We start from the raw sequence: 72,089 nt of genomic DNA, 5'->3' as shown, positions 1-72,089 counted from the left end.
GTCTCGAGGTGACTAGAGTGTGATGCGATTGATGGCAAGTTCAGTGCCATACAGTCATGTGAGATGACTAGTCGATCACATAGGCAGACTATTAGGAACATTTTGTCGGGCAGTGACCGCTTATAGAGTTCTGGCAAATTTATATAGCCTGGTCGTGGCGAGAGCTACTATAGTATTCTAATGAGTCGATTCTTTTGACTAAAGACTGTTCGCCTAAGATGGCACAGTTTCAGATTAGTTTTGATTTATGTTACTACGACCTTCGTAAATGGGGTCAAATGGGCATATTTTGGGTTATGATGGCTGTGGCTAGTCGAAGGGAATGAGTGCGATAGAAATTGTCCACCCCCTTGTCAGGGTTAAAACAATATCTCAGGGCCACTCGAGGAGTAATGAACTGGAAATGCGTGGCCACGCTCGGATGGTATCTACGGTAGATAACTCCGGTCAATCAGTTATTCTCCAGATCGAGGAAACCACTCTCGATATGATCAATTGCAAGTACGACCCGAAAGACATCTTGCATTGAGTGGGAGATAGTAATAGGACAAGAGAATTTGTGACGCACTGTAATACTACGGATTTATGAGTCTCTGGGTACTCTGTCGAGTAAGGGTGAGTTGCAATCTAAAATAGTTTCTGACCTGTTGGGTACTCGATCGAGTAACGTGGGTACTCGATCGAGTAAGGGGGCACTCGATCGAGTACCTTAGCTACTCGATCGAGTAGCCGGTTTACGGGGAGTTATTTCTCGGGTTTTGTTAATTATGCGATTAAGGTATATAATCTTTTCCGTCATTGTTCTTAAACACTTTTCAAAACCTAAATTACTGTCAAGAGAGAAAGCAAAGTACGTTCATCACTTTAATCGCATTGTTAGCAAATCCCGGAGTTTGGAAGGTTGGATTTCACCTTTCGTTATACCATTGAGATCCTTGCGTCGAGGGTAAGATCTACGTACCGTTTTTATAGTTTTTCCTTAAAGTTGGTTAAACCCTAATAAGGGGATTTGAGGGTTTTGTTGTAGGTAATGATTGGTAGTAATTATGTGTATGTATGATAGGAGGAGGATTTGTAGAAGAGGCTTTTTGATACAGCTGTTGAGACCGTCTGATTGTTGTGCTTTTCAGGTAGGATTTCCTACTCAGTATTAGTCCCATAATGAGATGATTGTTGATGTGTTGAGATTTATTGTTTAATATCGTAATTGTATTGTGACGGCAGTGATTGTGATTGTTTGTCTCTGGTTCTCGAGATGCGTTATCGGCTGAGTGGAGTCACTTGCGGGAGTGGCTTCACGCCCTAGTTTCGCCCTTCGTGGAACCCGCCACGGAAGGGGATGTGCACATTAATGGACATGGTTATCGCTCGGTATGATGAGCGGGGCTTAGGTGGGAACGGCTGCGGTCCCCCACTGGCAGGGCTGGTCCAGTGGACAGTCGGTGATTGAGATTGATGGGACTGGTGTGATTGTGTGTGTGACGGTGTGAATATCTGTTTAACGTATTGTGGATATAAATATAAGTTGTGTGATTAGTACTGACCCCGTGTTATTGTTTTTAAAACCTGCGGTGATCCATTCGGGGATGGTGAGCAGTAATTGAGCAGGTTTGAGTTGAGTACTGGGATAGCTGGGATGTGCCACCGTCTGACGATAGAAGTCTTCCGCTGTAGCTTTACTAGTTTTATAACATTTCAGTTAATTCAGTAGACAGTCGGTTTTGAGAACATGTATCGTATTTTGGTATTTGGTTTCAGTTGTAACCTTTCACTAAACTTATATTATTTAAAGTTGTTTCGTTATTGTCTTATGAATATCATGTCTCGGGTAACCGAGATGGTGGCATCCTTATACCTGAGTGATCCTGGTAAGGCAGTTGGAGTATGGGGGTGTTACACGCACACTTGTCTAGGACAAGTGGGAGATTGTTGGAGTATGTGTCCTCCGACAATAATGCGATCACAATTGTCGATCATGATGATCACATGTTTAAATCTCATTTTAAGAATACGTAAGGGATGATTCATTTTATAGTCAACTGATCAACATTAATCGGTAACGATTGACTTGCTAGAGTTTGACGTTCTTCGTCGTGGGGACGGTGGTGGTCAGTTGATCCCTTAAGGTCACACCTAAAGGATGATGCCCTTATCTGTAAAGTTGATTAATTGTATGACGATACAAGTTGATCAATTCCTTAAAATTGAACAATTCATTTGTGAGAGAGAATATTAATTATCTTATTGTAATGAGATTAAATAAGATTTATTTTAGTAATAAAATGCTTTGTTACTAAAATTGTTTATTGTTTGTGAAACAATAGAGATGAGAATGAATGGTTGATTATAATTACAAGATGTTGTGAATTATAATTTAATGACCCATTTTATTTTTGTGATCAAGTATTACTAGTCAATTTGTTGTATGTAATTTAATTAATTCATAAAATGATATTTATGTGATAAATATGCATTAAATTAATTAATAACATGAATCATACTACATGTGACATATTGTGTGACAAGTGACAAATTGACAAAAATAAAATGGTAGTCCATTTTATATATGGACCGAAATATAGGTTGTGGTAGTGGATTGTGGTTGATTTATTTTATGAGATAAAATGCTTGTAATGATACCTAGTCTAACTAGCCATCATACCTACACATTTTGATAAGAACAAAAGTAAAAGGGAAGGACCATATATTGGTCCTCCTAACTCCCCATAACCGTGGCCCTCTAACCACACTAGGGGATTTTGTTTTTTTGTTCTCAAAAAATTCACTCTCTTTATGCATGTTAAAGATTCACATGCATTCTTCTCTCTATCTTCATCATCTTTCTCTAAAACTTGAGAAATTTTGATTCAAATTGTTCATAAAAGATTACTAAAATTATTAATGTAATATATGAGTGTTAGTAATCAATGTTAAGGTAAACTACTTGATGGGGCATATTCTGCACCGCTGACCAAGTCAACACACCGAGAAAGGTCAAGGATATCCACAGCAAGTCAACGACTTAGACTGCCTAGCCGATGCGGCCCATCGGCCTGATAGCCAGGGTCTCGGCATGGCAACCCACCAGCCGGGGCACATATCCGCGTACTCACATCCAAGACCCTCGGCCGGCCTGCCGTAGGTCTATCGGCCGAGGGTAGAACGGTCTTTCCACCTGATAAGCCACTTGGCCACTTGGCCACTACGTGACAAAAGGTGAAGGCCTATAAATACTCCTCAACCTTCATTGAGGAAAGGATCTCACAACTTAACCTAAATACACTATTCATCTGGTAATATCTCCCTTATCTCTCTACAATACACCTCTAGCCAAGTATCACAGCTTAATCCTTTAAGTTTACTGACTTGGGCGTCGGAGTGAGTACGCTTGGCACAAAGCCAAGCCCTCAGTTCGTTCATTGTTGCAGGAAAGGCCGCGAGGAACGATAAGGACGAGAAGAATCCAACCAAAGACATTATTCTACAAGCCACGGGTGGTAACGATACTTGCTCTGGAATTACACCCGGAACAATTGGCGCCGTCTGTGGGGAGAGACACTAGAAGCTAGTCACATTCATTCCCAAACAAAAAAAAAAACAAACAAAAACCCACCCAAAAAGCTAAGAAGATGTCAAAAGAACAAGAGGTGTTCGTAACCGAAGAGTCCACAAAAGGGACTTAAAAGTAGGAGATCTGGTCCTAAGGAAGTCAGCTGCCACCAACAAAGGAAACATCCATGGCAAGTTGACGGCCAACTGGGAGGGTCCCTACAAGGTAGTTGAAGAAATGAGGCCGGGTACATACCGGCTGACGGACATGGGAGACGTACCTTTGATGAGCCATTGGAACACCGACAATCTCAGAAAATACTTTGTATAACAGCGGAGTTGCCCAAAACAATTGTTGGCACCCCAATGCATATTCATATCTAATGAGGAGTCATCCAAGTTTTTCATCAAAGTGTTAATCCACCCCAATCAGAAGGCATACTAACATATGTACACAGCAGACAGAGCAAAACCTCGATCATCCCGGCCTTTAACGGGAGTGACGGGGGACGAGCCGATATGCTAACATATGTTCAACGGAGGCCAAAACGTAAACTCCGTTGCCCGTGAATGGCCGGGAAGAGACGAGTGAAACGCGATCGCCTCGGCAAATTAAGACCGAGCTTAAAGACGTTAAACACAGTTGAGATACGCATTCTAACCGCCTCGGCCAGGCCGAAGGTAAAAACGAAAAAGCGCTCAATTAGTTAACGAATCGCCCTCGGCAAATTAAGACCGAGCTTAAAGACGTTAAACACCGTTGAGATACGCATTCTAACCGCTCGCCAAGCCGAAGGTAAAAACGAAAAAGCGCTCAATTAGTTAACGAATCGCCTCGGCAAATTAAGACCGAGCTTAAAGACGTTAAACACCGTTGAGATACGCATTCTAACCGCTCGCCAAGCCGAAGGTAAAAACGAAAAAGCGCTCAATTAGTTAACGCAATCGCCTCGGCAAATTAAGACCGAGCTTAAAGACGTTAAACACAGTTGAGATACGCATTCTAACCGCCTCGGCCAGGCCGAAGGTAAAAACGAAAAAGCGCTCAATTAATTAACGCAATCGCCTCGGCAAATTAAGACCGAGCTTAAAGGCGTTAAACACGGTTGAGATACGCATTCTAACGCGCCTCGGCTGAAGCCAAAGGTAAAACGAAAAGCGCTCAATTAATTAACGCGGAAGGCAAGCAAATTCTCATTAAGAAAAAGATAACGAGTTACCAGAAGGAGAAACACAGACGACGGCCGTCCCCTTTGGGATAAGCCAAGACTCTACCTACCAAGGTCTTACAAAATACAAGGAAAAATAAAGCAAAAGGTTACGAATTTGGTTCTTTGAAGCGCCAAAAGGATGGCGGGGAGAAAAGGCTTAATAGTTGGCCCCGAATAGCTGAAGCTATCCGAGACGCCGGGTGAGCCTGGTGACGACCGCCCGTCTCCCTATGCCTGTTCTTTGCTTGCCCTTACCGCCATCGCAGCGTTACCCTCGGTGAGCGACTTAGATGCAATCGGGCGACCTTAGCATCCTCGGCTCTCTTGGCGGCCTTAGCATCCTCATTTGCCTTATCCGCCGCAGACTTTCTTAGCGACCTTAGCATCCTCAGTGCCTTGATCTAGCGGACTCCTCCTTGGCCGCCTTCGTCTTCTCTGCAAGGGCCGCCTTTGCAGCGGTCGCCTCCTCCTCCTTCTTGGCCCTCACATCCTCGGCAGCCTTATCCGCCGCAGCCTTCTCTTTAGCCTCGAGCCTATCGTCGAACAGCTCGTCAAATTTTGTCCACAGAAAGGAGCCATCCGGATAGACCTCATCTATCACCTCCCTGAAAGCTTCTTCGGTCAGGTCCCTATACTGAGCACACATGCGAGGGAGAATCGTGCTTTGAAGTGTCTCAATATCCTTCTCCCTCTGGGCAAGGATAGCACTAGTCTCCCTATGCGACTCCGCTTGGAGCCGATACGCCCTTTTCGACTCCTCCCTTTGGGCGACAACAACGTCGTAGCCGCCCTTGTACCTGTCCCGTTCCTCCTTCAACTTGGCGGCGGCAGAATCAGCAGCCTCTACCTTGGCCTTCTTCTCCGACGAGCGGCTTCTCAATTTCCTCGACCCGCGCTTGTGCGGCAAGGAGGTCATGCTTAGCCTTCCCGGCCACCCCCTTTGCGGCAACAACATCGAGCCTCAGCTGCTCGATCAACGGTCCCGTCTCGGCCAAGGCCTTTTCTTGCTCCTTAATACGAGAGCCGGCCAGATCGGACCAAATCCCAATCCTCTTGCTCAGCCTTGTACCCTCCGCTGTGAGCTGGTCGTTGGATATCGACGCGAGTACGGAGTCGGCATTTTTCCCCGCCGTCTGCATAGGCCTCTTCTCAACTCGCCGCTCGATGGTGGGGGGGCTCGCGCGGTTGATCTACAAAAAATTCAACCAAAGAGTCCACGTCAACGTTCATGGACATACCAGAGAGCCGGTCATCAGGTATATCTAATGAGCCGGCTAAATCTGAGCCGCAAGTTAGACCTGTACCGGAGGGCTTGCTCTTCTTGGCCGGTTGACCCGTTTCCTCGGCGCTGGCATTAACATGAGCGACGGAAGCAGAAGCATCGGTGGCATGGGTAGATCTTTTCCTCTTACGCCTAAGCGGAGATCCCTCAGCATCGGAATCCTCTCCATCGACAATGTCAACGACCTCCACCTCTGGTGGAGGCGGAACTGAGGTTGACACCGTCGCCGCCGTAGACTTGGCTTTTCGGACCCGGCGAGGCAAGGCAAAGCGACTACCTTGGCTGGGCCGCCGTCTCGTCCAAGCCCTTCAAGAGGTCAGTAGGCGACGGACGGCGGTCATGCACATCGACCTTCGGATTCTTCTCCTTAACGTTTCCGTCTTTGTCCAGCCCCATCTTCTCGAGGAGTTGCTCAGACAGAACGGGACCAAGGTGCTCTGTAAAAGAAACAAAGTAAAACTTAGACGAAGGGACATGTCAAGAAACAAACAACGAAAAACATTAAAGCAGAAATGGGCCTCACACCGACCCCACTCACCCTGTGCTAGGGCCGGTATGAGGCCGACATAGCAAAGCGGCTCGTCCATCAAGATGACTTGCGTCGGGGGCAACCAAACCTTCGGCGCCCCATCATCGTCGACCTCGAAAAGCTTCAGTGCCTGCTTCTCGTCCTCATTAAGATAGACATTCGCGGCGTCCATCTTATTCTTGCCCTTGGGGATCATCTTCTCACGCTCCCCTTTGCTCTCACACCGCAAGTTAACGTGGTGCTCAAAAGACCGAGGCAACGGATAATCATCTGGGACCTCGACGTACACCCACCGTTCCTTCCAGCCCTTGCAAGAGGTGAGCTTAGGCACGGTGAGATAGCCTGGCTCAGTCTGGACGCTATACCACCCCCGGCCACCTTGAACATTCATACGAAGAAAATGAATTCGGCGGAATAAGTTTCTTGTTGGGATCACCCCCCCTGACGACACACAACCACACGAAGCCGACTATAGTCCTAACGGCCAAAGGGTGAAGCTGCGCCGCTGCAACGTTCATCGCCTGAATTATGGTAGAAACGTACATATTGAGAGGAAACCGGAGACCATACTCCAAGTGCCTCATATATACGCCAATGTGACCCGGGGGAGGGCAACAGACGGCCCCGACCCTCTCCAGGGATGACAATGTTGTACCCCTTGCCAAAAAAGAAGTGCTCTTCGAAAAATTCAGAGCGAGAAGCGTGGCGAGCCCATCGGTCCAAGCACGATTGGGGCCGATGGTACAGACATCGTAATGATGCAAGACTGTCGCCCTCTCCGCACCGGAAGGATTCCTTTCCTCATCATCGACATCATCTTCCCACTGCTCCAGAACTCTGCGGTCAACTTCAGGGGAAGGAGACCTAGGGCCCCTCGACCTTAACGGAATTGCGGCTACCGCCTCCTCCTCATCAAGACGCGACGGGGAACCCCCCGGCGCAGAAGTACCAATCCCAGCATCGGAGGACATGATTCACAACAAAGATTATTAGCAAGGAAAATAAAAAGTTTGCTTGTTTACCTTAAAGAAAAACACTCGCCGGATCAAATACTCCGAAGATTAAGAAGAAGAAAACCCTTGAAAGTTTGGAGAGATGAAGATTTTAGAGAAAAATTTTCGAAAATAAAATGGAGGCCAAAAATCACGGAATAACTACCCTATTTATAGAGAAAAGCCCATGAAGAAGGACCAATCAGGGCACAGCCCACGAAGCGTCAACCAATCAGCGAACACACACGTGTCAAGCATGCAACCGCGGAATGTCAATCGTCGCAACAGTTGAATGTCAATCAATGCAACAGTGACCAAACGTCTTCAACACGCCTATTCACATCTCTTCGACTGTTCATCTCCCTCAAACAAATTCCTAGGTATCTAGTCTCCGCCGGCTACCGATCAACCAAGCCAGGAAGCACCGGCCGGGGGCAATCCAAATCAACCGGCACTCTCAGCCCTGGTCTCGGCCAGCGTCATGTTCTTTTCCACATCGGATACCCTTTACGCATCCATGTGGAGGGGGGATATGGTATATGGAGCGGCCTAGCAAGAGCCACGCTGGTACACAAGAAGACACCGATACAGAAAGATTTTCGAAATTTACTCTGCAGAATATACGCTCGGCATACATCGGAGCCCATACCACGGCATAGACTACGCTGGGGGCAAATTGATGGGGCATATTCTGCACCGCTGACCAAGTCAACACACCGAGCAAGGTCAAGGATATCCACAGCAAGTCAACGACTTAGACTGCCTAGCCGATGCGGCCCATCGGCCTGATAGCCAGGGTCTCGGCATGGCAACCCGCCAGCCGGGGCACATATCCGCGTACTCACATCCAAGACCCTCGGCCGGCCTGCCGTAGGTCTATCGGCCGAGGGTAGAACGGTCTTTCCACCTGATAAGCCACTTGGCCACTTGGCCACTACGTGACAAAAGGTGAAGGCCTATAAATACTCCTCAACCTTCATTGAGGAAAGGATCTCACAACTTAACCTAAATACACTATTCATCTGGTAATATCTCCCTTATCTCTCTACAATACACCTCTAGCCAAGTATCACAGCTTAATCCTTTAAGTTTACTGACTTGGGCGTCGGAGTGAGTACGCTTGGCACAAAGCCAAGCCCTCAGTTCGTTCATTGTTGCAGGAAAGGCCGCGAGGAACGATAAGGACGAGAAGAATCCAACCAAAGACATTATTCTACAAGCCACGGGTGGTAACGATACTTGCTCTGGAATTACACCCGGAACACTACTAAATTAATATCTAGCTAATATTATTTAGTGGGGATAAGGGATAATCTTGGGTGCAATCAAGAGGAGAATCTCTACTTTGGGATTTTTGGAGGATCATCCTTATATTCATTGTAGCTCAAAAATTAACAAGAAGGAGATCTTGTTGGTGCCCTTTTAATCCGAAAATCATATGGTGAAAAAACGATTTCTTCTCTATATTTACTATTGTTTGCATGCATAAGATTTGTATTTAATTTTATGACTAAATTAAATGTTACATATATGAATATGTTAAATAATGAGATATAAATTTCTAACAGTGTCTAGTCGTCAAGTAGAGATTTCTCGGATGAGTTGTAAGGGTGCTAAGAGTAAGGAGAGGGTTTCAGGTGAACCAAGTGCAAGTGATGATGGTGGTGGAACACTGAAACGGTGGTGGTTGTGATGGAGGGCAATAGGTAATGGTGATGGAGGTGAATGAAGTAGAGGGGTGGCAGTTGTTGTGGTGAATTTAGGCGAGTAGCAGTGATGGTGATGAAGGTGGTGGCTGAACGGCGGGTTGTGGTGGAGGTGGGCATGTGGCGGTGGTGGTTGTTGAGATTAGGTAAGAGATATGGTGGTGGATAAGTTGTAAGAGTGATGTCAGGGGTGGATGAGATTATAAACACAATATGACAATTAAGAAAGTAAAGGTAAAAAGATAGGGGCAAATTCGTCATAAAAAATATGTTTAAATGAACAAATTTTAAAATGGCGTCAATATTTCCCGGGAGTCTATTTTTTGGTAGTAAAATTCTGTCAGAAGTGATATATTGGATGTAATTTTCAAAAAAAAATTATATAAGGCTGTAATTTTCAAAAAGTGGTTTTTAAAAGGCTTTAAAATTTAAATCGTAAAATTTATCCATATAATTCCTCATTAGTAATAAAGATAGTAGCTAAAAGGTCTTATATGTGGTAAATGAAAAATTCAATATATCTTGGATTATAAAGCTTCACAATTTCTCATATTGTTACTTTTGATTTATTTCAAAACCATCTTAAATATTGTAATTAGCACGCTTACGAAAAAGAGAAAAATAAGGTGTATATGTGCATGTGATTCAAATGTTCATAGTCTTCTTAAAGTACTCCATATTTCTATCTTTTAAGATTTTAAAATTTTAAACGTTAAATAAGTTGTATAGTTAGTTTTGTAATTAAGATGATGCTTATTTAATTTTAATTTTAATTTTAACTATCTCAATTTGCAGATTATTGATTGTGAGGAAGCTATTAAAAAGTGGAGATTACATGTTTGGATCTAAATGTGAGAAACGAAAACAAATTTTTTACTCTTTTAGTTGGCTTACAAAATATCACCATTCATCATCGGCGAGATTCTCTATTTTTTTTTTTTGGTAACGAGGGAACCCGCAGCCGCTACCTTTGGTGCGCACTGGGTAAACCCGCGGGTGTACGTGATAGCCTGCAAACCACGTATACCAGGTAAACCACCCGAGGGTGACAGGCTCGAAGTCTATTAGGCATGGACTCAGGCCAAGAATGCTCCACAAGATTTTTGCTCTTGGGGAGGCTTGAACCTGGGTCTCCTGGGAATTTCACCCAAGTTTTAACCACTAGACTCCACCCTTGCGGGCGAGATTCTCTATTTTACATGTATATTTTTGATAAAAGAAGTATAGATTTTGAGGAAAAGTTAAATTAATAGTATCCATTTAACTTTCTTAAAAAAACCTATTAGATATGTAACCGCGATCTTGGAGTTCTTTGTTTATCGATCTAACGACGCAGCCGTTTTTAGCTTAATTATTTATGACGTACATCATAAATATATAAAAAAAAAAACAAATTTGTAAAAAAATTAAACAAACATTTATAGTTATAAAATTAGTTACATTAAATTGTTGACTACAAAATATTCATGAATAATATTAACATGTATTAAAATATATGGAAATAAAATTCAAATTAAAACATCTATCTATATTACTATGATCATGAAAAATAATGTAAAAGAAGTAAATATTTACAAATGTTTGGTTTATAGCTTATTCGCGATTAAAAAAATATTTTATATTTTAGTTAAAGATGGACGTCAACAAAAGCAAATAAATGGAACAAATAGAACAAGTCCGCGATTTTCGCGGGTACAAAACTAGTATAATATAAAAAGGCAAGCCTAAATATTAACTTTCAACATTCTCCTTTAAAACTATTAGAGCATGACACATCATCATTATTATTTAAAAAAATTGAAAAAATCATAACATTAAACACTAATTAAATCATAATAAATATTAGTATTTGTTTTTTATTTGTTAAGAAAAATTAAACTTAAAATTAAAGCCAATATATCTCATATTAAACCCAAATATAATTCTCACCATAATCTTTCAAAATAATGCTAACCATTCAATCTACCTTGAATTACTGTTCACAAATAAAAATATAAAAAAATCTATTTTGAATTTTTTTGGGTTGAATTAATTACATAGCTAAACAAAATTGAAGACAATAACAATAATCGTGAGAAAACACTAATAAACGTAACAATATTCGTGGCAAAATATTAATAATCCACGACAAACGTTTAGTAAATTGTAGAAAATATATATTGATAATATATTGACAATATATTATGGTAGTATAAGTATAGATTGATAAAAAAAATTATTAGGAGTCCTTTTTGTCAATAGGGCTCAGTGTTACCACAAATCCGGGATTGTATAACACCACCAATGTGACAATACAGCTAACCCCGTGAATTTCACGGGTAATAGAACTAGTTGATTATAAATTATGAAATTTTGATGTAAATTTGTAAGGGTTACATAAATTAAATTAATTTGTAGAAAAATGAATTAAATCTATAAAATAAGACAATTACGTGGCAATGAGTTTTGATGCTCGCATTTACGTGGCATTTACGTGGCATTTTTGGATTCTACGTGGCTTTGTCTACATGGCGTTTATTAGTCATTTTAGGGTAGCCTTTTAATTATATTTTATAGATAAGATGATCCCAATATATGGAATAACAGGCAAAGTATTGTCATTCGCGGTGTTGGGTTTGACAAGAGAGCGAAGAAAGAACATTCAAACACAAAATTAATCCATTACAAAAATAAAATAAAATACATTAAAAAATAAAAACAAAGAAAAACTCAGAATTTATAAGATAAATTCAAAAATAGAAATAAAACTCATCCATACAAAATAAAATAAAATTCAGAATTTAAGAGATAAATATACCTTCCCAAGATACATGCAGCGTTTGTTGTGGGTGACGTACATTGGTGAACCCGGACTTGCAGTCGGACTCGGCGTCTTGCTTCGACGGTTACTAGCCCTCTTCTTCTTGCTCGAACTTGGAGTAGTTGTTCGTTTCTTAACATGGCGAGATGGCGGTTTATAATCTTCGTCTCGGTTTCATTTGCCTTTACCCTTACCCGACATTGTAGTTGGAGGACAATGGAGCAAAGGTGAATGAAGCAGCTGACTAGAAAAGGGAGGAGTAGAAAGTGGGAAGGAAAAACTAGGGTTCAAAAAGCAATTGTTTTGTCAGCTTAAAAAGAAAATAACATATAATTTTAAATAAATGTAATAATCCCAGTCATTTCTTAACCTATTCCATTTTAGAATGAATCAGTCAATTGTTTAGCTTTCTATTTTAGGGACGCCTTTGATAAACAATTTGGTCCACTTGTTAACTAATACTTCCTCCATTCAACTCCACTCTACTTATTTCACTTTTGTACACTATTCACGATTGTGTATTCAATTTCGATTTTCTCTCAATACGTAAGTGAAAATATATTCATGTGGGATCTTGTTTGATTCCTCTTTACGAGTAAATTAAAAATATGTAACTTTTATAATTTTTGCAAATACGTAGCTAACGATATTTAGCGCATAAAACTCGCGTTGATAAACGTGAAAAAGGAAAGTGGTAGAGTGGAGTTGAATGGAGGAAGTACTAATTGTTTTGCTCCTCTTTCTTTGATCTTTGTATCAAAAGCAAAAGTAAACAAATGACCCGAGAGAAGAGGGTATTAAATATCTCAAGCGAGACAAATTCGATCTTATTTCAAATGGACATTTTTCGTCTAAAATAAGATGGACAAATTCTCGTTTTGTGTTGACAACGTCTCAAGGAAAACATCATCCCTTAATATTTTCTTTTTGGTGCGACCTCATCCCTTAATAATTAAGATCAACTCAAACGCACGGATTTTCAAAATAGTAATACTGAGATAAGGGAAATGTTAAGACACAAAATGAGACACATTCTAAGGCATTAGCAATAGACAAACCTTAAATAGGTTTGTTCTCATGCCACATAAGATAATATGCAAACTCATTTACTTACAAACCTCATATCTACAATAGATAAATCTCTTCAAGGTTTATAACATGGCCCACTATACTACTTCTTCTCTCACATTCTCTCTCCACAAACCTGCCCTCATCACCAACAATAGAAGGTTTGTAGACAAACCTCTAAAAAGATGGACTTGTCATTCTACAAACCTCTTGATGAACCTCTATTGCTAATGCCCTAACTACGAAGTATAACTTTGTAATAACAGATGAATATTCACTAAAACTTGGGAGAGACGGTCTCTCACTAAGTTATTGAGAGACCAATATTTCGTACCCTTTAATTTATATTTCGTACCCCTTTTGTTGTTGATCGTAACATAGTAACTTCGTACCTATTTACATAATAAATGTACCCATTTTATTATTAATCACGATTTGTACCTATTTTATTACCCTTAGTACCACTTTTTCTTAAAATTGTACAATGGTCTCTTAATAAAGCTTATTAAGAGACCGTCTCTCAGGAGACCTACTAAATCTAATTGAAGACGGCATGTATCCGTCACTTTGGAGTGACGTATATCATTTCCTCTCACAAATGACTCAAATAGAGGAGAAAGAGAAGTGACATTATCCCCCTATCCGTTTTGTGAGTGACCACGACTCGTCTTCAGCAAGACTGAATATTAATACTGTACTTTTTTCTCATCCTAATTAATTCATTAATTAATTGGTACTCCGTAACCTTAAATAAATGATTGGAAACTTTGTAATTGATCAGTAGTCCCTAGAAGGATCCGTTAAGATTATCTTATAAAGGTGATTGATCCAAACACCGAGGCCGTGTGATAGGTTGACTTATCAAGTCAAGTGTGAGTATGCAGTTAGCAGTTAGCAGTTAGCAGTTAGCAGTTAGCACTACCGTGGTAACTTTCATAGTAAAAATTCCTGCAACACAACTTTACATTTTCAGCTTCATTTGTACGTAGTACACCTTAGTTTAGGGGTGTAAACAAGCCACTGACATTGGGTGGGCTCGGCTCGGCACGAAATTTGTCGAGCCTAAAAAATTAAAGCTCGAGCTCGATTCGAAAAAAATTGAAGCTCGAGTTCAGTTTGAAAAAAGGTCGAGCTCGAATCGAGCTCGTTTTATGTTTACATTATTTTCACTTTTTTTTAATCTAACTAAATATAAATATTTTTAAATAATAAATAAGATTATAAAATTCTAAAAAATATTATACTATAATATACTTATAAATAGCTAAATAACATATAATTTATAACAAAATTAATATTAAAAATATAAAAATTAAAAAAAAAATACAAACGAGCTTTCGAGTCGAGCCTTGCTGAGCTCGAGCTCGGCTTGTATTTAGCCAAGCCCGGCTCGAGCTCGAGCCGTACTTTGACCGAGCCGATTTTGAGGGCTTGTGGAGCCGGCTCAGATCATTTACATACACCCCTACCTGCTTACTTTATTACTTGTATTTTAAAAGTCAATATCGGATATTTGGATATTATATTTTACTCTAATATTCCCTTGATATCGGGCCATTTGTTTATTATTGGTTTTGCTATAAGCATTAAGGAAAAAGGTGGTGATCAATTGTTCAATAACAAGTAGATTAAATTGAGTGTGTGAAATTAAATTCCTCACCAAAGGCATTCATAAATAGGGGGATAAACAATTAATTGATACGGAGTATATGACAACCAACCATTTTTGTTGATACATCTAACTAGTATAAAAGCCAAGTTCTTTAAAGAACTCTCATTGGCTCCTTATTTTTAGGAATTGAAAACTTTTTTTTTCTATTTGATCATGGTCTCCTAAATTTAAGAGGATTTAATTGTAGAGACTTGCAATTCATTTAGCAATAACTATCTACAATTTTAAACATTATACAATATACAATATACAATATACAACTATACTACAATATACACCTACCAACAAACAACTATGCAAAAAACATTACATGAAATTATTACAGATGTATTCTGTCTAAATACTTCCTTTAAATAGAAAAATGATTACATTATAACCTAAATATCACAAAATAAAAAAATAAAACCTAAAAAAACAGTAGCCAAGACATTAAAAAACCAAAAAATGTATTAAATTTCTAAAAAGGGTGTTAATAAACACATTTTAGTAACATAGAATACCACAAATCGATACGAATTAAAAGAATGTTTTGTGAAAATTAAATTTATAAAAATCATTTACTATATTGAATAAATCATAAACCTCACAAAAAAACAAATTATTTCAACATTTTTTTATTTAATTTAAAAAATTCAAAAGCTTTAAAAAATATATTTGGTGCAACACTAACATTGAAATGAAATAAAAGTTAGCTACATTGTTGAATAGAAAATTTAAAAGATTATTGAATTCGTAAAAATAGGATAGAGAACAACAAAATAACAATAATTCTTGACAATTACCTATCAAAAATATTAAAATTTGACTTCATTTTGTGATTACATGTGTATGAACACAAGCTCCACATATGAAAAATCAAAAATTAGAAACATGTATTTTCTTCAGAAATTAGAAACATGCAAGATGTTGAATTTTTTGAAATGGGTTTTTTATGTAGTAAGATGAATGAAAAGGGTAAGATGTTGCAAATGAGAGTTGAGAGGAAGTGGTTTTTTATTTAGGGTTTATTGTTAGACGATTAGGGTGAGAGAATGAGGGTTATTAGGATTTTGTAGATTAATGTTGGGATTGGGCTTCTAAACTACTCCATTTATTTTTAGTTTTTTTTAGATGTGTCAATTATTTAATAAAAATATAAAATAATACTTAAATATATAATAAGTATTATATAAAATTTTAAATTGAATAATTGTGAAATTTTTATATAAATAACCTATTTTATTAGTTAAATATATATTATAACGTTTTAAGTAGCAACCCTGTGCAATTTTGCACGGGTGTAAAGGTAAATAAACTAATGCGACGAAAATAGTACTAATTTGTTTAAAAAGGTGTGTGAGTTGGTCATTTTATTTTAAACCTAAACACTTTTATATATGATAGTCCATCCATATTATGCGATTATTTTACAACATAGTTATTCTACTTTTCTTATAGGCTTTTATTATTTGCATTTTTTTACCATTAATTATAATAAAAATTACATATAGCTCTTTTCCTCCGGCTTGATCATTTGTTTACCTTTACTTTAGGTACAAAACCTATTATCTTTATTACTACTCATTAAATGCTCCTGTATTTAATGAAAGCGCCTATTATTATGACCCGTACATTTTTTGCACGGGTTTAAAACTATAAGAGGAATAAAGCCGAATAAAAACTAACGATAACAACTCTAGCTAGCGCGACTCGAAGAGTGGTACGGAGATTGTAAAGCGGAATATCAAGATGAACTGTGCGAATATCTTTGGAAACGCCTTTGTTAGTCACGATAAATATGCTCTAGTTTGACATGCCATTCTTCACTATTGATTAATTGCTTGCATCGCGTAACAGTGAACCGACGATTTTAGGTCGAGTAGTGACCGAGTTAAGCACTACTCGTTTAAGATGCATTTACTTTGGTGTAGACGAGCCAACTAAGGAATATAGTATTGCTACGGTAACATAGATGACTGTCCTCGGTATTACATAACCTACCCACTTGTACCACGAAAAAAAAGGATTGCTTGTGGGTATCCAAAAAAAAAGTATTATGTAACCGCGAACAGTCGAACTCAAAGCATCACAGAGAGTCTACTTATTCTCGATTCTTTTAGCTGCCCCGCCCAGGAATATCATCTTCTCCTGAACATGTAACATACAAACTCAGCACAGAAGAAACAATTTCACGATTTCTCTAATGATTTAGCGTTGTTATTGAATTGTTGTAAAGTTTGTCATACAAGGAAACGAATATGACAATGTTAGCATTAAACCGCACATCAAAGGACTTGCATTAAACAAAGCAAATATTCTTCAAAATAAACAGAACTAGAAGTAGAATTATGGAAATTGCGTAGCTATGCAACCTAAATTAGTGTCTCTCTACGGTAGAGCTTTCTGACTAGCGTCTTACTGTGCTATACGTTAGGTGCACAGTTACAAACTTAAAACTAAGGATGCCAGAAACACAACCATGAGAAAAGCATTGCAACCAGCATATACATCTCGCAGGTGCTTACAAGAGCAGCTACAGTGTGCATTATCCAAATTCACGCCGCCTCAAGGAAGCCAAAAAATGGACAAATGATGCTCACCACACTTTCATTGTTATCAATTCCTTCAAACTTAGAAATTTTATGCTAATTCGTTTCATAATATATACGCGGACCAAATTATCCTTGGATATCTTTGTTTATGTTGATGACAATTGACAAATATAATGTTAGGGGCAAAGCAAACATCCCTTTTTTCTTTATGTTAGGGATGTCAGATATGGGGGTAAATTTTTCTTCATTTTTTCTTCATTCCTACAGCATCAAAAACTCCAAAATCATCCGACTCTCATTAGCACTTTAACAAGGTCAACTGTCACGACTACACATTGTAAACTTAGTCTTACATGCTAAGTCCACTTTCAACACAAGGACTACCATTCATGGAGCTGAAAAGTTCTAATGTACCGTGTCAAGCTTTGTTAGTAGCGGGATGAAAAAGCACGTGAAAGATCATGGGTTAAAATGTTAAACAAGCACGAATATACATAATAATAAGCTTCAAGACGGGATAGAATTTGTAAGGCTGTAAGAGCGTGAAGTGGAATAGATGATAATGAAACTCCAAAACAAGGGAAAAACAGTCACGAATAGAGATACAGGGGACTCCACATACTCGAACCAAATGCTTTACAGAAGTTCACATCGGACCTAGATGAAATGAGCATTGTATGCTAGCGAATAGAGTCTACACAAGCAGATTTAGCAATTATAGAACAAAAAACAGTCTCGATATTGAAGTTCATTCAAACTAGATTACCAGTATAGTCTAAGGTACCAAACCCTCAAAAGTCAAAGGTACTGCTCCACTTACCCGAAACACGCAGGCAGTCACTACTCAGCCATAATGGCTTGTTTAACGGTCCCCTCCCCCCGCTAACACAGGGCAGGCAGCCATATACTAGACACCACCAACCAGTCTCGTGTAAAGCTATGTTAATGAAGTAAACGTCATGAGGATGATAGGTCATAAGCAAGCTAAGCTACAAAGAGGGGAGAGAAAACACAAAGTAGACACGAGATTCAATCTGAAACAAAGATGAAAAACGACAGCTTAACAAAAGCTCAGACAAAATTTGTCCATAGAACACAAGTTTATTGAAAAAAGAAGTAGAAATAGTAGGCCAGACATCTTATCTACTCAAGAAAGTTTAAAGTGTGTCAGGATATATCAATGTTGTTAATGAGGGGGTATGAGAAACAGAGAATGTACTTACAGATTCCGGAAGCTTCTTCCATATGGTAGAAGCAGACTTCCTCACCTGATCAAAGGCGTACAAGATCAGGGGATACCAGGAATGAATAAGCAATATGACATTTGCTAAAGTTAAACATTACTTACCCTGGAATAACTCCAGCTTCTCTGGCTCCTAATTTGCTCCCTACAAGTTCAACATGAAAACTTAATAATCAAAGTTTACTCCAAGGAATAGTATAAATATAGCTTTACTTTAATTGCAGAAGAGCCGGAATAGCACGACATTTAAGTAAATCACATACAGCAAAACGTAAAAGGCATGGGTTCGAAGTTTGCCAGTATCATTTCTGTTGAAATAAACAGCATGGTGAGTGTACTCAATAAGAGGTAAGGCATTATTGATCTTTCTTGAAAAACAGAAAGACATGTAACTTACCGACAATCTAATTCAGACTTAGTCATCGCAACTGATGAGCTTAGCCCCTTGAAAAGATCAAGTCCCTTCATCCCCATTTTCTTGGTAGATACCTTCTTATCAGAATTGTTGCTGCCATTAATCTCCCAATCTTTCGGTTTCCTCTCTACAAACAACAAATATCTAATTATTAAAAACACAAATAAACGCAACTGTACTATTGTACTAATCCAGCAAATCGAGACCACTAAATTGCAACAAACCTGAGCCAGGAACTTTGTCAAAAGTGAAGACTTGAAAGGGCCTTTTACAGATATTACTCCACACTTGAGCAGTGTAGGCGACACTGACACCGTTTTCTCCTTTAACACGAAAAGTGATCTTGAACATTAATCCCTTAACACTCCAACAATAAGCTTTTAGGAGGCGAACGTAACGAGCAGGGCTATCCTGTGATAATAAAACAGTAGCATTGGTACAAGTAGACAACAAACGAAAAATATAAACAGACAGATGAGTGGAATTGAACAGACCATCAAGTGTTGATGCGAAACCGATGTCTCCTTAGCCATACGTTTGGCCATGTCCCAGTAAGTAGTATTGCGGCTTACACGGTAAGCTCTCCCATAAAGATGCACAGAACTCAGCCTTATCTTCTTCAACCCCATCGTATTCAATTGAAAATGTTATCTGAATTCAAATTACACAAAACCTAGATTATTACGGAGTATAAGCTAAATCAACTAATCCTAGCTGAATACTTAATAATTACAGAAAATCCTAGATTATTATGAGCTTAATCAACAAACCCTAACTGAATAATTAGAAATCGACAAACCCTAACTGAACGATTAAAAACCGAGAAATCGTAACTGAAACAACAATTAAATTAAATTAATTAATAATCAAGAAACTAAAGAGAAGATTGCGAGACATACCAATTTTTTTGATTGATTAAAATCCGCGAACAAGATAACAATTGATTTGGTTGAGGAGCTAGTGATTAGTGAGGGTTTCAGGATTGTGGCTTATGTATATATATATATATGGAGAATTAGTTTGAGCGATATTTCCGTACAGAAATTCCCGCGTCTAATTTAGTTTGGAACCCACGCTATTCCTTGTCCTTTGTTGTAAACGTGTGCTTAGAGACTTACCTTATTACTAAGTACTAACCCCCAAGATTAGACACCAAATTGCCAATTCGCCTCCACAAATTACTAAATATTGTCCATAGTACTGATTGAACTTCCTAATTTGCTTTCACTTTATTCTCCCCCAATATAAACCTCATTCAGCTTGTGACGGACTAATCTCGTCACAAGCTTGTGACCTCTCACTAAAAGAGAGAGGGGACAAGGTGGGACACCAGAATTGATGAACCTCATTATTTGAATATTTCAATTTTCTCTTTAAAAATGACTAAAAAAAAATAAAGCTCACAAAAATAACAAAAAAACCGATTTGCAAACTTTTGTATCTCCGTCCCACTGCTTCAATTCCGTCATTTACGCCACCAAAATCAACGACGAAGTAAGTAGTCTAAACAGGGTTTTTTTTTTTTTGAGATGGACATAGTAATTAGTAAGTAGGGTTTTTTTGATAGGTCGGATATGGGTCCTCAACAAATAAATTGTGTCCGAGTATAGGTCTGAGTTATGAGACCCGAACCCAACCCTTAAAAACAAAAAAAAAAAAATGAAAGTAGATCACTGAAAGTCCCAAACTCATACGCCATATCTCACAATCATGTAAAACCCAGAAGAGTGAAATGAATCCCCACCAAATTCCCTTTATTCTATTTTCCCCCCAAATAAACCCCATCAATCAAACGCATACACAAGAGGCTTTTATGAAGAATTGAAGATGATGAAAATGTCATATTCAAACAATCAAACGCAAATGAAAAAAGATGCAAGTAGAAGACAAGGGTGTCGAAGATATTCTTGTAAAAGAAGAGAGCTTGTTGCATCAAAACTGCTTGTTATTGCTAAATTATTTTGATTTTGCACTTTAATTAGCTGATTTGGGGAGACTCTTGTATGAATATGAATGAAATCGTTAGAATTAAGTAAGAAATTGGGGAGATTTGATGAATTATGGTTCATTAGTATTTGGAATTTAGGAGAGTCGAATTCATTTGGACTAATAAATAAAATTATGATAATATTATTAGTGAAAACAATATTTTAAGTTTGAACGTACAAATTACCTAAAATCTTTAACACTTGCAAATAGTTTACGTATATGATCAAGTTGTCAATCACGGAGCTTTAAAACTCGGATAATCAAACAAAGGAATAAATTGTAGATCAAATGGATTAGTTGGATGAGTAAATAAATGGTATTGTATTAATTAAGTTAACAATAAATTCACAAAATTAAACATAATACATGTAACAAAGGTGATATTATGCATACACAATAGAAAGTGTGTCGCACCCTTTTTGTAATACCCTCATATTCTTCTCGGCATGGCAACACCCCCTAATCAACCCATGTTCTACACAGCCACTAGGCACTAGCAATAACAATTTAATCATCAGTACATATGTAATTTTGACAATCAGCAATTTAATTCAATGCCGAATTGCATAGCTGACAATTTTGACCAAAATCGGGAAATAGAAGTAGCACTTATCTAAACTTCAGACAATTTCAAATATGAATATTTTAGGGCAATTAAGCATAAAGTACAAAGAAAGATTCATGCTTTTCACCAAATTACGTTTTTATATTATTGTATAGATAGATAGATGTTCATGCTTAAATTCGCTTCCTAAACTTTAATTTAGGACATTTAATAAATATTTGCTCTCTACATTTTTTAAATGCAGGTTGAACAGCAGACCGTAAATAAGTATCCTCTTGATCCTCTTGATAAGCTATCACCTTCCGATGACGAATGTTCTTCCTCGGATGACGAATGTTCTTCCTCAGATGGAGATGGAGAATGTTCTTCAGATGAAAAAAACCAATGGTCTTCAAAGGACTGGTCTTCAGATGAGAAAATGTTTGGGCTTTTACTTTTTGACGACTATATGCGAGTTATAGTTGCTCCTTTTATTCAAGTATTCTCGGTCTCACTACATACCGACGCTGATGATGATAGACCATGTGAAGTTTATGGTTCTATTTATGCTACTAACGCACGAGGTGTTGTTTCCAATCTCTATAGTAAATTTGTTACCAATCCCGAGACCGTTCCTAACAAGGGTATCTTATCCCTAAAAGGGGGATATGATATCGTTCTCTCATATGGCCCTTCCACGAACACCTCCATTGATTTCGATCTCAGTGATAAGTCTCGCAACACCTGGTCATTAAAGAGAAACATAATTTGCATTCCTTTAATGAAGATTGTGAGGAGACCTCTAACAAGCTCATAAAAGATATTGTTACCGGTGAGAAAAATATCCTGGTAAACGCATTTAAGTTCCTAATTTTCTGTTGACATATAATTTGCAATTGCACCATACTCCTGGGTGCATGGTATAATTTACCTATAACTTGTCATGTTTGTTTTGCAACTCCGATATTTGATGCTAAACTACCTTAGCACTCCTGCTATATTTCACAACAAGTTGAGCTTGATGAATATGCTGATTTATGACTTCAAATGTTAATATTCTAGTTCAATCTGTTAAAATGGTGTTGGGCAGCCGTCTAATGAATTTGAAAGGCCCTGTTCTGCACACCGAAATGGAGGCCCCAGATTAAAAAATAGCGATCCTTAAGAAATTTAAGAAATACTATATCAAATGTTAAATAAAGTCCCTAATATATTTATTGCACTAAAAAAAAATGTATGAGTACATTTTTGTAACATATGAGGATACTTATTTTGCTTTTAGCCAATGACATTTAACTTTAACTTGCCATTTAAGCAAGTGAAAGTGAAAAAAAAAACGGAAAACAAAAAAAAAGTTTCAAGTTACTAGGTATGTAAACATACATGGAAGTTCCAAGTAAAAAGTAAAAACTATGCATATGAAGAATTCACAATGCAATAAGTGTAAAAGGAAAGTTGAAAAATATGTAGCCAAGTGGAATCGAACCCGAGCAACATAGGGTATGGGTCCTAGGTGGGGATTGCGGGTCCGGACCTAGGGGGACCTGAGCCAAACCCGACCCGTTTCCATCCTTAGATTAATATGGGAACTTCACTTCAGAAGATAATTAAGATAGTTATTATTTGGGTTGACAAGCGAGTTCGTGGGGAGATGGCGTGACATCCGATCCCCCTTACCCCACCAATGTTGTTTTAGTGACTTAACTAATCTATAGTTCAATGGACTATGTATGTGTGCATGCTTTGCCTCAGCAATCACTCTGTAAACTTCATGGGAATCTAGAGTGATTAAACTTCGGTTATGTTAGTTGAAATTTAAAATTTTGTTGGATATTTACTGAATTGTTACTTTTTTTTGCCGAAGTGTTTTACTATAGCTGAACTTTGTTAAATTTCGTTGGTGAGTTAGCCAAAACAAGCATATGCTTAAGCAGTTAAGCCCAAGGCTATGCGAGCCATAAGCGAAAAGCCGGAGTGTGGTTTATATTATTTATAAACATGGCACCTCTAGTGTGCTTTAATAACATGGCACAATTGACGAGACACACAAATATGTAATTTTTTTTTTTTCGTTCTCTCCTTAGATTATCCTCTTTTCTTTATCCCTAACTTTGATTGATGTTACTAAAAGAAGGTATTGTTGGAGGAACTTTTATTTTGAAAATGTAAAAATTGTTCGAAAAGTTTACTTTCCGTATCTATGACTGAATGCCTTTTCCTTGACCCTCGGATCGTAGTCAGAGGCCCTTGTTGCCTTAGTACGCCTTTTTCCTTTTAAAAGTAAGCTCGGTGATACTATTGAACTAATGGACAATATGATCGGTTTTTTAAGTCCCGAAAAATACATTTCTAATGTTGTCAATTGTTTTATTGATGCTCTTAATTCTCTTTTGTCCTACCTTTAAGGGTCTCATAAGTGACATTGATGTCTCTCTTTTGATCAGGTTCGTTCTCATCAAGAACAGAATTTGTTAAGATTATAGAGGGGAGACGATAATAAGGGAGAATGTATTATTGATTGATGATTTACATGATTATGGTGAGGGTATTTATAATACCTCTCATCTTAATGAACCTTAACCCTAATTTGGCTAACCCTAATGGTAGCCGGGCCTAATATAGGCTCAATCTCCTAATACCCTCCCGCAATCGTAAAGGCAGTACGTAGTACGAACTTTACGATTGGAGAAATACAAGATAAAAAAAAAATGTCTATCTTCTCATCTCAATCTTCATTTTTCTACGTCTTCATCAATCCTGTCCATCTTCGCATCACAAGGTAGGTACGAGAAACAAGTACAAACTCGCTAGAAAATTTTCGAACAAGAACGTTAATCTTTTCAAAATTGTCGAATATCAAATAATTTGTTAGGAACACTAATCGGACCTAAACAAATCTCAAGTAAAACGGAAAATTATCCGTTAATTTAAAGTTAGGAGAACGCTAAGTTTTTCGAACTCCAAATAGATCGGAACCACCATCATGGTGATTAAAGTTGCGTAACTCGCCAGTCAATTTAAATACCACCTTAATCGAAGAAACGAATTTTAAATCAAAATAAAGAAAAATAGGGACGAAGTGGTGCCCCTGCCACATCGATAAGATGATGATGATTCTTGATTATTGTACCTAATGACAAATCCTACGTAGTGTGATTTTTTTTTTCTTTTTTTTTTTTGAATTCAGAAAAAAGGAAATTATTGTTTGTGTTGAAAATCCTACCGGTGGGTGTAAATTTCCGGCCACCCACCGGTAAGAAAGCGGAAGCGGTTTATAGAGACCAAAAGCTTAAGCCGATGGTTGAAGTTCCTTGATTCGTTTTATATTCTAACACTCCCCCTCACACGAAGGCCCTTTTTTTCTTTTTGGGCTTGAGGTGTGGGTGCAGGCGGGATTCCCTGGCCTGTTCTGATTATCCACTTTTTTAGAATGGAGGGGGGTGGGATTCGAACCCGTGACCTTTTGGTCACCTGGCTCTGATACCATGTCAAGATTATAGAGGGGAGACGATAATAAGGGAGAATGTATTATTGATTGATGATTTACATGATTATGGTGAGGGTATTTATAATACCTCTCATCTTAATGAACCTTAACCCTAATTTGGCTAACCCTAATGGTAGCCGGGCCTAATATAGGCTCAATCTCCTAATAGAATTTGACGTTGACTCCTTTTGGGTAAGTCTCTACAAATACAAATTCTCATATGAAGCGATCTCCGAAGGGGGTGTTTGGTTGAGAGTCGTGGAATGAATTGCAATGGATGTGATCTGTTCCAATATTACAGAAGTCGGCTTTCTTATAAGCCACGGGTTGATCGTGTACAATTAGTCGGTGATTTGAGAATTCCATTATCCAAGTCAGTGGTCGTGGTTCCTGAAGGTGTCGCTCTTGTTATCGAGCTTGACTTGGATACATTGTCCTGTAGCAACGTAAAAGATATTGTGTTTGGCAAGAAAGAGATGAAGATCAGTTTCTCGAGAACAATACGTGCTGAAATACTGGGAAAGTATTCCGGGGTTCAAATTTCGGCCAAGTTTAACTCCTGTAGGTAAAGGTTTATTATGTGGGATTATTATCTTTATCTTATTTCTAAGGCAAGTGATTTCGTCTTGGATTGACTGACCTTCACATAGGCACTAGGCCCTCGTTGATAGAATTCACACCCTAATAATTTAGGGTGTATCAAGCCGATTTCATATTTTAGCTCAGGGCCTGAGCTCGAAATCGGCTTCCTTAATAAAACTAGAACTCTAGTATTGTTCTGTAACTCCTTAACTAACTTATTTTTTTGGGTAGTTTTGGTAGGTTATTCTTAATCTTTATAATTTTTCTAATTATATTTTGAATTAATCTTTATTAGTGGTTCCAAATATGAAACTGTAATGTTAATCCGTCTTAACTACTCCCACTAACACCTATTTGTTGATTCCTGGATTCGTCCATTAAACTTAAAAACTAATGACCGTTGTCTCAGTAGATTCCTTCCGTTTAGGAGAGTCGAATTCATAAGGACGTTTAAGGCCTTGTTCTTTTCGGCTTAATTTAAGCATATTTCAGTTCAAGCTCTATTCAGTTTAGCTCATTCAGTTCTCTTCAACCCTATTCAAATCTACTCGACATCGGCTTCATTCAATTTACTTTTAACTCCATAAAGTCTCGAGTTTATTGTTAATAATTAAAGTTTTTAAAATGCACAAAGCTTCTTATACTTTTTCTAAGTATCATTGTGCCTTTTATTTTCTTTATATTGACATAGTAAAATAAACTTCAATACTTATCTTATAATGTGCTAAAAAAAAGGTTCTTTAAAGTCAAAACAGTACCTGCATTTAAATGGGAGTCATTCACCAGTAAAAAGAAACATCCCATTGAACTCAAAGGAAAACGGGGTCCTGTGCAACCGCACGGGTTGCACATGCCTAGGGCCGGTCTTGTACGTGTGTAATATTTGTTTGATTAGCTGTAGAACAATCTTCATGCTTGAATGCGCTCTCTAAAGTCTAAACTTTATATTTTCATTTACAACATATGTTGTTTATGCAGGTTGAACAACCAAGCATAGTAAAATATCCTCTTGATAAACTAGATGATGAGCAACCATCTTTAGATGGTCATTGTTCTGCTTCTTCAGACGGAGAATGCTCGTCATCAGACGGAGAATGCACTTCTTTAGACGGAGAATGGGATTCCGAAGAAGAACAGTTCGTTGGTTATGAACAATGGACTTTAGATGAAAAAAGTCATCGGCCAGGGAGGTTTAAAAACCCTTCTAGAGGTTTAGTTGTTCCCTTAGTTCAAGTATACTCGGTCTCACTCCATACAGACTTTGATGATGGTAATGGACCATGTGACATTTATGGTTCTATTCGCGCAACCAATTCTCAAGGTGTTATTACAAATCTCTATATGCGAGACATTGCCAATTACGAGACTGTCCCAAACGGGGGTAGCTTATCCCTAGTAGAGAGATTGTATAAGTTCATGTCATATGGTCCTACCACTAACACCACCATTGATTTGGATCTCAGCGACAAGTCTCGTAACACCGTGTTCATTAATGAGAAACATAATTTGCACTCTTTTACTGAAGAATTTGAAGATTCTTCTTATAAGCTCATAAAAAAGATAATTCCTGGTGCGCATTGCTTCGCAGTCGTTTACTATGCAAAATTCTTGTATGCAGTTTGTGCGGTTATAAAAGTTGCAATATTTAGTAAGCGTGACACAACTAGCCCTTCTGTTGATGTCTAATGGAGACATATCCCAATGCTAGGCAATATTGCAACAACGATGACGAAGTGAGGCATATGAAGTGTACTCTTTTTAGCAAGCCATTTGACGACCCTGAACGGGTTATGGTTGGGACGACTATGAGGCTATCTATATATTCCTCTCTCATCATTGATGCAGACATCTCAGATTCCCATGGCCGTTTAGCCTCTGGCTCTTTAGAGTTCCAGACCGGTGGCCAATGCAAAAAGTTAATTGATGATGAATTTGGTACTATCATAGTGATTGTGAGGTTGGAAACCCCTTACAGAGAATTTATACCGGAAGTTGATATTAGAGAATAATATGTTGGAGAAAATTACTCGGATGCACTTACAGAAGATTCACAGGTTGGAGTGAGCAACAAGAACCGGGTAACTTCAATGAGTTTCATTTTGTTTATACATAATCTATCATGTTAACTTCAATATTTGATGCAAAACTACCTTAGCACTTAATATCTCATAGCAACTTGAGCTAGATGAATATTCTGATTTATGAGCTGAAATGTTAATACTTACTCAATCTGTCAAACGGGCAAATTGGGGTTGGGTTTCCAAGAATTCGACTAAGTGGGTTCATTTGGAGTTCGAGTAATTTTCGTGTCTATTATTATTGGATAAGGGTCGGTTAACATTTAGGGGTTATAATGATTCGGGTTACATGTCATGCTCGTGTCCTCACTTTGAGTTTGAGTCCAGACCCTGACCCGGAGCCCGACTCCGACTCCAACTCCAACTCGAGAGTATGAGTATGTTAAGAGTATGAGTAGGGTCATTTTGATCTGGACTATTTTTCAAGGTGTAATTAAGGGTTTGGGGGAATAATTGGTTCGGCTGAAAAAGGTGGCCATTAGAGAAAAATTGAGAGACGAGCCGGGCTCGGAGCTTGAGCTTGAGAATAATTGGTCATCTAGGGCGTTAACGAAACGAGACGAGCATAGCCTTGCTTAGCTTGTGCTCAAGAACCGAAACTCTAGCTCGAGCCGATTAAAATGTGCTCGTTATAAAACTTGCGAGCTTTAACGCGAGCTCGAGCCAAACTCGGCCTCTAATCGAGCCTATATATAATTATGATTTTTTTTTCTCCTTTTGATATTTTCAATAATAAGGCTCGAAGATTATATGTAAAAATATTTGGCAAATTAGTGAGAAGATTTGATATGTGTGATACAAAGGTACAATCATGATAAAATATTTTTATAAAATATGAGTAATATCTTATCTAATCACAGAAGTTTGAACTCCTCGCAAGCTCTTCGAGTCGAGTAGCATTTGCTCAATTCTCAGCTTAACTTGTTAAGCTCTCAGACCGAGCCGATCTCGAGCTCCTCGTGAGTTGTGTCATAATAATTTGATGGATTAGGTTTGTATGCCGTTTTGAACGATTGTTTTTGTCTAGAAAAGTTTATTTTAGATTTAAGAAATAATATTTACATGTTCGGGTAAGGGTGAAAATACTATAGATTAGCACCTTTCTATAAGTTTTTTTTTTTTTTTTTTTTTTTGCAATATTTAGCCCTAATGGACGTCCCTTGAATCATATTACTTGGTACTTATTATATATATAATTTAGTATTAAATCATAATTTCAATCTACCTATTATCGTTATTGTGGTTTTTCTACGTGGTACCTTATACTTTTTTCGAATTTTACGTGGTTTCCATCACTTTTCAAAAATATCAGTGGTACCCCCAAACTTAATGAAAACATCTTAAAATGCTCTAATTTGCCTCTTTTAATAAATGTTTAGTTTATACATTTTGGATTGATTTTTTGGCAATAATTTGTCATGCCATTAACATAAACATCGTTTAATCAATTATAAATATATTTTCTTTACAAAATTTAACTGTTTAAAAATGTGATTTTTAGGAGTTTGGGTATTTTCAGAATATTTTACAAAGTTTAGGGTACCACTGATGTTTTCATAAACGCAAGGATACCACGTGGAATTCAAAAAAACACAGAGGTACCACATAGAATAACCCTTAATATTTTGAACAACATACACTCTTCATAACGATAATTTCATCCACCTTATTTTTCAATTGTTTTGCAAGTAGCTTATTTAACCAAATAAGTTGCGTGAAATGAACCGCTACTTAGGTAACATTTGAGAAATAAGGTGTCTAATTTTATTTATCTTCCTTTTTACGCCTTCAACCTATTATCTGTTACCTTATCAGCTCCCAATTTTTAACTCCCTTTTTAAGTTTCAGTTTTAAGCTAGTTTTTTTTTTACCAAACAGAGCCTTGATCGCTCCCTTTAAAAAGTAGGTTTACTGATACTGTTAAAGTAAACTAATTTATACATGGATATAGACACATAGTTGTGCAAGGCATGAACATCACATCTCTAGTTGTAGTTTTCCTAATGGTCTTTCCGATCTCTAGATCCACCACATTCTCTAATGTATACATAGATATTAGTTGTGAGGCATGAACAACACATCACTAATTAGTTTTCCTACCCCTCTTGATCCACCACAATCTCTGATGTCTCCTTATATGTCTGTAGATGCCGTTATTTGTCTTTTCCTTTTTTGTAGGGTGTCATAATTGACTTGATATCTTTATTTTGATCAGGTTGTTACTCGTCAACAAAATTTGCCGTCATTACCATTGGGGTAGAACTCAATAAATTTAAATTCTTATATGAGACAATCACTTAAAAGACTGTCTTTTTAATTGACATTAACATATCAATGTAGTTTTTACCCTCCAAAATGTGGCTCTAACTTCTCTATTCAATAGGACATGTCATTTTTCAAGCATGCATTCCACCAACACCGTCCAGGATAGAGTGAAGTTTGGCGGAGTTATTTTCTGTATATGTTTGACATCAACTTATTTTTAGGGCTCTATTCAGTCCGTGGTTTACATCCAATCTGTTGCTTCTAGGCTCTTTCACATTTATATCGTCACTCCGACAAATTTGGTACTATCCCAGTGATTGAAGACTATAAATTGTGTCAAATACATTCCAGAAGTTTTTTTTTTGGTGACGAGGAAATCTTATTAAGATGCCTAGGACAGTGACTTAAGGAAAAACAATGGCACGAGGATATAAGATCAGAGATGTTATTGACGATGTTTTCTTCTTTGTGTTTTTCTGAGCCCCTTCAACACTATCGCTGCTGTTTTCTTCGCTGATAACCAAAGTTCCACATGTGAGGGTTGTCGTATATTAATAAAAGAGTGGAAACTTGTTGGGCCTGTGTTGTGGACTCTTTCTTCTCCGTTCGAGTGCGACCAGAAAGAGTAATTATGATATCCATTAACACAAATAAAAGAAATTAATTAGTTCGAAAAAAAAATTTAAACTCAGGTTATGAATACCATCGATCATGACTTTAACCACTAAGATAATCAACATCTACAATAAAATGAAGATTTTGGCTTTACTGAAAGCATCAATTCATTGTAGTAGTAAATGAACACCACAGAACTTAAGTTCTAATCTACTCTATATAGCTCTAAAACAAGGTAGGCCGTGTATGTATTGCTCGGAATCTAGACTACTTTAGATAAAAAGGATAAATTTCAGTTTCTTATGTGCTCCCTGCTATTTTATATGATCTTCCACATTACTTTTGGACCGATATTTAGATAAAAAGGATAAATTTGTCGTGTATGTATTGCTCGGAATCTAGACTAAATGTGGAAGATGTTAATAAATAGGAGGGAGTAGGTTGTTTACTTTTTGCTCTTGTCAATCTAAATGAGTACTATTTGAGGGCATGTTATAACTATAATTATAAAATGAATAACTCCGTCATAAACAATAGCTTGTGTTTATTTTATAGGGATTCTCACCGAGTTTCTTTGTGGTATGCGTGAAACGGATTCAAAAGAGTCGAGAGTAACAAAAAAGTGATTATCTGAAATTATTATTGTAATTTTAAATTCAGTAATTAAAAAATGACGAGCGTTTATTGAGGGGGATATGAATCAATTGAAATTTAAATTCACAAACAAACTATAATCTATTTATTGTTTATGAAAGTACGTAATCCCTTGATTAGGGTTGATGTTATTATTCCAATATATAGGCATTACAATAGATATTGTTTCCATACAGTTAGCTATATGCAAGGCTAAGAATCCTAACAAATCAACTAAATAAGATAACTAAATAATATACATGCTTATAATACATATCAACAGGATATCGTCTAATACACCCCCGCAGTCGGAGCGGGAGCGGAGCAAACGCTAAGACTGGAGCGAAAACGAGTGAACAAGGGCTTGGGAAGACCTTTAGTAAAGATATCCGCATATTGGTATTCAGCTGGAACATGGAGGACCTTGACTAAGCCAAGCCGGACTTTCTCCCGTACAAAGTGAATGTCAATTTCGATATGCTTAGTTCTTTGATGTTGTACGGGGTTGCCTGAGAGATAAACCGCGGAAACATTATCACAATAAATGAGACTGGCACGGGATATGGGAACATGAAGCTCGAATAGTAAGTTCCGTAGCCAGCTTGTTTCAGCAACGGCATTTGCAACGCCACGATACTCAGCTTCCGCGCTAGATTTGGACAGTGTAGGTTGGCGTTTTGACGACCAAGATACCAAATTGTTACCAAGAAAAACACAGTAGCCGGAAGTGGAGCGTCGTGAGTCGGGACACCCGGCCCAGTCTGCATCAGAATAGGCAGTGAGATCATGCGAGGGCGATTTCGAGAGGGTGAGACCGAGGTCAAGAGTACCTTTAAGGTACCTTAAAATTCGTTTGAGGAACTGGAGATGCGGCTCACGAGGGGCGTGCATAAACAAACATACCTGTTGAACGGCATAGGTAATATCGGGCCTAGTGATTGTCAAGTATTGGAGGGCACCAGCTAGGCTTCGATACATGGTTGAGTCCGCAAGTAAGGGACCTGCTGTAGAGGACAATTTCGCGCCGGGTTCAACAGGAGTGGTGACGGGATTGCAAGAGTCCATGTTGGCACGTTTGAGGATGTCACGGGCATACTGGGCTTGTGAAAGAAATAAACCGTGAGTGTTGCGGAGCACGTGAATCCCAAGAAAATGATTAAGTTTACCAAGGTCCGTCATGGCGAATTCGGATGATAGTGCTCGAATAACTTGTCGAAGAAAGGAGTCACTGGAAGCGGTCAACACAATATCGTCGACATATAGCAAAAGATAAGCCGTGTGATTACCATGTTTATAAATGAAGAGAGATTGATCACATATGCTGCTTCGAAAACCCCGTGACTGAATAAATGTCGCAAACCGATGATACCAAGCTCGCGGAGCTTGTTTTAAACCATATAAGGACTTACGGAGCCGACAGACATGGTGCGGAGCAGAGGGGTTGACAAATCCGGGTGGTTGATGCATAAAAACAGTCTCAAGAAGGTCACCATGCAGAAATGCATTCTTGACATCTAGTTGATGTATTGGCCAAGAACGGGAAGTAGCTAAACTGAGCACGGTCCGAATGGTCGTAGGCTTAACCACCGGGCTGAAAGTTTCATCGCAATCGACTCCAACTTGTTGGCATTTTCCATTAACCACGAGACGAGCCTTATACCGTTGTAGGGAGCCATCCGACTTAAATTTATGGCGAAACAGCCAGTGACACCGAATAACAGGGGCATCCTTAGGACGCGGAACCAATTCCCATGTACCATTATCAATTAAAGCACGGTATTCAGTGGTCATGGCAGCATTCCAATTATGGTCCTGGAGGGCGAGTTTCGGGGACTTGGGAAGGGGTGAGATGGTGGGTGAAGAGGTGGTGGCGACCATGTTGGGTTTGGTGTTGGGTTTGAAGATGCCGTGCATAGCACGAGTACTCATGGTGTGTTGTCGGGGTGGTGGAGGTGGGGAAGGGGGTGGGGGAGGAGTGGGTATGTGGGGAGACGGCGTAGGGGAGGGCGTGGTTGTGGCAGGGGAGATGGGTGTTGGGAAAACAGGGGTGTGTGGAGTGGGGGGAGAAACAGGGGATCGTGGGGAGTGTGGGGTAGGCGGGTTGGTGTCGGAAGTGGAGGTGGGGCGGGTTAAGGCGTCAATTAGGGTGGGTGGCAGGGAGTTGATAGACGGGTCAGAGGGGGAAGACAACGGTGTAGGGGAAGCGAAAGGGAAGACGGTCTCATCAAAAGTGACATGGCGCGAGATGATGAGTTTACCACTAGATAGATCATAGCATTTGTAACCACGGAACTCTTGCGGGTATCCGAGGAAGACACATTTGGTTGATCGGGGGGCAAGTTTGTGGGGTCGTTTGGATGAGATATTGGGGTAGCACACACAACCAAAGACACGGAGGTGAGAATAGGAGGGATTTTTGTGAAATAAGGCGGAAGTGGGTGAGCGGAAGTGAAGGATTTTTGTGGGCAGGATATTGTGAAGGTGTACGGCCGTGTGTAAGGCGTCGACCCAAAATTCAGAGGGTGTAGAGGAATGGTGAAGTAGAGCTAAAAGAATTTCATTGATTCGTCGTATCATACGCTCGGCTTTCCCGTTTTGAGAGGAGGTTTGGGGACACGAGAACCGAAAAGTGAGGCCATGTTTGTTTGCAAAATTGCGAAATTCGTGATTGTCAAATTCGCGGCCTAAATCACATTGAAAAGCCTTAATGGATCGTTGGAATTGTGTGGCAACATATTTTTGAAAATTAAGAATTTTAGTGAAGGTTTCGGATTTAAATTTCAACGGGTATACCCACACAAATTGAGTGAAATTATCGATGAGTATTAAGTAGTATTTGTAACCGGCTTTGCTAGTGATAGGTGAAGTCCACAAGTCGCTATGAACAATATCAAATGGGGCAAGAGTAGTAGAATTAGAATCAAAAAAAGGTAATCGTCGATGTTTGCTAATTTGACAAGAATGACATAAAGACGAATTTATTTTGCTACTACAATCAATGCTAGACTTGGACTTAAGATAACTTAAAATGTTGGCACCCGGATGACCAAGACGGGAGTGCCAGACGTCGGAGGAGAAGGCAAGAAGCTGCGGGCTAGGCTTGGTGGACGGCTGGGAGGGCTCGGATGAGAAGGGATATAGGTCGCCGTCACTATTACTCCTCAGTATCAGATTCCCATTCGCTAAATCCTTCACAGAAAAACCACACGGGTCAAATTCGACGGATACATTATTATCTTTGGTAAATTGTCGAACGGATATGAGGTTTTTAATTATTTTTGGAGTGTACAGAACATTGTGAAGATATAGGGTCCTATTTGGGTTAGCTAGGGAGGTTGTTCCGGAACCGAGAACTGGAATGCTAGCACCATTACCGACGTAAATAGAATTAATTGTGCTTGAATTGAGTGGGGAGTGAAACGTACCTGGGTCCGCGCTCAAATGAGACGAAGCACCGGTGTCCATATAGAAAGGACTGGGAGGATACGGTTGTGGCTGCATTTGAAGAGCTGCAAAGACTTGTGCCAAATCAGTATGCTGCTGTTGTGGTTGGCCCTCATCAGAAACTACATTAGCCTGTCCAAAAGGAGTACCAGACTGACGAGGAGTGCCACGACTTGAACCAGGCCGAGGAGTATAGGATTGGGCAGGAGCTTGCCAAGGCTGCCACGGGTTACTCCAACCCGGAAAAGTGGGATACGGGCACGGTGGTGGGGTCCAGGTTGCGGGCCAGCCAGGCATGGGTCCCCACGAAAAGCTTGGAGCAGAAACCGTGGAGGACGAGGACTTGGATTGAGTCTTGCTGCTGCCATTATTACCACCCTTGTGATGGCCACGCTTGCCATGGTTGCCGCGTTTATTATTGCGCGGAGGGGCAGGTGGGTCATCCCAATTCCGTGATTCGGCAGCCGGAGCAGAGGAAGCAACCAAAGCTGTGGCGTCGTCGCGGCTGGACTGTCGATGGTTCTCAAGTTCAATCATACTACGAGCGGTCTCGAAGTTTGGCAAGGTCTGATTGATGTACGCGGCCACCGTGTCGTATGCTTTAGGGAGACCACGAACCATTTGAAGAACCAATCGTTGGTCAGTGATTGCAGCACCAACATCCTTTAATTGGCCAGAAAGTTCACGCAATCTTTGACAATAGGCATCGAACGAAGGGAATTTCGCGAGCTTGAGAGTGTGAAATTCGCTCTCGAGACTAGCAGCACGAGCGCCTTTATTGTTAAGAAAGATGTTCTTAACGCGATCCCAGGCTTCTTGAGCAGTGGACTCGGCTTCAAGGATTCGTGGCAGCAAGTCATCCGACATCGTGCCGTAGATCCACTGTAATACGTGGGCATCGATCTCATGCCACGCCTCATACAGCGGGTCAGTCGTTGCAGGAGCTTTCGTGCCATCAATGTGATGCAACACTTTGTATCCGCGGGCATGGAGCGTAAAGAGGTTGACCCATGACGCGTACGATACTTTGGCACCATCTAGGACACGAACTTTGTTTTGTATGTTCGTGACGGTATAGACAGGGTGAAGAGAGGACTTTGAGGAATTCGAGGTGGCGCCGTCGCCCATGGTAGCGTGAGGCTAGGGAACGGCGGAGGAACGAATAGGGTTTTACCGTGAGCAAAACCGAAGGAGGCAGGAGGATCGAAACGAACCTGATACCATGAAAGTACGTAATCCCTTGATTAGGGTTGATGTTATTATTCCAATATATAGGCATTACAGGAGATATTGTTTCCATACAGTTAGCTATATGCAAGGCTAAGAATCCTAACAAATCAACTAAATAAGATAACTAAATAATATACATGCTTATAATACATATCAACAGGATATCGTCTAATAGTTTATTATTTTACTTATCATTTTGAAAGCGAAATGAGCTTGCTTCTTCTCATTCGATTTAAGTTTGTTAGAACTACATTAGTCAAAGGTAAAGAAGTTGTTGAATATGATGATCCCAATATATGGAATAGCAGGCAAAGTATTGTCATTCGCGGTGTTGGGTTTGACAAGAGAGCGAAGAAAGGTAAACTAGTGAAGTTAACATTTAACCTTCTTCGTTCTTCCAACCAAGCCCACCCAAATGACTCGATTGACGGGTCCAACTCTTGGATAAAGAGAATTTCATGTCTTATAAACAAACTTGGTGGTTAGCGGATCTCGGTAAGGAAACTTCTATAAATATTATTAAAAGGGTAAACCTTAAAAGCCACGTAGAGAATGCCACATCGCATTACTAAATGCCACCTTGCATAACCAAAATTCCACGTCACCAATTATAGAAAGCCACATCATGATTTCTTATTTAAAAAGAAAAAAAATGAACCATTAAATGCAAATGAGTCAATTTTTGAAATAATGGTCAAAAATAAAATATTTGTCGTTTTGGGTCGGTTTTGAAAATATTTGTCAAAATGGTGTCCACGTAGGCTCGGGATTTCTAGACCTGAAACACGCCACTACTAATGGCGTGTTTTGTGAAGGAAACACGCCATTAGTAGTGGCGTGTCTTTACAACAATTTTTTCCTCAATCGATCGAACTTTAAAAAAAAAAAAAAAAAATACATAAGACACGCCATTATGGGTGGCGTGTTTCCCCTCCGAAACCCGCCATTCCCAATGGCGTGTTTGTTTTAGTCCATTTTTTAATGAAGTTTCTTTCCGTACTCATTATAAACACGCCATTGGTTGTGGCGTGTTTTAGGTCCAGAAATCCCGAGCCTACGTGGACACCATTTTGACAAATATTTTCAAAACCGACCCAAAACGACAAATATTTTATTTTTGACCATTATTTCAAAAATGGATTCAATGCAAATAGCATAACAAGCATTAACTTTAGCTTTTTTAATTTTTAGATAAATTAAACAACCATTAAAAATAAATTCATACTAAATTTAAAATTTTAACGTTTATTGTTAGAATATTTTAAACAACAAATAAATATCACATAATTATAATTTTACACCATTTATAAAATAATAAATAATTTGTAAATATTAAGAGCAAATAATAACATACTTAACATTAAACATTAATATTTTAACTTTTAAAACTAGAATAGGTTAAACGAAAAATTAAAAATTTACATAACTCTAATTTTAAACTTTTTATATGTGCAACTCCATCTTAAATCTTATTGAAATAAACTTGCTCAATTTTGTTAAATTTGATAAATAAATATCCATATAATGTGAATTTTGTAAAAAAAAAAAAAAGAAAAAAAAAACTTTTACATTTCTTTCTATTTACTCTATATTTATGTCTATAATAAATATGTTAATAATGAAAGCGAATACTCAAAAGTCATGAAACCTTTCTACATATTTATGTATATATTAACTTTGATAATAATAATAAAAAAAAGTCTAAAAGTCATAAAATGCATCTTCATTTGGCTATATAAATGTTTTATGGAAAGCACATTTGTGAGCCAAAATTCAAGACAAATTTTTTTTATCCCTATTGCCAAAAGAATTGTATGTATGTGTCAATAATCTTTCTTATCATTGTATCAACATCAAGATAAGTGTATTAAGGTTTTTAAATTAATGATTTATTTATTTATTTATTTTTAAGTTCAATTGCTTTGAAGTAATCTTCACATTTTTAACCTTAATATATATGTAATTTTGTTTTCATTTAGAGACTATCAAGATTTGTGGAGTTGAACTATTCAAAGTTAAATATACTTATACCTTTATAATTTAATGCCTATTTCTTACCTTTCTAAGAGAAAAAACTTAAATTAATAACGATAAGGTTAATATTACATAAATCAAATTCCACCATTTTATCTATAAATATTATTAAAAGGGTAAACCTTAAAAGCCACGTAGACAATGCCACCTCGCATTACTAAATGTCACCTTGCATAACCAAAATTCCACGTCACCAATTATAGAAAGCCACGACATTATTTCTTATTTAAAAAAAAAATTGAACCATTAAATGCAAATAGCATAACAAACATTAACTTTAGTTTTTTTAAATTTTAGATAAATTAAACAACCATTAAAAATAAATTCATACTAAATTTATAATTTTTACGTTTATTGTTAGAATATTTTAAGCAACAAATAAATATCACATAATTATAATTTTACACCGTTTATAAAATAATAAATAATTTGTAAATATTAAGAGCAAATAATAACATACTTAACATTAAACATTAATATTTTAATTTTTAAAACTAGAATAGGTTAGACGAAAAAATAAAAATTTACATCACTCTAATTTTAAACTGTTTATTTGTGCAACTCCATATTAAATCTTATTGAAATAAACTTGCACAATTTTGTTAAATTTGATAAATAAATATCCATGTAATATGAATTTTGTAAAAAAAAAAAAATAGAAAAAAAAACCTTTTACATTTCTTTCTATTTACTCTATATTTATGTCTATAATAAATATGTTAATAATGAAAATGAATACTCAAAAGTCATGAAACCTTTCTACATATTTATGTATATATTAACTTTGATAATAATAATAAAAAAAAGTCTAAAAGTCATAAAATGCATCTTCATTTGGCTATATAAATGTTTTATGGAAGGCACATTTGTGATCCAAAATTCAAACCAAATTTTTTTTACTCCTATTGCCAAACGAATTTTATGTATGTGTTAATAATCTTTCTTATCATTGTATCAATATCAAGTTAAGTGTATTAAGGTTTTTAAATTAATAATTTGTTTATTTATTTTTAAGTTTGATTGCTTTGAAGTAATCTTCACATTTTTAACCTTAATATATATGTAATTTTGTTTTCATTTAGAGACTATCAAGATTTGTGGAGTTGAATTATTCAAAGGTAAATATACTTATATCTTTATAATTTAATGCCTATTTCTTACCTTATTTAAGAGAAAAGTTAAATTAATGACGATAAGATTAATATTACATAAATCAAATTCCACAATTTTATTTGTTATTAATCACTCAATTGGAGAAAGAAGACTATATGAAGAAGAGTGGTAAGAGAAAACTTAAATTAATAAAGATAAGGTTAATATTATATAAATCAAATTCCACCATTTTATTTGTTATTAATCACTCAATGGATTATTTTTATGGATAGTTAATTGAAAAAAGAAGACTATATGACGAAGAGAAGTACTATAATTGCTTAAACAAATATTCCCCCAATTACACTCAATACTATGGTATAAACTACCTACAAGATTGACAACATGAATGTGAATGAGTAATTGTTTTTAGGTTCATAATTTTTTTTGTATTATTTCAGACACTTTCAACTATATGTTTTATTTGGGTATGTGTTATTTTTTTATTCATCATTTTTTCTTTGAAAAATAGCTCTCATAGAATGAAATTGGAGTTGCGAGGATCTCAATCTTATTAACAAGTTGGACAAAAAAATCTCTTTCGGTATTGATAATAGCTAAATGTAAATTATTGTCTAATACTTATGCGTACATGTCATATTATCTTGTGTGTATGTCTTATAACACAAATGAGATTGTAACAAAAAAAAATAATACAAATGAGATTTGTAGTAGGCTACCATTTAACTCATTTTATCTTTTATGCTAAATTTTAAAATTTAGGATTTTTGATAAATTGATATAAACAATATATTAAGATTATCATTTATTAAACTTCATAATATGCTACTATTAGAAAATATGATTTATGAGAATTAAAAGATTGAGAAGATAAAAAGTCCTATAATTCTATATCTTCTTAACTTCTTACATTTCGAGATTTATTATTCTCAAAAAAAAAAAAAAAAAAAGGATCAATAATTTAATATTATGGATTAATTTACTCTTTCGTCTTCACGTACTAACTTTATTGGCCTAAATGACAAAGGAACATTTAAGCTTTCACATAGAGAATTTAGTACATAATCTATACAATCTAATTAAAAGGTAATCTTAAGCATTTATCATGATTTACTGGACTTATTAAAGATAATTATTTTTTTTAAAACCACATGTTATTAGTATATTAATGAAAATAAACAACTAAAGTACAATATATAGTTTTGAAAATAAACCAAATTTGTCAAAGAAATAACACTCAAACCGACTGACTTTTATGTATTCCAAGACTATATTTTTTAAATGGATCAACTAATTGCTCAGACAAGTATAAATAAAAAAATAAAACTAACAAAATTAAAACAGATAAACCCGTGAATTTCACGGGTCACAAACCTAGCTAATTGTAAAATACTAACAAACGTAGCAATATTCGTGACAAAATACTAATAAACCGTGGCAAAAGTTTAGTAAATTGTGACCATATATATAACAATAAATCTATATACTTTGACGATATATTTTGACAATAAACATATTTATTAATAAATTGTTTTTTTTCTTGCGAGCCATTTTTTCTTTAGGGCCTAGTGCTATCGCAAATCTGGATTTGCATAACACCAAAAACATGACAATATAGCAACCCGTGAATTTCACGGGTAACAAAACTAGTTGATGTTTAAAACATGTCCAGAACAAAAATTAGTACAGGTGCATAAAACTCCTTAGAAAAAGACGCAATATCAATAATAAATTTATTATTATTTCTTAAATCTAAAATAAACAAACACAATAAAAGACTTATGCTTATTTTTCCACAACATTATGACTTAGCGCAAAATATTATATTTACCTTTTGGGTCATTGTCGTCTGGATGGACCTTCATTTTTCTCCTCCTCTTCCTTTTTCCTTTGACGTTTTTCCTTTTTACTTAGTTTATATGAACCAAATCTATGGTGATCTAGCTGGAAAGGGAATGTGGTTGGTAATGATGGTGAGGGGAGAGGAAATTTGAAAAGGGGTAGGAGAAGTAAGTGAAGGAAAAGTGAAACAAAGGTAAGTTGAAGAACTGGGTAGCACTACTGAGTAGTAGGTATGCAACAAGGTACGAGAAAAAAAGGGAGACGGCAACTGAGGCTGAGAGGGAAGAGGAGAAGGAGTAGAAAGAGAGAAACGGGGAGGGGGAAGAGGAGGGGAGGGAGGAGGGGAGGGAGGAGTAAAATCTGGCTCGGTTAAGGTGGATACTTTGGTGGAAAGAATCCACCAATAAAACCAAGCAACTGTCTGGGTGATTTCATTGTACCCACCTGTGTTAATTAAATAACATGAAAAACTTTAATATAATAACAAACAATGGTAATTAACAAACAAATGAACCAATAAAATTACGTATCAACACAATAAATAAAATAAGACAAATTGTTTAAAAAGACGGTCTTTTAGCATAAGACCAGTCCGTTAACTAAAAGCCCAATATACTCTTATAAAAAAAATCATGGAAACCAATTCCATAACCAAGCCCTTTGCATTTTCACACCTCTCTCTTTGAACTTCTTCTGTTTTTATCCTCCTACTAGATTACAGCCAATGATAACACTTAGAAGACCTCAAAATCCAGCCTCGCCGATAAATCCCTCTGCACAATTAATCACCACATGACCATTAATTTCTTAATTAAAACATTCGGTGTTCAAACTAAAATCGGGAGTCATATTTTTGAAGCTAAAATGACAAGAGAGGCTGAGTTTTCTCATAATTATAAGAAGTTTTGAAGCTAAAATAGTGAGGTCTGAAATATAAAAAAATTAGAGTTTAATTAATAACTAGTATAGATCCCGCGTAAATGCGCGGTAAATACAGGGCTTTTAATTTTTAGTATATTAGTTATAGATTTTAGATTTATATCTCGCAATTTTTTTATAAAAAACAACTAATATTAAAATTAATCAAAAGAATTAAATAATTCCATGAATTGTGTTTTTTATGAAAATATTTTAACTACATCAAATTTATTAAAAAAATATTTTTTCGTCAGGAAGTTAATAATAGAAGATACAGTTTTTATGTGTAAATTATTTTAAATGAAAAATTAGTTTAATAAATAAAAATCTAATTTGTTTCCATATATAAGTTTGAGCTTGTATTCTCTAGTATATAGAAGGATTTATACTTTTAAAATTTACACCTCATTAATATTTATCAGTTCACTCCATTGTATTTTGATATGAAACAAAAAATTGAAATGGAAAACTAATAAAAAAATTTATTTAAGTTGTGAATTTTTTTAGTGAATGTTTTTTTGTCACGAAACTAATAGTAAGCATGTGTCAAGTTATTCTCTACAGTAATAATTATTGCATTACTGAAAAATTTAGCAACCTATACTTTATAATTTAATATCAATTTTATATTATTTAAATGACAAAATCATAATTATGAATTTATTTAAAAAATTAGAGTTTATTTATAAGAATATATTCATTGAAAAGATAATAATGTAATGAAAGAAAATTTTATTTATTACTTTATTTAGCTATATGCTTTTTGGAGGGAAAACTAAGAGAATTTTTATTCTCTTAGTAGTAGGGGATTGTGTACCCATATTTTTCAAGTTAAAATTCAAAGTTTTCAATATAAAAACCTGGGTATTCAAGTTAAAACATTTTGTTAACTTAGATGTACTGAAGATTAATTTTAAGATCTGAAAACTTCAATATCAAATTCAAATCTAGGTATTTGGCGTTGCCATTGACGGTAACTATCAACATTCTTCATCTTTAGTTTAAATTGTTTGGAGAAAGTAGATAGAATCGAACAATGATGATTAGAACGACAATCACGAAAGCGGTGAGGAGGTGGTTTAATTTGCAGCAGTGATAGAGTAGGTTGCGCGGGTGAAGATGCGGCTTGCAGAGGCGGTGGAAGAGTTGCAGTGTGGTGGAGGGCGTGGATCGGAAAGACAATGGCGTGCTCAAGTTTCAATTTCTCTAATTTCAATTTTACAGTATATAATATCCTTTTGTTGGACTAGTCTTTCCTATTGGGCCTGTCTTATGCTATAGGACAGTCCTATAGGAGAGTAGCTGATAAAATAAACACAGCTAAACACAAATATGACTACAATAGTAGGGTAAGCCCCTACTTTTCTCCAGGAAAAAGGATAAGAACATTCACAATAGAGAGGATAAGAGATCCTCTTAACACTCTCTTTCATTTAAGAAGACATCCTTTCTATTGTGAGACACATTTTACATGTACTCTTAGCAAGAGGAAGTTGCTTAATTCCTCTAATTTTAGAGGAAACTAGAGGAAAACTTACCTCGCCCCTAGTGCCCACCCACCAATCACTATTTGTCTTTTATATAACAATACTTTTGTTTTTCTCTTTTTTAAAATTTTAGAAATTTAAAGTATGAGAGGTAATATAAAAGGATACTCTCTATTGTGGGGAAAACTAATGGAAGAGGATGGTAATGGTGATAAATGAGATGAATGAAATAGAAAATGAGGTGTTAAAAAAATAGAAGGAAAGAGAAAAATTAAGAGAAAGATAACATACCATCTATTATAGATGCTCTACTGGTTAGAGAGAGGAGAGAGATGTAAAACTCTTGTGAAAAATTGAAAATGATTAGGTCGGTCTTTCCATTTTAGAGTAAGATTATTGGTGGGTCTTGAGACAAGAATTACATGAGTCTTAAGACAAGACTCACTCAAAAGTCAAAACTCCCAATAATCTATCCAAGTCTTGACAAAGTCTTAAGTTGAGTCTTGGAAATCCAAGACTCAACTTAAGACTTTATAAGAGTCTTGACCCACCTTTTTATAACACAAATTCTTGTTTGTGACGGACGCTATCCGTCACAAACAAGAGACGGGGCAAATCGATACCAGATTGGTCTATATGGGGCGGGTAGTGCATATGGGTGGGGCAAACAAATAATATATAAAATTAGTGATGGGGTTTGAGTGGGGAACAAGAGGTACAAGGGTATTAAATGCCATCTTGCATGAAATCTTCCTCCAAATCACACTTTACGTCCCAAATTCTGCTGATGATGGATGACCTATCTCCTCCTCCCATGCTTTCACTTTCCTCAACCCTAACCCCCTAAACATTCATTCAAATTTCCATTGTTTAATCATGGTTTTCTAAAGAAGAATTCATAATTATCATCAAATATTCATGCAAATTATCACAATCATAATCATCGCTTAAATATTTTCTCACAACACCATGGGTATGGATGAGAACTCGGCAATGGAGGATGCTAATAATCAACAAATTGTTGATTTTGAGACCGTTCAGCCTGCAGCGGATTCTGGTAATGTTGAGACTGCTGAGTTTGAATTATTTGATGGTAAAGACGATGATGATAATAATCAACAAATTGTTGATCTTGAGACCGCACAGCCTGCAGCGGATTCTGGTAATGTTGGGACTGCTGAGTTCGAATTATTTGATGGTAAAGACGATTATTTCGCGACGATGTTGATGAGCAAAGGTTTGTTTTTTATTTTGTTTTGATTATGGTGATGTTTTGATTGGACGATTTGCAATAATCATAAAATTGTTTGTTTTTTTTTTTTTTTAATTTCCTCGCTTAAATTTGCAATCTTTGTGTTCTTCATGATTTTGATGGACGATTTTAGGTTAATTTTTCATATTTACTTGCACAAAGGATTGTATTCATGAAGTTTTTTGTTCATCTTCACGATTTCAGGTTAACTTTTTAGCATGGGTTTTTTTTAATGACATGTTTAACGATTTAGATCTGTGTGTTTATGAGTGTTTAGGTAAATTTTTTAGATGAATATTGGTAGGTGCATAAGAAAACACCGTGGGACAGAATATAATCGAATTTTTCGCTGACTTGATCGTTCAATTTATGAAGTTTTTGTTCATTAGATACAGAATGAGCTTTTTTTTATGTGAATGACAAGCTTCTGATGTTGTTGGAGTTGAAGATGAAGATTAACCGTGCATAAGCTTACAGCTGCTAACCTGACAGACGCACAAATGTCGTTTTCAACAGATTATCATTTTACGATATAGTGTCACCATTTTAGGGTTCAGTGTTGCCCTCTTAAGCAAAACGAATTATTTTGTCAAAACCCATTTTTTTTGTTTTAGCTATTACCCTTTAAATTAAACTAGTCACATTATGACTAACGTTGGGTACATTTCGATGTATTGTCAAAATGTGACCCTGATAGTGATGAAATGTAGATGTTTTAGTAAGAAACCTGACAGCAAGTAGTGTGTGTTTATAACTAATAATGGTGACATTCTGACTGAATATGGTTCCCTTCTGATTTACTATTAAAATGTGACCATTGTAGTTCTGATTTGTAGTTGCATTAGTATGAAATATTAGAACATATTTAAACTTAAAATGGTGACACTATAACTAAATTTGGTTACATTCTGATATTATGTGATAATGTGACCATGATAGTTATGATATGTACGCGTTTTAGCTAAAAATATTTAAACTTGAAATGTTGACAGTATGACTAAAGTTGTTTACATTTTATGTACTGTTATAATGTGAACATGATACTCATGATATGTAGATGTTTTAGTAAGAAACCTGACAGCAAGTAGTGTGTGTTTATAACTAATAATGGTGACATTCTGACTGAATATGGTTCCCTTCTGATTTACTATTAAAATGTGACCATTGTAGTTCTAATTTGTAGTTGCATTAGTATGAAATGTTAGAACATATTTAAACTTAAAATGGTGACACTATTACTAAATTTGGTTACATTCTGATGTTCTGTTATAATGTGACCATGATGGTCTGATATGTAGATGTTTTAGCTAAAAATAATTAAACTTGAAATGGTGATAGTATGACTAAAGTTGTTTACATTTTATATACTGTTATAATGTAACCACGATTCTCATTATATGTAGACGTTTTAGCTATAAATATTTAAACTTGAAATGGTGACAGTATGACTAAAGTTGTTTACATTCTGATATTCTGTTATAATGTGACCATGATAGTCATGATATGTAGACGTTTTAGTAAGAAACGTGTCAGCAAGTTGTATGTGTTAACAACTTATAATGGTTACATTCTGACTGAATATTGTTTCCTTCTGATGTATTATTAAATGTGACCATTATACTTGTGATTTGTAGTTGTTTTAGTATGAAATTTGAGAGAATTTTGTAACTTAAAATGGTGACCTTTGACTAAAGTTGCATACATTCTGATTTACTTGTAAAATGTGACCATGATAGTTATAATATGTAGACATTTTAGTAAGAACCGGACAACATGAGGCGTGTATTTACAATTTAGAATGGTGACATTCTCACTGAAAATGGTTACCTACTGATGTTTGTATTAAAAAGGATATAATGGTGACATTATGACTAAAGTTGGTTACATTTTCATTAAATGTGACAATGTGACCAGGATAGCTATGATATGTAGAAGTTTTAGTAAGAAAGGTGACAGCATGTTTTGTTTGTTTACAACTTAAAATAGTTACATTCTGACTTAATATGATAACCTTATTATGTACGACGAAAATGTGACCATTATATGTGTGATATGTTGTTGTTTTTGTCTGAAATGTGACTTCATGTTGTGTGTTAATAATGTTTAAATGGTGACATTCTTAGTAAAGTTGTTTATCATTCAGTGTTCCCCTGTTAACCAATGCTTAATATATGTTGTCATAGGCACGGACTTATCAGGTTGTTTACTTGGAATAAAAGCTAGGAAATGGGAGCACATTTTCAGCTTGTATAAGAAACATTCGCAACTCAAGGGCTTTAGTATCAAGAAATCAACATCTCGTAGGGCTGACGTGAAAGACAGACCGCTGATTGAGAGATACTTTAGATGCTCTTGTGAAGGTGTACATGGGAACGGGAATGAAGTCAGTAGTAGGACCGCAGCAATTACTCGCTGTAAATGTGTAGCCTGTGTTAGGACAAAAGTAAATGCTGATGGATTATGGGAGGTAGTGCAGCACGTGCTTGAGCATAATCATCCTTTCACACCCGTCCAGTGGCAGCATCATCATAGGTCGGAGCGCAAAATTTCAGAAGCGGAGGGTGAGTTAATAAAGGCAATGAATGAAGCGCATGTTCCTCCTTCAGTCCAATTTAGGGTTGCTGCGGCCGGGGCTGGTGGTGATGCGTTTGTCGGTCACACAAAGCGAGACCATATTAATTACGTTAACAGATTGAAGATGAAATCAATTGAAGGTGGCGATGCAGCCACTTTGATCAACCTCATGACTAAAAGGCAAGCGGAGGAGCCGGGGTTCTTTTTCGCGTTGATTTGTGAAAAAAGCGATTAAGTAACCTGTTTTGGCGGGATGCGATGATGAGAGATGACTATCTGTTGTACGGCGATGTTAAAATCTTTGATACAACTTATCGCACCAATAGGTACAATCTCATTTGTGGAGCCTTTGTTGGTATTAACAACCATTGGTCCAATGTCATGTTTGGTTGTGCTTTTGTGTCGAACGAAAAGGAAGAATCATTCGAGTGGTTGTTCAATGTTTTCAACGAATCCATGGGTGAGGATGTTCGTCCTGTTTCTATCTTCACTGACCAAGACCAAGCAATAGCAAATGCAATTGAAACGGTATGACGTTTATTTTTTACTAATATGGGTACAATGGGTCATATTGTCTTGTGTCGCCATATTTCGCCACAAATGTTACCATCTTTCTTAACACTAACATTACTTAAGATAGTAACATTATGTCCTATTTTCTCATGTCAACAGAATATGCCATATATGTGACCATCTTTGTTTGTAAAAACATATGCTAATATGGTTACCTTTTTTCATATTGTCTATAGACCACAAATGTTACCATCTTTCTTAACACTAACATTACTTAAGATAGTAACATTATGTCCTATTTTCTCATGTCAGCAGAATATGCCATATATGTGGCCATCTTTGTTTGTAGAAACATATGCTAATATGGTTACATTTTCTCATATTGTCTATAGACCACTTCAGTATTGATAACGTTAAAATGGTGACATGTTTATCCACAAACCAGACATCGTCTATGTCAGTGGCACATTCAACAAAACGCCATATCTCACTTCGGGAAACTAAAGGGTGATCGTCCGTTCCAGAATCTATTCAACAAATGCCTTCATGGTTGCTACAATGAGGCTGAATTTGAGCATACTTGGCATAAAATGTTGTCAGATTATGGGTTAGTCAACCATCCATGGTTTAAGAGATTGTACAAACATAGAGCCAAATGGAGCACTGCTTTCAACAATCAATTCTTTTCAGCCGGGATTTTATCGTCCCAAAGGAGTGAGAGCACAAACCATGCGATGGGCTTTCAAGCTTCTAAGACTACATCCGTTACCGAATTCTTTGGGATATTTGAAAACACGGTGAAAATATGGCGGGGTGAGGAAGAGCGTAAAGAATTCAACGGCATAAGATCCACACCATCTTCTGTGTACCCTCTAGTTGATTTGTTACTACATGCATCTCAGGTTTACACATTGGAGCTGTTTCGAGTGTTTGAGAAAGAATTCGCGCTTGCCATGGGTACTCGTGCTATCATCCTTCCGATTGATGACCCTCAGGTGTTGTTGTATCGTGTTTACCCTGCTGCCCACGAGGAGGACAACCATCATGTGACGTACGATTGTAAGAACCAGCTAACAGAATGCACGTGCCGAAACTTCCAGGTTAAGGGTATGTTTTGCAGTCACATCATCCGTATCCTCCACATGCATTCTGTTGTCGAGATACCGGAAAGGTACATACTCCGTAGATGGACCAAATTTTCAAAGACTATAGTGTGGGAGAGGTTCCTGTCAAGCGACATACGCAGAAATGCCGCTCATGACGCCATCAATTGGCGTCGATCAATGTTGACGGCTATGAACTATCTCATCAGCAAATGTCAGAGTGTCTCTGATGCAAGAGCTGTCGTGGATAAGCTCTTTATTAAAGCGAATGAGGAGGTCGAATTGTTACTTTCTAAGCTTAATATGGAGGAAGATGAACCAACTGTTGATGGATCTGTGCCTCCTATTCTTGACCCCGTACGTTGTACTACTAAGGGTCGTAGTCAACGAAAAAAAAGGAATATGGGCACGAGGAAAAAGGCTAAGAAAGGGTCTGAAGTTGGGACAGGGGAGAGTACTATGTACGTCGCTGTGCCGCGTCTAATATGACATACCATGTACATTGCAATCCTTAGGTGTTTTGTACTAATGTGGACCAAATATCACTAATGTCCCTAAACAAGTGGACTTATGTGCCCATGTTTGGTTGTATGGGTTTTGCTATCTAAATGCCTTTATTTTGGGTCATCTTGGAAACTTATCTTGACACGGATTTTGTGCAAACATTCTGATATATACCAACGTTTGCTTATTTTGCCCCATATATCATCATTGTTGCTCACAAATGTATCATTGTTTGATCCATATGTTACCCTTTTAACTAAATATATTTGAAATAACTCATCCTATGACTAGTCATTAATTTCTGCTCATAAAGGTAACAATTAACTTTAATATGGTCACCTTATAGCCTACACATTGACAATATATATGAAAGGCAATGATTATCTATTGTATTTGTTTACACTACAGAAACTCTATAAAATGGTGACATTATAGACAATGTCAACAATCACAATGCCATGTGTTACCATTTTTTAACACTATAAATTTACCAAATTGTAAATTGTAACCATTTTAAGGTTCGGTGTTGCCCTTTTAAGCAAAACGCATATTGCTGTTTAATTGCTTAATAAAATTTGCATAATTTTAATTGTAATATGGTCACCTTATACACGACACATTGACAATATATATGAAAGACAATGATTATCTATGGTATTTGTTTACACTACATAAACTCTATAAAATGGTGACATTATACACAACCGCAACAATCACAATGCCATGTGTTAACATTTTTAAACACAATATGAATTTACCAAATTGTCACCATTTTAAGGTTCAGTGTTGCCCTTTTAAGCAAAACGCATGTTGTTGTTTAATTGCTTAATAAAATTTGCACAATTTAAAGACATGCTCAAAATGTAACTACATTACTGCTAATAATGTCACCACATTAGTGCACCCATGTCATAGCATGGGTAGTTAAAATGTTTACAAAACAAGGGCTATTTGTCAGTCCGTTCACAGCCCGAAGGACACAATGTTTTGTCCCAAAATACTACATTACCAAAACGACCAACAACTACGAAGTCTTCATTATAAAAACCAACAATTAAACTAACGAGATACGGCAGGAACTACTTTCTTCTTTCCGGCAGGCTTTGGTACTGGACGGTTCGGTGTGCGGCTTACTTCCGGAGCAGCATTGTTAACGGGTCCTCCTGGTGCGCGGTCTCGAGCACGAGTGTACCTTAGCTCGTACGACCTGGCGGGTGTTTTTTTTCCAATGTCATCTAACCCCAGATCAAAGGATGGCAGGAGGACCACGTTCTCCATAGCTGCGTCCACCTGATCAAGCATTGCTATGAACTCAGCATAGAATGCAGGGTCGCTATCCAATCTCTGCGAGAAGGTCTGCTCCGCTTCACCCGCCGCTTCACCAATTCCTTCCTGCTGTTGCTGCACCTGCTGAGATAAGGGAGGATCCGACATCATTTCTGCTGCCATGTCACGATGTAAGCGTGAAATCAACTTCTGGTTCCTCTTTGTCTGGTACCATTTAAGTACACGCGGCTGCACAGCAAAAAATCACACTTAGATGACTCACATTTTAACAATGAATCATAATGTAACCACCTGTAGTCAGAATGTCAGCATTTACAATTTGCAACAAACACCAACATATAACAGTTATGATGGTCACATGTCAATACTCCATATGAATGTAAGAAATGCTTGAAAAAATGTAACCATTTTCAGATACAGTGGCACCATTTTAAATATTACACACAGACAACATTTTGTCCTATTTCATAATACAACCCCCTACATATCTAAGATATAGTGGTCACAAGTTCACAGTCCATATGAATGTAATCATTCTTTATCCAAATGTCACCCTTTACTTTATTAATAAAAAAGAAGATATCAGAACTACCATGGTCATATTTTTAGTTTATTAATCGAAATGTAACTATCTTAAGCAAGAATGTCACCATTTTTAGATTTAAAAATGTACAACTACCATGGTAACATTTGGCCATAGAACACCAACATTTCACACTAAAGGATAATGTTACCATATATAATCAGAATGTCACCATTTTATCTCTACTACAAACCAGCATATTTCGACTATAACGGTCACATTTCAGGACTGAATCAGAATGTAGCCACCTTAGTCCTAAAATGTGACCATTTTAAAGATTTCAACACATAAGATTCTGTCACAATTCAGACTGCAGCAGTGTAAGTTTTGTTTGTATATATCATTCAGTATAAATTGATTTTGAATTTATTAAAGTGCTAGTACTTACGTCGTTGTACAGAAAGCGGAGATCCTCATCAGAAGGGAGGTCATCTGGAAGTGTGAAAGTCACAGTCCTACTTCCAGTATCCTGTGCAATTGTATCCTTCTCGGCTGCACGACCCGCCTCCTTCCTAATAACCTCCACTCCAGCGTCGTCCATCTCGGCCTGTCGAGCTGCCTCCTGCCGGATAGCGGCCACTTCAGCTTCAACCCTGTCAACCGCAACTTTGTATAATGTCTTTTCCAGAAAAAGTGATATCGGATACGTGGTCAGATCCCACACCCCTATACCAAAGCCCCTATGCACGGTGTAAGCTTTGCACTCCTCCTTAACTCGCTTCTTCATTGCGTCATAGGTCCAATGACGTATCAGGGGTAGTGTCCTCTTCTCAGGCAAACCCCTCCAAATCAGGCGGTGAAAGTACACTATCTGGAAGAACATTAGGCACCCCCCATGCTTTTGCCCTCGTTTTCTTTCCATGAGTCAACGGAATTGTCAAAACGATCCATAATGTATGAACACCAATCCATCTTAGGTATGGCATCCACATCCTCCACTGCCCCAATCAACCTAGTGTCGACTCGATTGTGCACGGTCGGGGCCAAAAACGATCCCATTGCAAATAACACAAACAGCCTCTTAAAATCTGGTCCACCGTCCACCAATTTCAGCATCTCAACTCTAACAACTTTGTCCAGCTGTATATCCTTATTTGGTAAAGCACCAAATCTCTTTCTCCAACTCTGTACTAGCTCTTTATCGTCTGTAACAGTTGGCACATCCTCCCCTTCACACGGTAACATGAAGACATTGTAAACATCATGCTTACTGATTGAGAAATGAACAAATCTATTAAACAAAAGCAGCCTAGTGTGCGTATCATATCGTTCCAACAGCCAATCAACCATGGTATGAATAAACTTAGACGCCTTCAGCTCGAGAAGACCTCCAAACCCTATATCCTCAACATCCTTCCTCTGAGCTGACGATAAATGCTCTATGACGTAGTGTAGTGAAGCTGGTGATCCATGTCCCTCGACCTCCTTCATATTCCTATATTCGGAGACAATGTATTAATATTTAAAAAAAAAAAGCTTAACATGATAACATGATGTCGAACAATTCATCAGATACAATTAAATGGTAAACATACGTTCCTTCCTTTCTCATTCGTTTCTTTTTTGGGACCACTGCCCCTTCAGGTAACTTTCTCTTCGACCCTTGCCCAACCTCAAGCTCCTTCGACCTTTCCACAACATTCGCAGCTTTCACAGAGTGCTCTGCTTGCACAGCTTTCACAGATGGCTCTACATGTAACCATAAAATGGTCACATTACATAATATTGTCATTATTGTTACCATTTTAAAATATTGTCATACATGTCAACATAATTAATGTGTGACCATCTTTGGTTAACAATGTAACCATTTTAGATTAGCTAAATTACTGAAATATGGTCACATTTGAACACTATGGTACATGTCACCATTTTTAGATTTATTAGATGCCCTCACATATGAATCAAACCTATGTACATTTCTAAACTATTGTGGTCACTACTAAGACAACCACACATTGGTCACTATTTAATCATATATATGTCACTATGTTAACATATATGGAACTATATGTCGAAAGTTCATTTTTTAACAAAAGTGGTCATATACTACAAATATCAAAATATGTCACCATGTTAATTCATGTGTCTCCATCTTTTGTCTTTTATGTTACCATTTTAAAATACTGTCATACATGTCAACATAATTACTATGTGACCATCATTGGAAAACAATGTAACCATTTTAGATTAGCTAAATTACTGAAATATGGTGACATTTGAACACTAAAGTACATGTCACCATTTTTAGATTTATTAGATGCCCTCACATATGAATCAAACATATGTACATTTCTAAACTATTGTGGTCACTACTAAGACAACCACACATTGGTAACTGTTTAATCATATATGGAACTATATGTCGAAAGTTCATTTTTTAACAAAAGTGGTCACATACTACAAATATCAAAATATGTCACCATGTTAATTCATGTTTCTCCATCTTTTGTCTTTTATGTTACCATTTTAAGTTTTTAGGTCTCCAGTAAGGTGGTTACATTTCACCACATATGGTCACATTTTGATCATCGAAAATATGTGACCATGTGATTAGTAAATCTGATACCATATTAAGTTTGGTGGTCTCCGGTAAGGTGGTCCTATTTCAGCACATATGGTCACACTTTAAAGAATAGATATATGTCACCATGTCATTGTATATCTGTTACCATATTTTGATAATTGCTCTCCAGTAAGGTGGTTACATTTCACCACATACGGTCACATTTTAATGATCAAAAATATGTGACCATGTGATTAGTAAATCTGATACCACATTAAGTATTTTGGTATTTGTAAAGTGGTCATATTTCACCACATATGGTCACATTTTAATGATCAGAATTATGTGACCATGTGTTTAACATATCTGTTACCCTGTCATATGGTGCTCAAACCTATAAACAACAGAGAAAAGTTGATTTTATTGATCTATAGTGGTCACATAAGCAAGATTTCAAATATGTATCTATGTTTTATGTATAAATGTTATGATTTTAATCCATGTTAATAATTTTTAGTCTACACTAATGTGGTGACATATCAGCACAAATTCATGCCACAAACATACTTCACAATCACAGATGTGGTTACATTTCTCAGTTTCTTTGCTAACATTTCTAAAATAAAATGGTAAGATGTACCGTCTTCTGGCGTCTTATCTTCCTTCCTCTTCTTCTTTTCCCCGAGAGCAGCTGCCATTTTGACCACTTTATTAAGCACCAAGCACCTCTGCCAAACGACCATCGTCTGATTCCGACCCCTGCTTCTCGTCCTCACCACTGCCACCCTCCTCAACACTGCCTTCCTCATCACCACTGCCTTCCCCGTCCCCCTCACTACTTGCTTCTGTCTCCTCAGAAATCTCTTCTGACGCATCATTGTCTTCCCTTTTATCCGTCTCCACCGGTTCTCTGAAGGAAACCCCAGATCTGACCTTCTCTTTACCCTTCTGCATGTCAACCTTTCCTTTTCCTTTCTTATCACCTGGTGACATTTTGAATACCAAAACAGTATCAGAAATTACCCTAAACCCTAAAAACCTTAAAACCTAAACTGATCAACATTCCAAGCCATTTTAGTCAACATGCAAAACATTTTTTCTGTAAAAAACCCGACAAATAAGCATTTTTTTCTGGAAAAAACCCTCAAAACGTAATCTGACTTCACATAAAAAGCATATTTCTCTTGTAAAAAACCTAAAACCTAATCTGATTATTGTCTCATATTTACGCCCTCATTGAAGATTTTTATGACGATGTCATCATTAGTTTGTTACCAAAATGTTACCAAAAAAACCCTAAAACCTAATCTGATTACTAAACAAAAATGTTACCATAAAATGACGATTAAAGATGAAGAAATACCTTCCATTTGTTTCTTCGGTGTTGTCCTCCTCGCCATCTGCTTCTTCCCCATTCTCCTTCTCAAATGTTACCACTGTAATAGTCGATCAAGATTATGAAAAAAAAGTTGTTGTGGCTTTTTATTGCTTAAAGAGAGAATTAAAGGGAGAAAAGTTGTGGAAATGAAGATGAACGGAGATGAAGATGAAGATGAGGAGTTTCTGATGAGAGAGGAAAGGGATTTGAAAATTTTGGATGAGAGAAGAAAGTGGTTGTGTCTAATTGTGGTTACCCGTGTGCATGGGGAAGGCAAAGAAGAAATAATTGTTATTTTAATCCAAAATGTCAAATCCATGTCCCACTCAAATTTCTTTCTTTTTTTATGTTTCACGGGTCCATCTGCTCCGTTAACAACAATATGGTATCAATTATACCCGTCTCTCCCTTGTGACGGATACTTAATGTCACAAGGGAGACTTATTGATTGCAGAATATGGAGATCACACATTTCACATTTGTGTTTCATTTTGGGTTGGGTGTGATGTGGACCCGGAAGTTTATTTACGTGCAATTTGACTAAAAAAACAACAGTACCAAATTCCCTTCTCTACTCTTCGAAGTCTCCACTTTTCTCACTATCCTCACCACAACACACGTTAATACCTCTATTTTAATAAGAAAACGGGTTAAATATTATCACACCCATATAAGAATTTGTAATTTCCAAATGTATTTTGCTTTTTGTACTATTAAAGTGTGTTTGGATAGTAAAAGTGGGGAAAAAGGAGGAAGGAAAAGGAAGAGAAGGGAAGGTGAGTGGAGATGGAGTGTGCTTATTTGGACACAATTTTCTTCTAAATCTTATCTACTAAGGAGAGATTTTAATTAAACTTGAAGAGGTAAATTGAATCACTCCATTTCCCTCGACTCTCATTTTCTATCCAAACAAATGAAATTAGATCCCCTATTTTTTCTATATCTCTTTTCCCTCTAAATCTCTCAATCTAAACACACCCTTAGTGTCACATGAATATATATTTAATACGCTTAAGTTTAAGAAATATATAGCCTTCTTAAATGAGAAATTTACGATGAGTAAATATTACGGGGTGAGTAAATATTACGGGGTATGAGAAATTTCCGATGAGTAAATATTACGGGGTATGAGCTCAGTTTCAATTTAACAATTAGTCTCCCTTGTGACGGATGCTATCCGTCACAAGGTGAAGACGGAGCGAATATCAACCAGATTAGATAATATGGATAGTAGTGGTCCCTTTTTTGGTATTAATATAATAAAAAGATGATTTGACAATGGAGATTAAAAAAAGGGAAAATGGGGAACTCCCCATGTTGAGTCAGGCGGCTAATAAGTGTATCACATCCTTGCTTTTGCTTTTTTTATTGGAATTTCGAAAACTCCACCTCTCTCTAGCTTTTTTCATTATCTCTCCAGAAAACCCAAAATAATTAAAATCTCTACCATCTTCATCCTCACATCCTCACCATTTTCATTCATCTTTTTCATCTTCATCTTTACCATCCGCATCAAAATAATTAAAACCAAGACGGTATCATTTTCATATTTTTGGAGCTTCATCAAGCTAATGGGAAAAATAACAGTGGCTAGAAAGAAAACTCCGCAAAAAAATGTGGAAGGTATTGTGTTTAACATGTTGATTTTATGGTGGTATTTTGAGTTTCGTAATTTCTTGTAAAATATTGCTCAAATTTGTAATCAATGGTCACATTTGGTTAATTAATTGTTGTTGTATCCAATCTCTCCAAAGATATTGTGTTTCATTTATTTAACTTTTTTTTTACACCAAAACAATTGATTTAATGTAAAAATTAGGTTTTACGAATCTTGAATTTTTTTTTTGTGATCCGATTTGTTTTCGTATTGATCTTGTTGTTTGTATTAATTAATGTCAAAATTAAGTTTTTGTATTAATTGTTGTTGTGCTCTGATTTTACGAATTTTTTGATCTTACGAATCTTGATCTGATTTGATTTGTTTTTGTATTAGTTAATGTCAAAATTAGGTTTTGTCGAAGGCTTGTGATGACGAAAATAGAGAAAAATGTGATTTTGTGTTTATCTCGCAATGTTTGCGTTAAAAATGTTACCACCTTTGTATCCAGATGTAACCCTGTTTGAAATGTTGTCTATTAGATACAATCTTTGAATTAATGTTATGATGATAACGTCTATGAATAAACATGGTGACATATGAAAATGTTACCGCCTTAGGGTGAAATGTAACTGTTAAATTAGTTATTTGGTTTACCTCAAAGCCTCTTAAAATGAAAACATATGAATAAAAATGGTGAAATGAAAACGTTAATATAAATGACTAAACATGATGACATATGCGTGTGTTGAAAATGTGATCAACTTAGTTAATAAACGTACATATGTTTAAGTATGTTGCTCATCATATATATAAATGTTTATTAGGGTTTAAAACGAATCTTAACAAGATAACATAAATGAGTAAACATGGTGACATATGTGTTAGTGTTGAATATGTGATAATCTTAGTTGAAAAATGTACTTATGTTTGAGTATGTTGTAATTTATATTTATGTTTATTTGAGTTTAAAATGAATCTTAACATGTTAACATAAATGACTAAATATGGTGACATATGTGTTTGTGTTAAATATGTGACTATCTTAGCAAAAAAATGTACCCTTGTTTGAGTATGTTGCTCATTATAGAAATGTTTATTAGGGTTTAAAACGAATATTAACAAGATAATATAAATGAGTAAACATGGTGACATATGTGTTACTATTGAATATGTGACCACTTTAGTGAAAAATGTTTTTATGTTTGAGTGTGTTGTTATTTATGTGTACGTTTATTTGGGTTTAAAATGAATCTTAACATATTAACATAAATGACTCAACATAGTGACATATGTGGTAGTGTTGAAAATGTGACCGCCTTAATTGATAAATGTATCTATGTTTCAGTGTCTTACTCATTATAAAAATGTTTGTTTCAGTTTAAAATGAATCTTAACATGACAAAATAAATGAGTAAACATAGTGACATGTGTGTTAGTGTTGAACATGTGACCACCTTAGTCAAAAAATATACCTTGTGACAACACATGTAACCATTACACTAAATATTTGTTTAGATTTGAATGAATGTTATAGTGATAACATCTAAGAATCAACATGGTAACATATGGTTTGTGTTAAAAATGTGACCATCTTAGTCTCGATATGTAACCCTGTTTTAAATATTGTCGTATTAGTTAGAATGTGTGAATGAATATAATAACGATAACATTTATGAATAAACATAGTGATATATGACTTGTGTTAAAAATGTTAGTAGCCGAGTCTCGAAATGTAGCCATGTTTTTAATTGTTGTCACATTAGTCTGAATGTGAATGTTATAACGACAACATCTATGAATAAACATGGTGACATATGATTTGTGTTAAAAATGTTACCACCTTAATATCGAAATGTAATTCTGTTTGGAATGTTGTCATGTTAGTTAGAATGTGTTAATGAATATTATAATGACAACATCTATGAATAAACATGGTGGCATATGAAAATGTTACCATATTTGTCTCGAAATGTAACCCTGTTTGGAATGTTGTCATGTTAGTTATAATGTGTGAGTGAATATTATAATGACACTATCTATGAATAAACATGGTGGCATATGAAATGTTACCATCTTTGTCTCGAAATGTAACCCTGTATGGAATGTTATTGTATTAGTTAGAATGTGTGAATGGATGTTATGATGGTAACATCTATGATAAACATGGCGACAAATGAAAATGGTACCAGCTAAGTTTCAAAATGTTCCATATTTTAAATGTTACAATATATTAGCCAGAATGTGTTGTCATATATTTTGTTTGAAGTACACTTCTAATGTAAAGTAATGGTAAGGTTTTATACTCATTTCGCAGAAATTTGTATGCAACCTTAGCACCTAAAAATGAACAAAACAAAGTCCGACGTTGGACAAACCTCGAAGCAGTTGGAGGTGCAAACAACAAAGAAATTGGAGATCCTCCAAAGGGTGTTGCCAAGAAAAAAAATGAAGGGGACAAAGGCCATTCATGGACTATTATCTGTTTAACTGTCAGTTTGTAATAAAACTTATATTTAGTACTTGGTGGTTTGTTTGGGGATATGTTATTTTGGAATAGAATTTTAGTCCCTCTTGATATAAGACATCCAAGATAATGTTTGTTTTGTGACTACCTTAATAATTATAAAATGTCATCATTATCTATCTAAATGTGCGCATTTTTTCTTAACAATTTTAACTATGTCATCGTAAACGTCTAAACTATCTTAATTTTTGTCGAATATATGACCATTGAAATTATAAAATACTTCAAAGAGTGTTATGTGACTATAAGACAGTACAATGTTACCATCTAAGAGATTATAGTAGTATATTACCTTCAGTTATAAATACTAAAAAAATTTGTTCGTTTAATTTCTAATGTTATCATAAGAGAGTACATTGTTACCATTTGAAAATGTATATAAAATTGTAATTAATTGGTAACTGATTTATTTTAAATGGTAACATAACATAATGTTAATATTAAGAGACTGATATGTGACTACATCACTAGTAAAATACTATATATACTTCGTTCTTTTAATTTCTAATGTTACATGGAGAGTATAATGTTACCATTTAAATTCTCTTTTTGGTAGTCGAAATTGGTTCGAAATGATAGCATACTTAGCTAAACTAGTGACATAATGGAGTGAAATTGTAATATATTTAGTTAAACTTAGTGATATACTAGAGTGAAATGGTAACAATTTGAGCACTTGTGATTACAAAACGTACGCTGACAATGTTATAACAACCTTACAACACTATAAAACATGTACTACCTAAAACGTTTTTCCCAAAATGTGGTCGGAATGTTATCATATACCCAAATGCCCTTTTGCGCCTTTTATATCGACGGGGAGAACGTTGTATGCGGGCGTTAGTTGCCCGCATCTCTATGGTTGGTTTCCTAGCCTTCTTCTTTCCCAAGTTCCTTTCTTTTTTTTACGTTGATTGCGCCCGTTGTTGTACAACGTATAGGGTCAATAATAGTAGGCGCCCGCAACTCTATGGTTGGTTGATCTTCGTCCATATTAAGGGACACATATGTGCCACTAACATAGCCGATGTCTCGTTGCTGGTAAATATGAACACATTATCAGCATATAAACTTCAGATGTTTACACATTAACATTTAATGTAACCAGTTAATAGGTAGAATTTTACCATCTTAGTTATACCATTAAAATCTAACTGTACAACAAAGATGTGACTGAATTTGAATAGAGACTTATAATGATCACATATATGCATTGCGATGGTGACATGAAAGTTTGTGTAAAATGTTATTATCTAAGTCAATAAATGTAACCATTACAATAAGTTTTATTTGATTTAAATGAATCCTATAATGATAACATATATAAATGAACACACTGACATGTGAGTTTGTGTTAAAATGGTTACCATCTTAGTAAGCATGTGTTGTCACTCTACCGAATGTGTGGCATAAATGTTACCACCCTTAGTAAAATGATACGGAGTATAATCTTAGGCTGAAATGTAACCATAATAACAAGGTTTAATAACAAGTTAATAATATTGGTACCTTCTTCAAACATGGTCACATATTTGTAAAAACATGCTCACATTTTCAACAATTACATATAAGTCACCATGTTCATTATATTATGTTATCATCTTAAGGATAATTTGTAACACCAAAAAACATAATATTATTGGTACATATCTTGATAATGTGGTCACATTTTGAACAATCACATATATGTCACCATGTTTAACCAATTAGGTTAACATGTTAAGAATAATTTAAAACATAACATTGGTACATTCCTAAGCTAAGGTGGTCACATTTTCAACAATCACTTATATCACCATGTTTAGACTAAGTTGATATGGTGACAATTGTATAATCATATGGTCACAACAAAACCAGGGTGTTTTTGTTAAGAAATGATATCATCTTAGCCTGAACACCTCGAAAGATCAGTACCTATGACAAGAGCAACCAAATTTAAAATTTTGGTTAAAATGGTAACACTATACCATAAAGGTGGTCACACTGTACGCTAAAATGGTAACATATATGACTGATCGTATAAACTTTTAAAAATGCATCTACAATTATATTTTTCAAAACGCTAAAATGGTAACATATATTTTGTAAAGTGGTAACATTTTCAACAAACACATATATGTCACCAAGTTTAGCCTATTATGTTAACATGTTAAGAAAAAATCAAGGGGCTTTCTGACATAGAGTGGTCATATTCACAACAATCACTTATATGCAATCACTTAGATGTAGATTTCTTGATACTGAAACCCAAGAGCTGCGAATGTTTCTTATACATCTTTGAAAATGTGTTCCCATTTTCCAGCTTTTATTCCAAATAAGCTCCCTGAAAGATCAGTACTTGGGACAAAAGATCCATCAAAATTTAAACTTTGGTTAAGATGGTAACACTGTCTCCATAAAGATGGTAACAATTTGCGCTAAAATGGTGACATATATAACTGAATATTATAATAACGACAAACCATTTTTAAACTTTGGTTAAAATGGTAACACTGAACTCTAAAACGGTAACATGTATGATTGTATAAGGTTTTCAAAACGCGAGATATTTCCCATTAACCTAAGTGTAACACTGTCAATTTAATAGACGTATTTGTTAGTTTGAATCTTCATATTGAATCTACTAACACCTTCATCTAATATTGAATAAAAAAAGGCATCATCTTAGCAAGACGACCGACCATCTTACAATCTCATCAACAAAACCAAAGAATCTCGTCATCATAACGGAAACTTAACATCACATCAGCAACAACGAAAACAACAACGCCAACAAATTAGCATCTCATCAATAGCAATGAAAACAATAAAGCTAACAAATATTCAATATTTTCATCTAAAATTGTAAAAACATCAACCCAAATCTATTACCCTAAAATCTCATCAATACAAATATCATCTTAAAGAATAAAAAACAACGAAAACAAGAACAACAAATTAACATCTCATCAACAACAACGAAAACAAAAAAGCCAACAAATTTTCAAAATTTTCATCAAAAATTGTAAAAACATTAACCCAAATCTATTGCCCTAAAATCTCATCAACAAAAATAACATCTTAAAGAATATAGAACACAAACCTTTCGTAATCAACATCGTCACGAAATCTTCGTCATTACCATCAAGTAATACACCATCCTCGTTCTCGACAACAACGATTTGGTCCTTTATTGCCATCATAGGTACCTCGTCTAGTACCATGTCTTTATTTATTTTTATTGGGTAAAATGTCTTTGCGATTTTAGACGAGATTGGAAAAAAGTTAGTGTTAATCTTGTTGTTGATTGTATTTTAGATGAAGATTTGTTTGGATGAATGTGTAACTGAAGCTATAAAGTTTGAAATTTGAAGGAGCATGGTGTCTGTAGGGTTGTAGATGATAGGTGAAGAGGAAGAAAAGATGTAAAGGTGATATGATGTAGGTGACACATGCAAAGTCACAATAAATGTTCTGTACAACTTTGTCCCCTATTACACAATAAACAAATACCCACTAGTACTTAGCATCCGGCCCGTTTTTTGTGCAATATGTGTCTATTCGCTCCGTCTTCAGGTTGTGACGGATACCATCCGTCACAAATGAGAATTTGTGTTCTGCAATATATTTCTTGGGAGTTGAGCATCAAAAACCAAATCCCAGAATATAATATCTCAATCTAAACACATCCTTATGTTAATCACTCATATTAATGCATAATTACACATTAATAGAAATACTACTCAGTAATCATGGTTATTAAGACAAAAAACTTGAGAGAAAGTAAATGTAAACAAATGAACTTAAAAGGAGAGACTAAACTAATAAAGATAAGAACGAAGCTAATTAAACTAACTAATAACAATAACATGAAATTTAATATAACTAAATTAAAAAAAAAGAAATAACAATAATAAGAGAAGGAATAAAAGAAATATACCAAACTTGATTTTGATAATGGATTATTAAAGATTTGAAGGAAGATAAAAATGGGAGGCACTTGTATTTCTAAACTTGCGTCTCTAATTAGTGCGGCTGAAAAATCTGAGATGTTGTCTGTTTGTTGTGAGTTTTTTATTAGCGAATTATTACACTGTAATGTTTCCAATTTGGTTTTACATTGTAGTTCTTGAGTATGGCTCTGAGAGCCATACTACTGTAATGTAAGACTTTTGCGCTCTGTCAAAAAAAAATAACAGAAACTTAAAAGACCAAACCGCCCCTCACTTAAACCCCAAAGAAAGACTGAATGCAAATGGGCAAGATCGTCATTTGTCTCCTGTTTTGTTCTCTTCAATTTAATTGGGTCACTCAATCCCAAACACAAAAGAGCATCGCATTCTTCGTTCTTCATCCCTTGTCATCATACATAGCCAATTTATCGACTCCATCAAATATGAGCTGCGAACATCACAAGGACGGCGACTCGGTGTTGAACAAAGGAGCAGGTGGTGGTTGCCGGTGGTGAATTGGCTGAGCAGGTGGATGTCGATGGTGTAGCTGGTCACGGAGGCCGGAACTGCTGCTGGTGGTACGAATGGAGGTGCATTGATGGTACGCTCGAGCAGTGGTGGTTGCTGCTACTACTGCTGATGAGTTGGGGTCGGAGGTGAAATGCTGGTGATTATGATGGTGCTCAGACGAGGTTGAAGGAGCAGCGACGAAGTCGAGTTGATGCGGACCCGTTTTTATGCTGATGTTGGTGAACTGAACTCGGGTTTGGTGCTTCAGCAGTGGTGAAGGAGAGGAAAAAGTAGCAGGGGAAAGGGAGTCTGTGGGTTTTCATACAAAAATCAAATAAACAAAACAAGTTTCCATTCTTCGAAATATGACTATATTTGAATAATTATTAGGGTTTTTTGATAACTTATACCTTGAATAACTCACTTTTTCAAATCTTATACCTAAGATAACTTTCTTTAAAATCTTATACCTAAAATAAAATTTTGTTCCAAACTTGATACCAAATATCGAAAAAAGTTCTGAATTAACAATCTTTTCCTTACTAATTAAACACCATCATCCTTTTCCCACCTATTAACCCGCACATCCACAATTACCACCACTAAAAACCATCAAATTAGTAAGGGCAAAATCGTCAATTTATGGCATTTTTTTAAGATTTGGTATCAACTTTGGAAGAAAATGTTATTTTAGGTATAAGATTTTAAAGAAAATTATCTTAGGTATAAGATTTGAAAAAGCGAGTTATTCAAGGTATAAGTTATCAAAAAACCCTAATTATTATAATTAACTAAATACTAACGGTGTTACTCTTTCACATACGGATTTTACTCAATCACATACATTTTTTCATTAATTTTCCATACATTACCCTACCCAAACAATCCAAAACTCTCTCTTCTCTCCTTCTCAAAACTTAACTCAACTTTTTTCACCTTAAATGGAGGTAGAGACAGAATAATTATCAACAAGTAATGAGGAAATCATTCATGTACTCATTTCTTTCGTTGATTTGGCCAATTGCCAACAATTGTATTGAATATGTTTTACAAATATCAGGCCACTAAAGCATTTCTTTCGTTGATTTGATTAGGAGGTCATTCAGGGTACTCGCTTTTAGAGTTCGGTTATCTAAATTATATATTAACCAAGTAATTACTCCTTTTTAAAATTAAAATCACATCGGCTATTTTTTGCGTTAAATTAACTTTTTTTTTTTTTTCAAGTTAGGGTTTGTTTTTAATTTAGGTTTTTCCCCAATTAGAGGTAGTGGAAAGGTGATATGGTCAAGAAGGGTGGCCGGTCTACACAACAACGTGGTAGTATGGTAGGGGTGGGTGTTTGGGTGACGTTAATAGGAAGTCATGTATGGGTTGAGAACATGTTTGGCAGGGGATGGTGGTTGTCGTTCAGCTAACAATGGTTGTCCGGCAAAGGATGGGGTGGCGGGGATGGTGGTGGGGTGCTTTTCAATTTTAATTTATTTTTTAAGTTTTTGACCATTGAAAAGAAAATGAGAGATGAGAAAATGTGGAGTAGTAAATCTGAAGGGTAAAATTGGAAATTGCGTATGTGATAGAGTAAAACTTGTATGTGAAAGAGCAATACCCAATACTAATTAGACTAATAAATGAGCTATTAGACAATTAAAACACACAAATTCGAGTTGTAATAAGATATAAATGCGGGGTAAAACGCGACCAAATACTACTCATCAAGTACTACATTTGTACTACACTGTTTTAAAAACTACTACCAAAATAATTTTCGTTTAAAAACTACTACCAGTAAGTTTGATTTTATTAAAAACACTACCAAGTCTCATACAAATCTCGGTAAAACACAATATCAGCCATTTATTTTTGAGTTTTCATCTTAAGTTGTACATTTTATCCCTTTGACATTACAAACATTACTGTTTGCCAATCATTTCAGGGCAAAATCACTTAACCTAGGTTTATCTAATTCACCTATCTAAGGTAAAAAAAAATTGCTTAAACTTCATCGGTTAAAATTTACAACTTAAGATGGAGATTCAAAAATAAATGGCTGAGATTGTGTTTTAATTGGTTTAGATGAGATTTGGTAGTAGTTCTTAAAACTGTGTAATATAAAGGTAGTAGCTATTAAAAAACCCAGTAAGTATAATTAGGTAGATTGAATTTGAATTGTCATTGTTAGAAAAAATGAGTGTAGATCGATCCCCGTCCCCAATATTAAGCTAAGACGATTTTTTTTTTTAAAAAAAAAATGCGGAAATGGGCTCATGCATGGAACACCCACGTCCAACCCTACGGACAGGCGTGAGAAACTCTCATCCAGACCTAGTCCATATTCGAGTCTTAACCAACACGCTATGTTACCTAGTCATGTCTACACTACATGTCATTGTCTGGTCAAGTGCGTGCTCTCACATGTTCATGGTCATCCATGTCTCCGTGTTCCACTCGGGACTGTGCTATACATGCATATCGAACTTCTATGGTCCAATAATATACCTTGAATTGGGTCCGCCACTTTTGTCATAAGTCCTTGAACACAAACGGTCTTTAGCATCCAACAGAAAAATGACACTTATGATGCCTTATTGCCTTCCAACCATTTCGTCACCTCGAGTTAGGAGTTCATGCCTTAAAGTGTACGTTCTTTACTTGATGCTTCGCTAACGCACCACTCATGGACCTAAGATTTTCAAACCAGTCTGTCAGATCGAGCCCACGCGTGCGTGATTCGCGGATGCTATATGTCTACTCTCCAAGCTCGACTATTTGTACGTTATGGGGCCAGGGCCAAGTTTTAACCTTGGGCTCTAATAGCACCATAATATCATCCAGATTGAGCCCACGTGTCCGTGAATCGCGATTGTATTAAGTATCAAGTCCATCTCAAAACTCTTACTAAAGTCCATTGCACCATAATATCTTCCAATTACATTCAAATACAATTAATGTGATCAAATGGGTATTTATGCAACTACACCTCTAAATACCCACTTATTCCAAACGGATACTCATCCACCATACTAACCCGCTTATTAACGAGTCAGGTTATTTTAGGTTTGATCATTTTTGGTGCTATTATTACCAAGTTATTTATCGATAATAGTCAATTTGTAACAATAAACATTTGAATCGAGTAACACTCGATAGCGTTGATATGGGTCTCGGGTGCTGCTCAGGTTCTAAGATCACTTGTATTATTCGTCACAAGTTGAAGACGTATATTCCCCTCTTATAATATGCAAGTCGCATGCACTATTCATGGGGTGCTTCATTTCCCCCCACTTACCCTCTCACTTGCCTTATTATAAGAGGAATACTATTCGTTTTCAATTTGTGACGGATAGTGTCGTAACAACCAAGACGCTTTGATTAGACAAAACAAGAGACTTGTGTTGTGACTTGTGAGATGAGGGCAGGGCAGTCCATGATTAGATTCGGATGTTCAGCAACATTGCGATATGCCTTTGCATAATTTGTCATAATTTGACCAATGATGGTTGTACTTGTACTCAGTAGTGATGTGACGTGTTTAAGGAGAGGAGCTCCATTCAAATTATTCAGAACTACTTTAGGATAGATCGTGTATCCAACATTTGTGATATCGGTCATAAGTTTGTGATGGATCAAGTAAATTTGTATGAGTAAATAAAATAAATTATTTATAATTTTTCAGGTATTTTAATTTTTGTCGTATCTATCTATATGGTTGATATTTAATCCGTCACAAACTTGTGACAGATATAGTCATCACAAAGGAGACTCAATGTATTACGTATATTACCCATGAAATTTCACAAATACGATTATACCCCAATTTTTGTCTATGATAATCTTATCTAAAACCCGAAACTCATAGAAGGTGAAAATAAAAAATATGAGAGGATATAAGGTAAGATGGTAAGATGGTCGTAAACAAGACTAAATAATCACGTAAATAAATATAAGTTTTGATTACCGCGTTGATTCTATTTTTATTTTTCATAGTTCAGACTTTTTTTTTTGTGACGACTAACGAGGGAATCCGCACCCACTACCTTTAGTGCGCACTTAGTAAACCCTCGGAATACATGTTATCAGGTAGAGGATAGCAGACTCGAAGTTTAGAAGCCATAAATTCAGACCATAAACACTTCAAAAGATTGCTCTTGAAGTCTTGGGAATGCTTGAACCATAGTCTACTTTGAAATTTCACTCACAACCATTAGACACCTTTACGGGCAATCGGACCATTATCTTACATCCTCATACAGTCATCCTCCTTATACTAAGCGAACAAAATTTCTCTAAAGTCTTCCCTTCAAAATGTCCAAGCTTATATATGGAAACAACTTAGTTTTTCATTTATTAAACTAATTTTCCATTTAAAATAATCTTTTCATCATTAAATTTAAAAATATACTCCCTCCTATTTCAGATAAGTGTCACATTGTAGGGATGACACGAGAGTTAAGGAATGAGTTAAATAATGTAAAGTATTGTGGCATTGTAGGGATGTCACGAGAATTAAGGAAATAAGTTAAATAATGTAAAGTATTGTGGTGAGTTGAGGTAATTAGAGAGAGGGAAGATATTGTGGGTATTATTGTGAGTGAAGTATTAAAATAAGTATAAAAGTTTACCAAAAATAGACAATGAGACATTATTGTGAATAGATGGAAATGGACAATGAGACACTTATGTAGAATAGGAGGGAGTAATATTTTAACAAAAATAAAACAAAATCGGTACTACTAATCTATATACACATAAACCGTCTCTCTTATTATTAACTTCGTGGCGGGAAAAAAAAATTATTAAAATAATTTGATCAGATAGTTAAAATATTTTCATGAAAAACACACTTCATGGAGCTACTTAAGTCTCTTGATTAGTTTTAAGATTAATTATTTTTTTAAAAAAATTCATAAGATATAAATCTAAAATTTATAAGTAATACGGTAAAAATTAAAAGGCCAATATTTACCGCTACACTAGTTAGTCATTACTTTTATACGGAATACAATACCCAAAAGGCCGAAATTACGTGTATAAAATTCGAGTAAGGATCCTTTCCATTTCTTAAAGAAATGGAGGTCAATTATTTCTCAACGGTTCGGATTAAAACTGGGCACGATCGGATGGTTGTAGATTTATTTGGAAATAAAAAGCTAAATAAATGGAACTAAAATATAGAGTATAAGATAGAATGTTTTGTGAGAAGAGATGGAGAGAAAAGTAACGAAGGATCCATTTTTGATAAAATTCCTAGGCAAAATTTGCTTAGAAAACTTAACACGTCGAACAGTTTTCATCTTTCCAATACGTCACTACTACTCGATCCAAACCCATCGTCTCAATCAAAAAACATCACAAAACCTAGTCATGTACGGAGTATGAGTTATGACGTTTGATGGAAGAAGCCACTTTGTATAAATAGGACCAATTAACAGTACTATTAATTAAGACGACTCCTTTCGTTTCAACGAAAACTCTACGATTATTAATCATTTGTATAAGACTTATTAAGCTTAATATTAACCCAAATACTGGTATTGAAAACTAAATTTATTGGTAAAAGATTGAAGTAATGCGATAAAGTAACGAAGTGGCCCAACTCAAAGAGGACTTGACTCGACCCGAAAGGGTATGCTTACCCGATATGACCCGAACCAAATACGACCCCACGTTGCTCGACTAAACCCAAACCTGGCCCGACTGCCACAGCTAGATACAAGTAACACAAGCCGTAAATTACTTCATACGATTAGACTTGAGTCAATTTCATTTGTCAGGCCGTAAATCTCCAGACATACTCCCGATTTAGAGTACTACCTGCAAAGCAGTTGGTTTAAACTATGAGCACAGAACAGAGATCACCCACCTTCGACCTACATTGCGTACCGAGTTAGCTAATATCGAGGCAGTAACTAGAATACAATTAAATAGCACAAATGAATCCAACCAAACTAAGCTTGCTGCAGAAACAAACTTGTACAAATCCACCAATGATTATTATTTAGGGGTCGCCAAGAGTACAAATAGGAGCGCTATCTTGCGAGTGGGAGATCTAATGCATACGGATTATCACTCAATACCACAAAGTACCATTCCATTAACTAAATAGATCCCATAACGGTTTACACAAACTGATACATACATAAGGTCTGAACAGGCATGTTTCTGCATGATACAGACACGCCGGTTTACATAAACCAATACAAATAGAAATCTTCGTAGATAATGTCTACATGACCAACTTCAGCACCGAATATCTTACCACCTACACCAGAAAAAGGATTGCCCAAGTTATAAACTATAAAGAGAGCTTTAACCGTATGAAATAGAAGATGTAAAGATAATTAAATCATTGTAAATAATCTTTACATGTACCTCGTGTTCAAATTGCATTCTCGGATCTTTTAGCTGCCTCGCTCAGGAATATCATCTTCTCCTGAAGACATCATATACGAGTTCAGCACAAGAATAGGTTTCTCTTAAAACAAGTCGTATCAGACATTACCAAAATCATCCTTGCATAATTGTGGTTTGTAGTGTTGATGACAAATATAATGCTAGGGAAAAAAATCAAACATCCGCCTTTTCCTTTCTTTGTTACGGTGTTGCAAAAAGACAACTAGACCAACTTAATTTTTTTCTTCTTATCTAAAGTATCAAAACTTAAAGTCGTGCATCTCTCATTAGCACCGTAACAAGGTCAGCTGTCACATCTACAACATTCGCAATCTACTCTTACATGCTAAGTCTAGTCTAGTTCCAAAACAGAGAATACCTTCTAACTGACCACATTTTGCAACAACCACCAGTCATATTCACTACCAAGTTCACATCTGACCTCAGTCGAGCATCTTCACCCGTGTCTAACCACTGCCACACCAGCCATCGCCTCGCGTTCTCCCAAATTAGGATGGAGCACATTCACATACAACCAACTTCCAATTACCAACTCACTCCCCAAAAAAACTACGACCAACAACCTCCTTCGACCACCCATCTTTTCCGACTCACAACCAATGTGCTCTTTAGCCGGCGTACCAGAATTAGTCCACACTGAATCTTAAATGATCAATTGGGCATAGTATGCAAGACAGCAAGAGAATAGGGTCTACACAAGTAGATTTAACATAGATAGAAAAAAAAGAAAAAGGTCTTGATATTAGACGACTAGTTTAGCAGTCGCTCATCCCCTGCAGACGAAGGGCGGGTAGCCTGACCAACTATTCTAACATAAAGCAATCTTAATGGAGTCAAAGCAAAACCATATCATATTTTCCCTGAAAATCTCTCCATGTTTTCTAGTCCATATATAAACAAGACATTGCAATCAATAAACATAGCAAGACGGTCACTAGATTGTCCCGTATAGAAAATAGAAAATGGAGAGGATAAGGCAGAAAATAGGCCAGAACATCCAATATACTCATGAAGGTTTCCCAAGTGTTTAAGAAGATAATAGATGTGCGTCAAAAAATACTTACAGATTCCGAAAGCCCTTGCCATATGGTAGAAGCACACTTCCTCGCCTGATAGAAGGTGGAAAAAAATAAGGATACTAGATTAAATAAGATATATGGCATAATTATTAGAATGTTAAAACATTACTAACCCTGGAATAATTCCAGCTCCGCTGGCTCCTGATTTGCTTCCTTCAAGGTTAAATTGACAAATTAATACTTAAATTCACTCCAAAGAACTGAAAAATATAACTTGGACTTTATTTATTCGTAGAAGGTATGAATAGCACGACTTTTAAGTAAATCACATACAGCAAAACGTAGAAGGCACGGGTTCGAAGCTTGCCAGAATCGTTTCTGATAAAATAAACAGCACGGTGAGTAATCAATGGGAGGTAAACTTTATTGATCTTTCTTGGAAAACCGAAAGACATGTAACTTACCGACAATCTAATTCAGAACTAGTCATTGCAACTGATGAGCTTAACCCCTTGAAAAGATCAAGTCCCTTCTTCCCCATTTTCTTGGTAGATATCTTCTTATCAGAATTGTTGCTGCCATCAATCTCCCAATCTTTCGGTTTCCTCTCTACAAGCAACAAATATCAAAGGCTTAAGAACAACAGTAATCAAGCGAATCAAGACCACTAAATTGCAAGAAACCTGAGCCAGGAACTTTGTCAAAAGTTATGACTTTAATGGGCCTTTTACAGATATTATTCCAGACTTGAGCAATGTAGGCGACACTGAAACCGTCTGCTCTTTTAACACGAAAAGTGATCTTGAACATTATCCCCGTAACACTCCAATAATCAGCTTTTAGGAGGCGTACGTAACGAGCAGGGCTACCCTGTGAAAATTAAACAGCTGCATAAGTACTAGTAGCCAGTGTGTTCATTTTTTTTCCAAAAACCGACAGCAAACGAAAAAATATAAACAGACGAGTGGAATTGAACAGACCATCAAGTGTTGATGCGAAACCGATATCTTCTTAGCCATACGTTTGGCCACGTACCAGTAAGTAGTATTGCGCGGTACAGGGTAAACTACTCCAAATCGATGAAAAGGACTCAGCTTAATCTTCTTCCTCACCATCGTATTCAATTGAGAA

The 72,089-nt window shown here is 36.2% G+C and overlaps 4 protein-coding genes and 1 long non-coding RNA gene across 7 annotated transcripts in view; 2 read left to right on the top strand and 3 right to left on the bottom strand.

Annotated features, from left to right (window-relative positions):
* Positions 1 to 16,716: 16,716 nt before the first annotated feature.
* LOC141606764 (uncharacterized) lies at positions 16,717 to 20,075 on the bottom strand. Its single transcript, XM_074426049.1, has 8 exons — positions 19,898 to 20,075; positions 19,493 to 19,649; positions 19,223 to 19,409; positions 18,981 to 19,125; positions 18,847 to 18,891; positions 18,689 to 18,728; positions 18,564 to 18,608; positions 16,717 to 16,936 (listed from the first exon to the last, which is right to left on the bottom strand). Exons 2-8 carry the CDS (start codon positions 19,625 to 19,627, stop codon positions 16,886 to 16,888), a joined length of 648 nt encoding a protein of 215 aa, XP_074282150.1. The 5' UTR covers positions 19,628 to 19,649; positions 19,898 to 20,075; the 3' UTR covers positions 16,717 to 16,885.
* A 27,271-nt stretch (positions 20,076 to 47,346) lies between these two features.
* Positions 47,347 to 49,190, top strand: LOC141608803 (protein FAR1-RELATED SEQUENCE 5-like). The gene is made up of 2 exons (XM_074428146.1): positions 47,347 to 47,613; positions 48,060 to 49,190. Exons 1-2 carry the CDS (start codon positions 47,347 to 47,349, stop codon positions 49,188 to 49,190), a joined length of 1,398 nt encoding a protein of 465 aa, XP_074284247.1.
* Positions 49,191 to 50,264: 1,074 nt separating this feature from the next.
* Positions 50,265 to 51,984, bottom strand: LOC141608802 (uncharacterized). The gene is made up of 2 exons (XM_074428145.1): positions 51,464 to 51,984; positions 50,265 to 50,720 (listed from the first exon to the last, which is right to left on the bottom strand). The coding sequence occupies exons 1-2, from the start codon at positions 51,935 to 51,937 to the stop codon at positions 50,265 to 50,267; spliced, it is 930 nt and encodes a 309-aa protein (XP_074284246.1). The 5' UTR covers positions 51,938 to 51,984.
* A 4,249-nt stretch (positions 51,985 to 56,233) lies between these two features.
* LOC141609500 (uncharacterized) lies at positions 56,234 to 59,208 on the top strand. The gene is made up of 2 exons (XR_012527442.1): positions 56,234 to 56,582; positions 58,874 to 59,208. It is a non-coding gene; the product is annotated as an uncharacterized LOC141609500 (long non-coding RNA).
* Positions 59,209 to 69,591: 10,383 nt separating this feature from the next.
* Positions 69,592 to 72,089, bottom strand: part of LOC141606762 (uncharacterized) — a 4,570-nt gene continuing 2,072 nt past the window's right edge. For 2 of the 3 annotated variants that reach the window (XM_074426047.1, XM_074426046.1), the window contains exons 2-9: positions 71,939 to 72,089; positions 71,642 to 71,828; positions 71,423 to 71,567; positions 71,292 to 71,336; positions 71,132 to 71,171; positions 71,004 to 71,048; positions 69,898 to 69,958; positions 69,592 to 69,787 (exon numbers count right to left, since the gene is read on the bottom strand). The exon at positions 71,939 to 72,089 is cut by the window's right edge and continues 6 nt beyond it. In XM_074426047.1, coding sequence (XP_074282148.1) covers positions 69,905 to 69,958; positions 71,004 to 71,048; positions 71,132 to 71,171; positions 71,292 to 71,336; positions 71,423 to 71,567; positions 71,642 to 71,828; positions 71,939 to 72,073 — 651 coding nt within the window. In that variant the 5' untranslated portion in view covers positions 72,074 to 72,089 and the 3' untranslated portion in view covers positions 69,592 to 69,787; positions 69,898 to 69,904. The remainder of the gene's footprint in view (positions 69,788 to 69,897; positions 69,959 to 71,003; positions 71,049 to 71,131; positions 71,172 to 71,291; positions 71,337 to 71,422; positions 71,568 to 71,641; positions 71,829 to 71,938) is intronic. The other variant, XM_074426048.1, reaches the window with a different exon arrangement.

The sequence above is a fragment of the Silene latifolia genome, chromosome 10 (assembly GCF_048544455.1).
Source record: "Silene latifolia isolate original U9 population chromosome 10, ASM4854445v1, whole genome shotgun sequence".
Lineage (NCBI taxonomy): Eukaryota > Viridiplantae > Streptophyta > Magnoliopsida > Caryophyllales > Caryophyllaceae > Silene > Silene latifolia.
Note: the sequence above shows the minus strand (reverse complement) of the source record. Positions and strands in the feature narration are given on the sequence as shown.

Coding starts and splice junctions, on each gene's coding strand:
- LOC141606764 (XM_074426049.1), bottom strand. CDS start 19,627: ATGGGGTTGAAGAAGATAAGGCTGAGTTCTGTGCATCTTTATGGGAGA. Junction 18,892..18,980: donor AAGTCTGAATTAGATTGTCG/GTAAGTTACATG, acceptor TTATTTCAACAG/AAATGATACTGGCAAACTTC. Junction 16,937..18,563: donor GGAAGAAGCTTCCGGAATCT/GTAAGTACATTC, acceptor TTACATGTTCAG/GAGAAGATGATATTCCTGGG.
- LOC141608803 (XM_074428146.1), top strand. CDS start 47,347: ATGAGAGATGACTATCTGTTGTACGGCGATGTTAAAATCTTTGATACA. Junction 47,614..48,059: donor TAGCAAATGCAATTGAAACG/GTATGACGTTTA, acceptor CGTCTATGTCAG/TGGCACATTCAACAAAACGC.
- LOC141608802 (XM_074428145.1), bottom strand. CDS start 51,937: ATGGAAAGAAAACGAGGGCAAAAGCATGGGGGGTGCCTAATGTTCTTC. Junction 50,721..51,463: donor TCCGCTTTCTGTACAACGAC/GTAAGTACTAGC, acceptor TTTGCTGTGCAG/CCGCGTGTACTTAAATGGTA.